Source organism: Dipodomys spectabilis, unplaced genomic scaffold, assembly GCF_019054845.1.
Source record: "Dipodomys spectabilis isolate Male_0828 unplaced genomic scaffold, ASM1905484v1 ptg000002l, whole genome shotgun sequence".
NCBI classification, from domain to species: Eukaryota; Metazoa; Chordata; class Mammalia; order Rodentia; family Heteromyidae; genus Dipodomys; species Dipodomys spectabilis.
Genome location: NW_024870679.1, coordinates 47,198,689 through 47,268,837, shown reverse-complemented (window position 1 = coordinate 47,268,837; position 70,149 = coordinate 47,198,689). Strand labels below are relative to the sequence as shown.

At 48.1% G+C, this 70,149-nt stretch overlaps 3 protein-coding genes across 4 annotated transcripts; 2 read left to right on the top strand and 1 right to left on the bottom strand.

The window, feature by feature from the left end:
• Positions 1-11,750: 11,750 nt before the first annotated feature.
• Positions 11,751-34,072, top strand: LOC122109159 (bone morphogenetic protein 8A-like). Its single transcript, XM_042681370.1, has 7 exons — positions 11,751-12,084; positions 23,475-23,664; positions 24,084-24,232; positions 29,959-30,153; positions 30,566-30,645; positions 31,158-31,268; positions 33,895-34,072. The coding sequence occupies exons 1-7, from the start codon at positions 11,751-11,753 to the stop codon at positions 34,042-34,044; spliced, it is 1,209 nt and encodes a 402-aa protein (XP_042537304.1). The 3' UTR covers positions 34,045-34,072.
• Positions 25,218-26,780, top strand: LOC122108060 (succinyl-CoA:3-ketoacid coenzyme A transferase 2, mitochondrial-like). The gene has a single exon (XM_042680040.1). It carries the CDS (start codon positions 25,218-25,220, stop codon positions 26,778-26,780), a length of 1,563 nt encoding a protein of 520 aa, XP_042535974.1.
• A 6,521-nt stretch (positions 34,073-40,593) lies between the features above and the next one.
• On the bottom strand, positions 40,594-53,701 carry Ppie (peptidylprolyl isomerase E). Of its 2 annotated transcripts, none has more exons than XM_042684854.1 (10): positions 53,649-53,701; positions 52,645-52,743; positions 51,115-51,158; positions 50,283-50,309; positions 47,622-47,703; positions 47,213-47,313; positions 44,925-45,048; positions 42,542-42,727; positions 41,057-41,199; positions 40,594-40,922 (listed from the first exon to the last, which is right to left on the bottom strand). In XM_042684854.1, the coding sequence occupies exons 1-10, from the start codon at positions 53,677-53,679 to the stop codon at positions 40,854-40,856; spliced, it is 906 nt and encodes a 301-aa protein (XP_042540788.1). In that variant the 5' UTR covers positions 53,680-53,701; the 3' UTR covers positions 40,594-40,853. The 2 variants fall into 2 exon arrangements, with proteins under 2 accessions (XP_042540788.1, XP_042540791.1); XM_042684857.1 differs by having other exon boundaries at positions 53,657-53,685.
• Positions 53,702-70,149: the final 16,448 nt, after the last annotated feature.

The following is a 70,149-nucleotide window of genomic DNA, read 5'->3' as shown; positions in this document are numbered from 1 at the left end:
AGCTACTCAGGAGGCAAGCCCAGGCAGGAAAGGCTAGGAAACTCATCTCCAATAAACTGCTCAGAAAAAGCCAGAAGTGGCACAGTGGCTCAAGGGGTAGAGCGCTAGCCTTGAGCAAAAGAAGCTCAGGGACAGTAGAAGGTGCTGAGTTCAAGCTCCACAATTGGGGGAAAAAAAGAGTTCTCAAAGGAAGCAGGAGGCTGTCCTGCTGGAGGGGTTTTGAGGTCTCTGAATCTCTTACCCTACCATGGCTGGCTGTGGGACTCAAGTCATGTCTTCCCTGGGGAAGTCAGGTGTCACAGACACCTGCCCCAGGTGGCTTCTGGGAAGCTCACCATTGATGATAAAAACAGCAGCAATAGCACACTACCACTGGGTGCTGGGAACTTCCTTTGTCACCAGTGCTGGGTGTCCAGCAGGACATTGCTTCCCAGCTCACAAGGATGTGGTCACAATGAGCCTGGCTCAGGAAATGGCAGCTGTGGCTTTTCTGTGTGCTGCACAGTGTGGGCTGTGTGGAGTTTGCCTGTCTGTGGGGTTCCCAGGTTGGGCTCTTGATCCATGCCCACCATACCTCTCCCACCTCCCCCAGGCTCCAGAACTGGCAGGTTGGAGATCTGGGTGCTGGCCTAGATCTACTCTTGATTGGCTCTGACACTGGGGGCAGCCACAATCCCTCCATGGGCCTGAGGGGAAGTGAGAATTAGAGGGGCAGGCCCCTTGATCATCAAGATCTCTCACCACAAAGAGCAGTTCAGGGAAGTGCCAGGAAAACACAGGAGCCTGTCTGAATCCCTGGCCTCTCTCTGCCCCCTGGTGGCCAACAGCAGCCTAGCACTCAGAGGAGCTGAACACAGCTGAACATAATCCTCTGTGACCTCTGCCAAGGCTCCCACTCCTCTGTCAGTAGAGCGAACAGTACTAACGTCATCAGGATGCTGCGAGGACTTTGTACTATAACATATGGGAAACTCTTCTGAATCACAGATGCAGAAAGTGCCAGTGACCACTACTTATTTACTTATCATCAATCACTCAGCACTGAGTCTTCTCACCCCTCTCCGTCCCTTTGCCCCGGGGAGGGCTTCCCTCTGTCTCCTCTAAGTCTCTCCAGCCCTCTATGTCTCCACCCAGTCACCCAGCCTACCTACTTCACAAAAACTACCCATCTCCACAGTGGTCCTTGCCCCTCAGCCTAGCCTCAGGTACATGACCACCTCTGCAGCCTCTGCTTTTCTGCCCCAAGACTCAGCCCACATCTGTCACCAGCCTGCTTGCCCTCAGGCCCCATGGTCCTGACTCTTGACTGCTCATTGAAAGGCAACTTCAGTGGTATCTCCTGGCTCTGCTGGAGTTCAGAACCTTCCCTAGGCCTCTGTTTCCCCCTCAGCCAAATTGGATGCTTGTGAGAATGAAGAGATAATACACTGAAGGCCCAGAGAAGTCACTCAACAAGTCAGGTGCCTACAACTGAGGAGGCAGGTTCAGTTCTTTCACTGGTGCACTGGAGAGTCACAATGTACTGTTTAGAATGGGGAGTAAAGAGAGGTTCATGGCCCACCACCCACCACCAACTCCACTCCACAGAGACATCCTTTGAGCAGTAAGCACAGACCTGGCAGGGCCCAGGTCATTTGCCCGCTTCAATGTGCTTTACTCTGCCCATCCACTGCAGAGTCAGATGGAGAACAGGCCTAGCCTGGGGCCTCAGGGAATAGGACAGGGACTCAGGTGGGATGGCCTGAAGCTGATTAAAGAGACAGGAGGCAGACTCCTTCCACCTCTGTGCATGGGCTGAGGCCAGAGCTGTGGACTAGAGTCCTAAGATTCTGTATACAAAGTAGAAGAGCCAGTTCCTTGCTAGTGAGTTGGTCACCACAAAAGAGATGGAAAAAGGAACTCAATCTCTTTAATTTTGATCTTTATCCTTATGTTTAATATGTGATAGTTTTCAATAGTTTTTTCTTTTTTTGGGTCCAGTCATGGGGCCTGAACTCTGGGCCTGGGCGCTGTCCCTCAGCTCTTCAGCTCAAGGCTAGCGCTCTACCACTTGAGCCACAGCGCCACTTCCGGCTTTTTTCTTTTTGCTTATGTGGTGCTGAGGAATTGAACCCAGGGCCTCAGGCATGCAAGGCAAGCGCTCTACCACTGAGCCACCTTCCCAGCCCCCTCAATAGTTTTTTCTTAACTAATTAACTCTGAATTGGGAGACTTAATCTATTTAAATTTAATAGACATATTGGTACTAGTTTGTATTTTGTTTTAGTATTGTTAGGGATATTAGGTTAATATTAATTGGTATACTCTTTCTAGCTAATACAAGGAAGTTCCTTTCTGATTTATCTTCTGATTTATATGTATTTTTATTGTATCATTGTAATTTATATGTATTTTACATGTTTATGTATCTATTCTTTTCTTTTCCAGCTGTAGGGCTTGAACTCAGGTCCTGGGCACTGTCCCTGAGCCTCTTTGTGCTCAAGTCAAGTGCTCAACTCCTTGAGCCACAGCACCACTTCCAGCTCTTTCTTTCTTTCTTTTTTCTTTTCTTTTCTTTCTTTTTTTGGGTCCGGTCGTGGGGCTTGAACTCTGGGCCTGGGCGCTGTCCCTCAGCAATTCAGCTCAAGGCTAGCGCTCTACCACTTGAGCCACAGAGCCACTTCCGGCTTTTTTCTTTTTTCTTATGTGGTGCTGAGAAATTGAACCCAGGGCCTCAGGCATGCAAGGCAAGTGCTCTACCACTGAGCCACCTTCCCAGCCCCATTTCCAGCTCTTTCTGAGTAGTTTATAGAAATAAGAGTCTCACAGACTTTCCTGCCTAGGCTGGCTTCGAACTGTGATCCTCAGATTTCAGCTTCCTGAGTTAGGATTACAGGTATGAGCTACCTGCACCAGGCTTATTTTTATTTTTTGATGGCATTGGAGTTTGAACTCAGGGTTTCATGTTGCTAGGCAGGTGCTCTAATGCATGAGCCTACCTTCAGACCTTTTTGCTCTGACTAGTTGTTTTTGTGTGTGTGTATGCCAGTGCTAGGACTTGAACTCAGGGCTTCACACTCTCCTTTGGCTGGGGTATTACTGCTTGAGGTATACCTCCACTTCTGGCTTTTTGGTGATTAACTAGAGATAAGAGTCTCTTGAACTTTCCTGCCTAAGCTGGCTTTGAAACCTGATCCTCAGATCTCAGCCTCCTAAGGAGTTAGGATTGCAGACTTAAACCACTGGCACCTCCCAGCATAACTTAATGTATGAAGAGTATTTTTCATCATTGTAGAATTATTTTTAAAAAGCTTATATTATTTATTTTCTTATTACACATTATATATGAAAGCCATAATCAAAGTATCTCTTTTTTGTTTGTTTTTTGGTCTGTTGTGGGGCTTGAACTCTGGGCCTGGGCACTGTCCCTCAGCTCTTCAGCTCAAGACAAGTCCTCTACTTCTTGAGCCACAGTGCCACTTGCAGTTTTCTGAGTAATTTGTTGGAGATAAGAGTCTCATGGACTTTTCTGACCCAGCTGCTTTGAACCACAATCCTCAGATCTCAGCCTCCTGAGTGGCTAGGATTACAGGGGTGAGCCACTAGCACCGGCTCAAAGTATCTTAAAAAACATTTTTCTGGGGCTGGGAAGGTGGCTCAGTGGTAGAGCGCTTGCCTTGCATGCCTGAGGCCCTGGGTTCGATTCCTCAGCACCACATAAGCAAAAAAAAGCTGGAAGTGGTGCTGTGGCTCAAGTGGTAGAGTGCTAGCCTTGAGCTGAAGAGCTGAGGGACAGTGCCCAGGCCAAAGTTCAGGCCCCAAGACCGGACTCCCCCCCCCAAAAAAAACATTTTTCTATGAGCTAGGCACCAACGACTCATGCCTATAGTCCTAACTACTCAGGAGGTTGAGATCTGAGGATTGTGGTTCAAAGCCAGCTGGGTCAGGAAAGTCCATGAGACTCTTTTCTCCAATTAACCACCAAAGAGCTGGAAGTAGCTTAAGTGGTAGAGTGTTAGCCTTGAGCAGCTCAGGGACCTGAGTTTAAGCCCCTGACTGGCACAAAACAAAACTAAACTTTTCTATGAAGTAGAACCCATGTCTGCTATTAGTCTCTCATTTGAAAATTACCATGTTTAATCAGTGTTTACATCACAAAAGCCATTGAAAAATTCAGAATTGCTCCTAAATTGAGTCAACTGTCTTGATCATATCAATGCTTCTTCCCATCTGTTTTAGAGCCTGCTGTTGACATTGACAGCAAATAACACAGCAGTGGAGCTCATGGATTGCAGAGCCCGGTCTAGCATCTTTGGTTAGTACATAAGCTACTTCACAAAAATATTCTTGCTTGAATTAATTTTAATGTACACTGCTAATAATAAACTTAGGAAATATATTAAAGATAACTCCAGTGCTAAATTTATACTTGTATTTTACAACTATCAAATGAACGGAAGACCTAATAAGAATCTTGGTTTTCTGTGTTCTGATATAACAAAATGTCTCTTGATCGTTTGTCAGTCCACTCTCAATTTCCCCTCTTAGAGGTAGATACATTAACATGCCTTTTCCTTTTTTTAAAAGATTTCACTGTTTTTTTTTATAAAGGTGGTGTATAGAGGGGTTACAGTTACATTTCAGGTAGAGAGTACATTTCTTTTTGGACAATGTCACCAAACATGTGTCTTATAATGCCTGTATTGTCACTGGTTGTCCTGAGCACAACATTCTAGACAGGCACCGATTTCTAGCACATTGTCTCCTGGCTTGTATTGTTTCTGTTAAGCAGTAGGATGTCAATTGAATCAGTTTTCCTTCAAAGGCAAATTGTGCTTTCCTCTAGTTGCTAGATTTTGATTTCGGTTTGCAGCTATTTTGCCCCAACGTGCAGAGGTGTACTTGTAAGATAGACCTTCATACATAATCTCTGTCTCTGTTTGGAAAGGCAGTCTGCTCTGGAGCTTGAATGTTCCTGCCTATTTTTGTGTTAAATTTCTAGGCTTCACAGCTCCTAATACCAAGCAGGTCCTGTAGCTAGTTACATAGACCACTAAATAGATGGGGTTCCTAGAATGGGTCTGCTCTGAAATGGCTCATCAGGAGTACTGCCTGGCTCATTGCATTATAAAAAGGTGTGCCTTTGCCCCTGATCTTGTCAACTATGGTGCAATCTTCTTCCTGTATAGCCTGTGTATGGGTCCACAGCATCACCAGTATGGGAGGAGCAGACTATGGAATATCTTTCAACTAGGGACAAGATTGCTTTATGGTCTTCTCATATTCCTCTGCTCTTCTTGACAAATCACACTGCCTGTTGGATCATGTTTCCCTTTTTGAGATCCTCTGTAAAGAGGGAAGTTCTACCTGGAGTATTCACTGAATCCTGGCTCCATACAACAGTAAAGTCCTGTTCTTGTCAATAGAGACTATGCTCTAGTGACAATGGTCAGACATCTCTCCTGTAGCTACTACAGCAATGAGCTGGCACAAGTCCTAGATCAGCAGCTCAGTCCAGTCACCTGCAAAGCTGAGATGGCCAAGAGGCTGGCTTAACACCACACCATGGAAGAAAGGGAAGAGCATGTTCCACTGCCAATACCTCCTGTTATACTTAGAGTAATGACTTAACAGTTCACCCATGCTGTAAGAAAAGTTCCTGAGAAGTGGTCTGAAACAATCCCTGTGAGTCTCCTCTAGGACAGAGTTAAGTTAGATGAGATAAGGATCCTGGGTACATGATAAGATAAATATTGAGGGTCAGCTGCACACTGGTGCTTGCGATTCTGCTCATAATCAAAGCCTCGTCAAGTATTGTATGAAAACATTTGAATGGCTGTCTTTCCAGCTCCAGCCAGTGTGTCTAAGTACAGTGTATGACAGGGTTACAAAATGCATATGAAAACTAGAATTTACTAAAAGATATGTAAGGCAAAGAGGTGACTGTTGAGAAAGGAGCCACCCAGGGTCACTGAGAGCCCCATATATCCTTGCTGAACTAAACCAAATGATCTGATTGACAGTAGTTCCTTGGGCTTGAACTCAGGTCCTGGGTACTGTCCTTGAGGGCTTTTGTTGTTTTTGTTTTTTTAAAATTTTTTATTTTTTATTGTGAAAATACTGTACAGAAGAGTTACAATTACATGGGCAAGATAATGAGTACATTTCTTAGCAAGCATTGCAGCCTCCTCCTTTGTTTCCCCTTCCCATCCCTTCCCATCTCCCCCCCCCCCCCCCGTCCCCCCCCCCAATCCTCCCTGTTTTTTTTTTTCTGTCAGTTGTGGGGCCTGAACTCTAGGCCTGGGTGCTGTCCCTGAGCTTCAGCTCAAGGCTAATGCTCTACCACTTGAGCCACAGTGCCACTTCCGGCCTTTTCTGTTTATATGGTGCTGAGGAATCGAACCCAGAGCCTCATGCATGTGAGGCAAGCACTCTACCACTGAGCCACCTTCCTAGCTCCTGTACTTGTGTGTGTGTGTGTGTATGTGTGTGTGCACGTGCGTGCTCAAAGCTAGTGCTCTACCACTCGATCCACAGCTCACTTTTAGCTTTTTTTCCTTTGGTGCTTAATTGGAGATAAGAGTGTTACAGACTTTCCTGCATAGGCTAGCTTCAAATCTTGTTCCTCAGGTCTCAGCTTCCTGTCTAGCTAGGATTATAGGCATGAACCACTGGCAGCTAGCCAAAGGTGTTTTTTTTTTTTTGGCGGGGGGGGGGGGGGGGGGTCCGGTTGTGGGGCCTGGACTCTGGGCCTGGGCACTGTCCCTCAGCTCTTCAGCTCAAGGCTAGCTCTCTACCACTTGAGCCACAATACCGCTTCCGGCTTTTTTCTTTTTGCTTATGTGGTGCTGAGGAATCGAACCCAGGGCTTCAGGCATGCAAGGCAAGCGCTCTACCACTGAGCCACCTTCCCAGCGCTGTTTTGTTTTTTAATTCCACAAATACAGGTACTGATGCACCTTATCAACAAATATTCAGATTTTGGCATGTAAAAGATTCTGGACTGTTATTCCTTATTTTTGTTTTTTTCTTTCGTTCTTTTGTTCTTTTTCCTTCCTTTTTCTTTCCTTCTCTCCCTCTCTCTTGCTCTCTCTCTCTCTCTTTCCTCCTCTTCCTCCTCCACCTTCTCCTCCTCTACTTGCAGAGAGAGCAGATTCATATGTAGGATAATTTTTAAAAATTAAGAAATATATTCAAAATTACTGATGCTTCATTTTGGTACTTGTTTTAATGTTTTTATACCTTTAAACTATCAAATGACTTAACCATATATAAAAAAATTCACCAAATAAGAGCTCAGCAGATACTACACTACAAGCAGTAGCAAGGAGATAAGTCAAGGATTATGATAAACTGTGGTTCTTAGGCTAGGGGTATTGCTCAGTGGTGGATCACTTGCATGGTATGTTTGGAACCTGATCTCCAGCATTGGAAAACAACAACAACAAAAACTATGAATCTCCTAAAATACAGAGGGCTCTGTAACTAACGCTCAGAAACTCACACAATCTCATTGCTCATCCTGGCAGAGTCTTAAATTTTCTAACAACGCTCAGATGCTTTCATGGCAGGGCACCATTGAAAAGTCCTTGAAATCCTCTAATCCTAGTTTGAACTAAAGAATTTAGAACAGAACTTCATCATGAACTAAATGTATCAATTTTCTGTTTCAATTGTGCCATCTAACAATCACTACGAAATGATGTCAGTTTTGTAATGGTGACTATAGCCATTCCTTTGATACTTCCACCCTATCATCAGTCCTGTGTGCTACTTGCATGAGCTTATTCATGTCAGTATTGTCTGTGATGATAGAAAAATCTGGAAAATCCACAGGCCTACTACAAAGGAAGGGAAAGTTTAAATAAACAAGGGAAGATCCCAGCAGGGAACATTTATCCTAGGGATCACGGTCCCATTTGCAGCTTAAGTAATTGGCAGAGGTTTCCAATCACAAATGCCTCTTCTAAGCCAGCAGTCATTACATTCTTCCACTGCAGACAGACTTACCATCCTAATCAAGGATTTGCCTTCTGTGATTAGGCTGTACTCAACCCTAAAGCACTTTGTAGTTCTATCTTTTTTGTCCACCCTCACAACAGTCTAAAGAAATATATGTGTGTGTGTGTGTGTGTGTGTGTGTGTGTGTGTGTGTGTATTTATATATTTATATATATATATAAAATATATATATATATAATATATATATATATAAAAAAAATTTGTCACTTAACAGATGGCCACTGAAACCCATGGGGGAGGAACCTTAGTTGTAATCACAGCATGTATACAAATCTCAGATTCAGTCTTCAGCTGCCATCGCTCACTTGGATGCTAGGCTGTTGTTGGCCACCAGGGGGCAGAAAGAAGCCAGGGATTCAGAAAGGCCCCTTGTATTCTTGAACTTCCCTGAGCCTCTACCATGAGAGATCCTGGATGATCAAGAGGTCTGACTCTCTAATTCTCGCTTTCCCATAGGGTAAACTGAGGCACATGGAGGATAGTGGCTGTCCCCAGTGGCAGAGCTAATCAACGGTAGACCTGGGCCAGAACCCAGGCCTCCAACCTGCCAACCCTGGAGCCTGGGGAGGTAGAAGGGGCATGGTAGGCATGGATCCTGAGATCCTGGGAACCCTACATACACACAAACCCCAGACAGCCCACACTGCCTGAACACAGAAATGGCTGCCATTCCTTGCTGGACACCCAGCCCGGGCCACAGAGGAAGTTCCCAGTACCCAGTGGTAGTGTGCTGCTGCTGCTTTTATCGTCAGTGGTGAGCTGTCCAGCAGCCACGTTGGGTGGGTGTCTATGACACCTGATTCCCAGAGAAGACATGGGACTTGAGTCCCACAGCCAGCCATGGCCCCTGTGTGTGTGTGTTGGTTTTGGGACTCTAATGCCCATCCAACAGTAGTGCCCCACCCACCCTCAGGAAAGCCTCCCTCTTCCTTTGACAAATTTTTGCCTCATTTATCAGATGGACATCCGTGCAGGATACACTCTGAGCCTGGTCCTGTAGTAGACACCAGGACTCTGCCTGCGTCCCAAGGTGCAGGGGGGAATAGCAGTAATACTGTTCCTATGGCTCACTGCAGGTGTAACTATAATTCCATCATACACATGAGGAGTCAGACTGAGAGAGGTAATGTGTTACACAGTCTAGAGCTTTGACACAAACTCCTGTCCGACTACAGAGCCGATGGCCTTAACAAGTACTTTCCCTAAATACTCCAGGTGGTGTCAGTGTGCACAGTATTGAACTATAAGATGTCGAAGGCCTTTCTCCCTGTCTCTGCATCTAGGGAATGACTTGAGTGCAAATGTCCAGTGTTGGTCATGTTTTATTGCATGAAAAACTACTGTTATACTATTACTATTATAGTCATTTTTAAGATACAGGTCAGTGGTATTAAGTGTTTTCCCATCGTGTAACTGTGACCAGCACCTATCTCTACAATTCTTCACCTATCTCTAGAACTCTTATGTCTCCCAAGTGAAACTACTCACTAAACAACAACTTCCCCTCCTGTCTCCTGGGTTGTCATAAGAACCACACAACCCCTTGCTAACCCTGTCACCAAGCCCTGTGGATTCAGCCTCCAGAACAGCTTTCTCTGGCCCTCCACCTCAGCACCATCAGAGGCTTAACTTCAGACCTGATGCCATTCCCATCAGCATCCTGGCTCTGGTGTCACCTTGAGCACTTCAATGGCTAAAATGCATCCCTAGGTTAAAGTTCTATGTCTAGCAGACTTGCACACAGTGTGGAAATTTACTCATTGAGTAAAAAGGCAGGCTAGGCATATGCTTTCTAAAGTGCCAGCAACAATGTTTACATGAAAACTTTGGTTGATATTTAAACTTTAAAGTGGTCACAGCAAAATGTGAGTTTAGTGGGCACAATACTCTAATATGAAAGTTTAATTTTGAATCCATCTGGGAGACACCATAATTGCTGTGAGCCCAGGGTCTTCATGTATTTCCCTGCAAGCCCTTTAAGGTCTATTTCTTTCCAGCATCCATGGTTTCCCCCCAGCACTTCAAGCTCCAATTAGTAGCTAGCCAGAACGTGCCCATGTGTCCTAGCTCAGCTCCACTGTTACATGTCCTGTCTGTGAAAAAAACCTTAACTTTTCAATATATTTAATATATTTAGCTGTTAAAAATAAGCATGTAAGCTGGGTGTTGGGGGCTTCGGCTTGTAATTCTATCTCCTCTGCAGACTGAGATCTCAGAATAGCAGTTCAAAGCCAGCCTGAAGCAGGAAAATCCTCAAGACCCTTATCTCTTGGATAATGGAGTTGCCAATATTGAGAGAAATAGCTAAGGGACAGTGCCCAGGCCTAGAAAGCCTGGTGCGGGGGAGGGAGAGGGAGAGGAAGAGAGAGAAGTGTTCTCAATAGCAATGAGTATGATTTCATAACTGATAGGGGCACAAGACAGGTACTGTTACTTGCCAGTATATCACTCTCTCTAAGATTCTTTTTTTTTTTGGGGGGGGGGGTCCGGTCATGGGGCCTGAACTCTGGGCCTGGGCGCTGACCCTCAGCTCTTCAGCTCAAGGCTAGCGCTCTACCACTTGAGCCACAGCACCACTTCCGGCTTTTTTCCTTTTGCTTATGTGATGCTGAAGAATCGAACCCAGGGCCTCATGCATGCAAGGCAAGAGCTCTACCACTGAGCCACTTTTCCAGCTTACATCACTCTCTCGATCCAGGCCTAGACACAGCCATCTCTTCGAGGTCGCATGGCAGCGCCCAGCAGACACCGGCGGGGTGGGGGACCAGCGCTGCCCTGGAGCGTGGAAGCCTAGGCTGGGCGCCGCGGGCGCAGCGGTGCGTATTTGTCCGAAAAGGAGACGTCGGCCGCGAGAAGCCGGAGAGGACCCCAGAGCAGACCCGGCTGCTGCCGGAGGGGGACGTGCCCGCCCGCGGGCCATGGCTGGCGGCGCCCGACACGACTGCAGGCGAGGGGCCCTGTAGACTCCGCGCGCCTGGCGAGGCTGCGGGTCACGGGCTGGCGGGACCAGGACTCAGATCCCCGCCGGGGCGCCCGAGGACTCGCCCCCTGGGAGCGCAGGCTGCCGCTTTCCTGGGACAGCAGAGGCCCTGGGGCCTCCGGACCGGGCCCTGAGCCGCCCCGCGGAGGATGGATGGGAGACCCAGGCCACCCTGCCGACGCTAACGTCGAGGCTGCGGACCCCTCCTCGGGCCGGGAGGAGGTCCATCCCGCCACCATCCAGACTCCGCTCGGGATTGCAACTACCTGTCAGGCCAGCCGAGGCCCCAGAACAGACCGGAGTGGGACCGCCCTCTGGCCACGCCCCCGGGATCCCATTGGTTCCTCGGGGAAGGGGCGGGGCCAAGGGCGACCGCGCCCTCCGCACAGACGGCCCCGAACGCGCACCGGCCACTCGCGGGTCGGAGCCGCGGGATCCCCTCAGAGCTCGGCCGCTGCCCCTGCCAGCTGCGCGGCTCCCGGCCTCCGTAGGACTGGCAGACCCGCGGCCACGGACAGATTAGCCGGTAGCCCCGAAAGCCTGAGGTGGCCCCCGCTCCTCGTGGCGTCGACCGCCCGTGGCGGAGCCCACACAGGTGCGTGGCGCGGGACGCTGTGGGGACCGCGCTGAGGAAGAAGCCCGGCGTCCCGTCCTGTCCCCCGCGCCGCAAAGCCCAGCGGCCAACTCGCCGTCGGGGCGTCCCTGGCCCTGGGTTCTGGGCGCCGCGGTGGAGCGGATGCGCGACCGCTGAGCCCTCGGCCGGCCCGCCATGGCCGCGCGCCCGGGGCCCCTGTGGCTCCTGGGCCTGGCTCTGTGCGCGCTGGGCGGCGGCCCCGGCCCGCGCCCCCCTCACAGCTGTCCCCAGCGTCCCCTGGGGGCGCGCGAGCGCCGCGACATGCAGCGCGAGATCCTGGCGGTGCTCGGGCTGCCCGGGCGGCCCCGGCCCCGCGCGCCCCCCGCCACCGCGCGGCTGCCCGCGTCCGCGCCGCTCTTCATGCTGGACCTCTACCACGCCATGGCCGGCGACGACGACGACGACGGCGGCGGGGCCCCCGAGCGGCGCCTGGGCCGTGCCGACCTGGTCATGAGCTTCGTCAACATGGGTGAGTGCGGCCCGGGGTGGCGCCCGGGCCCTGGCGTCTGGGCGCTGACCACGACCTCCCTGCGGTGAACTCGGGCAGCCGAGGGAGTCAGGATGCAGCGGGCAGCACCACGGGGCGTGAGAACCGCGGTGGAAGGGGAAGGGCCAGGCGCGGGGCTTCCTGAGCCTCGGGGTCCATACCAATCCAAGTCCTGGTTTCCAAGGGGCTGCATTCACCCCGACCCCAAACATAGCCCCGAGAAAGTCTGGTGAGTTTCGAGCCCACCTGGGCGGCACCAGGAAGGCAGTGGGTCCTGAGGAGAAGGATGAGTAAACACCGTGATAAGGGCAGGCCTGAGGAGAGGGACAAAGGTCAGCGTGGAAACCTGCGGTCACATCGTCAGAGTGACCAGAGCTGCCCCACATGCCCCGAGTCCACAGCAGGCTCTGCCTGTGCAGCAGGAAGCCCTGGGTGGGTGGGGTGCTGTCAGGGAGAGCTGGAGAAGGAAGGACAGACAGCTCCCTGGGGCAGGGAATGTGGGCTATTGTCTGCATGAATCATGGTACCTGGGCACTGCTGGCCTGCCCTACAGCGAGTGCCCAGGCCTATAAGTTACCAAAGGGAAGGACTGGACTTTCTTCCTCCAAGACAAAACTTGGTTCTTCTTTTCTGAGGAACCTTCTAGAAACTGAATAGCCAGTTACTCCTGAGGTCTCAGTGCTATTTTCTCAACACTGTCATCTACAGCCATGCATAGTTACTGTGGGGCAGGTCCCCATCCAGTTTGCCTCCTGTCTGTGTCTAGTGACAGTCAGGGGTCTGGTTGGGCTGGACAGCAGCCTGGGTCTGGGGACCAGGCAATGTGGCTGAGAGAAGGGAGAGGGAGGCCCCCTTATCATGACCACGGGCCATTCTCCCCAGAGCAGGTTCTTATCCTGCCAGCAGCCCTGGGAACAGCCATCTTTCTCTCCCCAGTTCCCAGGCGAGGATGACAGGTGAGGACAGGAAGCCCCAGACAGACAGTGTACCCCTGAAATAGCACAGGAAGGCCCAGGTTGCCTGTTTCTATTCCCAGTGTCAAGGAGGTGACATTTCTGTTGGCAGGCCAGGCTTTGGGGATGGAGTTTCCTAGGGGATGAAGGCAGAGGAACACAAGGGACCCAGCTGCAGCAGGACTTGTAGGTCCTTAGCCCTTTGTTTCCCAAGGGGCAGGAATAAGGGGACAGCCAAGCCTTTGCTGTCCCAACCCAGAGATGGTGGTGGTTTGAGGTTGGGGAGCTCACAACCAGCGAGATAGCTAACCAGCACTGAGAGCCCAGGGCCAGGGTCTGGCCTGTACCCAGTGAGAAAGAAAGGAAGAAAGAGAAAAAAAAAGAGAGAAAGAAAGAAAGAGCAAAAGAAAGAGAGAGGCTGGGTGGCTCAGCAGTAGAATGCTTGCCTCACATGCATGAGGCCCTGGGTTCAATTCCTCAGCACCAAATAAACAGTAAAAAGGCCGGAAGTGGCCCTGTGGCTCAAGTGGTAGCATACTAGCCTTGAGCTGTAGAGCTCAGGGACAGTACCCAGGCCTAGAGTTCAAGCCCCACAACTGACCAAAAAAAAAATTTTTTTTTTTAAATTTTAAAAAAAGAAAGGAAGGAAAGAAAAAAGGAAGGAAGAAAGGAGGGAAGGAAGGAAGGAAGGAGGGAGGGAGTAAGGGAAGGTAGGGAGGAAGGAAGGAAGGGATTGTAGAAACAAGTGGATGTTTGTACATCTACTTGTAAGAACAACTACCATTTGAACTTCCACGCCTTCCATTCTTCACCTAGTCCTGGCAACAGTATGTGAAACTGTTTTGCTGGCTTCATTTCAAGGGCTCAGAGTGGGACATGGCCAGCCCAGGCCACACAGTGCATCCAAGGTGACATCCAGGGCTGTGGATTCCAAATCCCATTTCTTCCCATACTAGCTCTGCATGCTCCATGAGTATGTGGGCCTCAGACGCTGTGGGATTAATAAGCAGGCCTTTGTTCTGTGGCAGCAGCTGTGGGCGGCACCTTCAGAAGGGCCCTCTTTATTCTGATGGACACCTTGCACTGGTACAACTCCCTTGGCCAGAGTAGTTTTAATTGGTAATTACCCAGGCTGTGTGTGAGGAGTTAGACATGTACCAACCCTGAAGGTCAGGGCTCCAGAACCAGCATGAGGTCTAAACAGCAGAGTGTCTGTGGTCATGACTATACTTGCTTCCCACACCTGTGACCTTCAGCTGCACATTTCCTATGGGCCCATCTGGCCCTGGGAAGCCAGGCCCCTGACTGCTGAAGAAGCCTGGAAGGCCCAGAGCCACAGGCCCACCCCAGACCTCCTGCCAGGATTTGTGCTCATGAGGAGCAGGTGCCTTAGGAAGACAGCATGGTCTGCAAGGCCTATGTTGGGAGTCAAGGCTATGGTGAGAACCACTGTCCCTGACTGGCCCATCTGTCCATCCATCCTAGACTAATGCTGTCAGGCCTGCTCAATCAGAGTGAAGTAATGGGGCTGTTACTGTGTGGAACAGATGGGTCTTGTCCTTCGTCTCCCTGTGCTCCTGAGCTGAGCTTGTGTCCTGAGCACAACACTTAAGTTCTGGTCCTCACTCCTGGGCCTGCCTTTGGATCCTGCTCATCCCTGTCCCTGGTCCTCTGCTTTCTTGTCCAGGCTACATGGATGGTGTCAGGAAAATGAGTCACCTCCTGGCCCTGACCCTTAGCTCCACATCAGCAGCCCCTGCTCACAGCACTGCCCCATCCTCTGGGCATCCAGACCTGCCCAGCCTTCCTGAGGATAGGAGGAGGCAGGAAGGACTAACTTCATGTGCTCCTGCATCCTTCTCCCGATCAGTGGAGAAGCAAGTGCCCTGGCTCCAGACTGAAATCAAGGCACCAAAAGTGCTAGCAGGCAGAAGTGAAGGCAGGATCTTCACCTTTGTCTTGACCCTCTGTTGAGCCTGGCTAACTTAGTCCTGGGGTCTCAGATTCCTGAGGACAGGGCTGGTGGTGAGCTGAGGCTTTGGGTTCTGGGAGGATGTGGGCTAAGTGGGGACTGGAATTCTAGCCTGGTTCTTGCTCTGACATTCCCAGCCCTGAGACCCTGACTGATGCTGTGTCAGAGTAGGTGTTTTTCCCAAGGCTACACAGCAGGTCATCTCCTGACCTGCACATCCTGAGCTTGTCCCCAGCACCAGCAGCTCCTCTCCCCACAGCCCCAGGTCTGGCCCATCATCAGATGCAGCAAGTGCTGCTGACTTGGGCTGAAAATGAATGAACACTGTGCACTGATGATCTTCTTTTGAAAATGCATTACTGTCTTGGGATTCACAGACATTACTTGTGCTTATTTCATAAAACTCAGACCACACAAAAACTGATGGGGGGCTAGGACCCCTAGTCCTGCTGGCCAGCCCACCACATGACTGCTTTCTATCACCATAGCTTGGTTTGGCCTGTGTTAAACTAATATAAATGAAATCATAAAGGGTGGAATCTTTTGTCTAGTCTTTTAACATAAATTTTGAAATTCATCCATGGTATTGTTGCTTCCCCATTTTTGTTTTATAATTGGGTGTGTTCCATATAGATGATGATTTGGACTTACTAATTTGTTGCTATTAGTAGGCATTCAAATAGTTTCTAGTTTTGGGTTTATGAATAAAGTTGATCTGAACATTTCTGTGTGTGAGTGTGTGTGTGTGTGTGTGTGTGTGTGTGTGTGTGTGTTGTGTGTTGTTGTTGTTGGGAATTAAAACCAGGTCTTGCCCCAAGCTGTGCCACTGAGCTACACCCTAGTGTAATAGGTAATAAACCTCCCAGTTTAATATATTCTTCAGTGGACATATTAAACCTGGATTTTAATCCTGAATGCACTGAAAGCTGTGAGGTGTTGGACAGGGTGCTTAAAATCTGTGAACCTCCATTTAAAGCAAAAAAGTAAAGCTGCTGCCCAGGGTTGTGTGGGACACAGCAGATGTGCTCAGGAGCCAGCTGAGTGTGGACACCAGGTAGGAACTGAAATACATGGAACGGATCTTTTATGCCATTTTATCAGGTAGTGGCCTCACTTTGCTGTTACTCCAAGTTTTCAGCATCTCAAAGAAAGAAGTGAGCAAGCAACCAGGTTCAATGAAGTGAAAGTATGAGCAAAGTGGGAATATATACTCCACCATTGGGATCTGGCCTGAACAAGAGAGCTCCAAGGCCCCAAGGAATGGTGTCTGGGACAGTTTAAAGCTGATAGGAGTTGAGAGGAAGGGCCTTTCCACAAGAGCTTTTCTTTTCTTTTCTTTCTTTCTTTCTTTTTGACAATTGTGGGCTTGAACTCAAGGTCTAAGCACTGTCCCTGGGCTCTTTTGCTCAAGGCTAATGCTCTACCACTTTAAGCCAAAGCTCCACTTCCAGTTTTCTGGCAGTTAATTGGAGATAAGAGTCTCTAGACTTTCTTGCCTGGGCTGGCTTTGAACCATTATCCTCATATCTCAGCCTCTTGAGTGGCTAGGATTACAGGTGTGAGCCACTAGCACAGGGCTGATGAGGTTTTGTTTGTGCAAGATAGTTTAGAGTGACCAGTGGGGTCTGGGCTTAGTGATAGAGTGCTTGCCTAGCATGTGTGAAGCCCTGGGTTCAGTTCCTCAGTACCACATAAAAGAAAAAGCTGGAAGTGTCACTGTGGCTCAAGTGGTGGTAGAGCACTAGCCTTGAACAAACACAGGGAGGCTCAGGGATGGAATCCAGGCCCTGAGTTCAAGCCCCAGGATGAGAAAAAAAATAGAGTGGTGGTGGTTATATAACAGTTTTTAGACTGTGTGTGATAGGATTTCTTTCCTGAAAGATTATCTAAGTATATAGCTCTTGCTTCCTGTGCATGGGCCTTCATGAGATATTCTGTTTCACTGGGCAAACTTCAAAGTTATCAGGATGTAGCACCCATTTGGCCAACCATAAAATGAGGTAGACACAATCTTATCAGAACTGTGTGTCGGGGCGGGGGTGGGGGTGGGGGGGAGGTATGTCTTTTATGATGGTCTTGGGGTCTTCCTTTAGGTATGGATAGATCTATAGGTTGGTCTTACCCTGTTTTATCTGCCTGTTTCAGTCTCAATGCTGGGCTTTTGCTTATTTTGACTGCCCAGATATCCTCATCTCCATTTCTGCTTATAGGAACTCCACCTCTGCCAGGTGCCAGTGGCTCAAGTTTGTAATCCTAGCTACTCAGGAGGCTGAGATCTGAGGATCATGGTTTGAAGACAGCCTGGGTAGGAAAGTCCGAGAGAGGGCTGGGAAGGTGGCTCAGTGGTAGAGCGCTTCCCTTGCATGCCTGAGGCCCTGGGTTCAATTCCTCAGCACCACATAAGCAAAAAGAAAAAAGCCGGAAGTGGTGCTGTGGCTCAAGTGGTAGAGTGCTAGCCTTGAGCTGAAGAGCTGAGGGACAGCGCCCAGGCCCAGAGTTCAGGCCCCACGACCGGACTCCCCCACCCAAAAAAAAAAAAAAAAAGAAAGTCCGAGAGACTCTTCTCTCCAATTAACCACACAAAGAAACTGGAAGTGCAACTGTGGCTTAAGTAATAGAGTGCTAACCTTGAGCACAAAAGCTCAGAGACAGCACCCAGGCCCCAGAACCAACACACACACACACACACACACACACACACACACTTCCACTCCTTTTAAAAGAGTATAAACATCTGTTTTCATAAATCTGACAGTTCCCTGCCTGAATATCCAGACAGGCTCATCCCTCTTAGGATCCCGGATTCACTCTGCCTGTCTGATTTAGTGGCATATCCAGTCCTTATTTCTCCTGGTCCTTGGAAAATTGGACAAACTAAAAACAGGAGCCAAATCTGACTCCTTGTGGCACCCCACTCCTCCATGTGCCCCAGCCTCTGCCTGTAAGATCTCAGGGCAGATGCAAAGGTGAAGGACAGGAAGCTAGGCATTGGTGGGCTCACGCCGGTAATACTAGCTATTCAGGTGACTGAGCTCTGAGAATGGTGGTTTGAAGCCAACTCCAGGCAGGAAAGTCCATGAGACTATCATCTCCATTAATCACCAAAAAAGCTAGATGTGGACCTGTGGCTCAACTGGTAGAATGCTCACCTTGAACAAAAAGCTCAGGGACAGTGCCCATTCCCTGAGTTCAAGCTCCATGAACAGCTCAAACAAACAAACAAGAGTCCAAGGTGGCCCAAAGGCTCCGGAGCCAGGTGACAGAGGCTGAGCTTTGTAAGGTAGAGAAGTGCTCCCCGATCTTTGTGGTGCCCACAGTGGGGTACAGCATCTCCCAAGCTCTCTACTGGACCAGAGTCACAGAGGATCCTGCATGAAAGAAGGCATCTTCTGCTGGCACACAAGGGGCCTCTGTTTTTGTTTTTGGTCAGTCATAGGGCTTGAACTCAGGGACTGTCCCTGAGCTCTTTTGCTCAAAGCTAGTGCTCTACCACTTTGAGCCACAGTGCCACTGCTGGTATTCTGGTGATGAATTGGAGATAAGAGTCTTACAGACTTTCATTCCCTGGGCTGGCTTTGAACCACAATGCTCTCAGATCTCAGCCTCCTGAGTAGCTAGGATTACTGGCATGAGCCACCAGCGCCCAGCTTAAGGGGCCCCTTATCACCCCAATATCATCCACTACTGAAATCTAGGGCCACTCATTTCACATTGGCCCCAAGTTTACATTACAGGACCCTAACCTCTCATGTGACTCCACAGTCACTTCCAAAGCAATTGGGCCTCAGTTTCCCCATCTCTGCAGTGTTGCCCTGAAGCCTTCTCAGTTTTGACCAAAGAATGTGTCCACACCCTACCTGCCGATGGGTTCCTCCACAGGTGAGCGTGGGGTGGGGAGACTCATCAAGTCCATCTCATCACAGGAGCCCCTCTCTATAGGCAAGAGATGTGTCACCATGACTGTCTCTCTGGAAAATTCCCACAGTTCAGTTCTTTCCCACTTTGCTACAGGAGGAATCATATCCTTCTTGCTCACATCCCCTGGGACTATTTTTGGTTGTGGCAGGTTTGATGTGGTGGCCTGGGTGGGTGTTCCCTTTTAATTTAGAGTCTGAAGCCATCTAAGGCCTGGACCAGCAATTATGTGTGCAGAGTCACTTAGGAAAAGGGATCTTGAGGAAAGTCAGTAATGAGCCTGGCCAGAAATGCCTCACAGTGCACCTGGGCCTCTTGTCTGCAGAGTGGGCTTCTGTGGGAGAAAGGCCTTCAGGATGCTCGCTGCCCAGTCGCCAGGCCCTTGGCTCTCCCTCCAGCTAGCAGGGACTCAGGAGATCAGAGTCTTGTTTTAGGTGGAACTGGGGCCCCTTGGCCTTTGTTACTGGCAAGAGTAACCAGACAGGCTCAGCCTGTCCCCTCCCAGGTCCTTGGAAAGCCTGTCCTCACCTGCATGGGTCAGGTGGGAGAGGCACTAAGTCCCACAGCAATATAAAAACATGTGTGGCCTCCAATGGCGATGCTGTGATGTGATGTGGGGGCCACTCCCAGACCAGCAGTGAGGCCCCAATGGAGCCTGTGTCTTGGGACAGACAGCCCCAGGGAAGGACAGGTGGTGCCCCAGCTCTCCCCTGGAACACAGGGGCTTGGTGAGCAGGCTGCTGAGAGCAGCCCATCCACACCACATGTTCTCTCTAAAGAGTGTATCAGAGACCAGCTAAGCCAGTGGCAAGGTCCTCTAGTCCAGGGAAGAGGGACAGACCAACTGCCTGGTCTGTGAGGGGTTGGAGGGAGATGAGGAGACTCTGAGGGGAAGTAGTCTGTAGAAGAGGCATAAGGAAGCAAGATACAAGTGGCTCACACACCTGTAATCGTAGCTACTCAGGAGGCTGAGATCAGAGGATTGCAGTTCAATGCCAGTGGTATAATGCCAGCTGGGCAGAAAAGTCCATGAGACTCTTACCTCCAATAAATTACTCAGAAAAAGCCAGAAGTGGTGCTGTGGCTCAAGTGCTAGCCCTGAGCCCAAAGAGGCTCAAGGATAGCACCTTGGTACTGAGTTCAAGCTCCACGACTGGCAGGAAAAAAAGAGGCAGAGGGAACGATATAGGACAGCACAGCCTCATAAAAGGACTCTAAGTGGAAGTGGCTACAGGCAGAGAGCACAAGAGGGAGCACAGACAGACAGACCCAAGGTTGGGCCAGCTCCATAGAGGCTTGGGATATGGGTGTGAGCTTAGGCTCATCTCAGGGACCTGGAGGGGCCTAGGAAGGATTTGAGGGGAGGCCAGACAGGTCAGACAGCTCAGAAGATCCAATTTAAGCCAAGAACCAGTGGCTGAAATCACAGTTCAAATCTAGCCTGGGGAGGAGAGTCTGTGAGACTTTTATCTTCAATTAACTGCCAAAAAGGTAGAGGGGGGGGGGGGCTGGGAAGGTGGCTCAGTGGTAGAGCGCTTGCCTTGCATGCATGAGGCCCTGGGTTCGATTCCTCAGTACCACATAAGCAGAAAAAAAAACTGGAAGTGGCACTGTGGCTCAAGTGGTAGAGTGCTAGCCTTGAGCTGAAGAGCTGAGGGACAGGACCCAGGCCCAGAGTTCAGGCCCATGACCGGACCCCCCCACCAAAAGAAAAGGTAGAAGTGGGGTTGTAGCTCAAGTGGTAGCACAAGCCAAGGATAACACCCAAGACCTGAGTTCAAGCCCTAGTACACACACACACACACACACACACACACACAAATCTGATTATCCTGTCAGCTACTCTGAGCAGGAGGAGAAAAAGAAGGGTAGCTTTTGAAGTCTCTCTTTTGGTCAGAAACAAGACAGATTTAGGTCATTTTAGTGAGTCTAATTTTGTCTAGGGAACAGATACAGCCAATGCTTTGTTGGTGTTGGGCTGATAGATGCAGAGTTTGACATCTGGAGGTCCAGCCTGTGAGCGGCCGGCCTGGGCCCCAGATGTGAAAAGACAGAATGAGGACAGTGCCATGGCCACCTCTGCCCACAGTGGAAGCATGGCCTCCAGAGTGGTTTTATCAGACACTGAAGAAATTTGCCCAGAGTGATTCATGATTGTATATTTTTCTGGGAGCCACATGAAAGCAGAAAGAAGGCTCCCCAGACAGAAGCTAGTTCACTGTCTGAACATTTTAGGCAGCTTTTATGATTTTGTGGAAAGTAAAAATTTAGAGGTGCCAATGGAACCAGGCATAGCTTTCCTGATACCTAATGGGTTGCATCTACATGTCTTTTCATAGTTTCGCTAAGATGTCTTAGGGGCTTTGGGGCAAAATGGTAAATCTCTACAAAATTCTCCTAGGCATTGCAATGTGCATCTTACCCAACATTGCTATTAACAATCTGATCTTACCTGTTCCTTTCTCAGACTTATACCAGAACACTATGGAGAGCTCCTAACCACTCTCCTTCATTCTAGAGTTCATGATCCTCTCTATATTTGCCTATGACCCACAAAAGAAATAGCATGTATTTTATTTGTTGTAGTTCTGTGGTGCTAGGGATCCAACCTAGGGCTTCACACATTTATTTGACTTTTGATTGTATTCTGTCTTCCCCCATTCTTTCTAAGCCATTTGCATTTTTTCTCCATCCTTTTTTTTTTTTTGGCAGTTCTGATGATGCTTGAACTCAGGGCCTGGGCACTGTCCCTGAGCCTCTTTGGGATCAAGGCTAGCACTCTACCACTTTAGCCATAGCACCACTTCTGGCTTTTTTCTGAGTAGTTTATTAGAGATAAGAGTCTCATGGTCTTTTCTGCCTGGACTGACATTGAACCACTGGCATTGAACTGAGATCCTCAGATCTCAGACTCCTAAGTATCTAGAATTACAGGCTTGAGCCGCTGGTGCCTGGCTTTATCTACATCTTTTGATTTTATTCTATAAGCTCTGAGTACAGAGAACTCACCTGTGTTTTTTACTACAATGTTCTCAGGAACACTATTATATAAGAAAAAATGAGTGAATAAATACATCTATTTTGAAACAATATTTCAAAGTCTTGATCTGATCTTAAAGTAAACCCTAAAACATAAACAAAAACAAAAACAACATCCCAAGCTGCTGTGGGACACTGCATATTCCATTTCTTCTCCCTCATCTGGGGATAGTGCTTCCCACCTGCTTCTGCCCAGCAGGCCTGTGCCCTATCCCTCCCAGCACAGCTGTGTGCATGTATCCATCTCTGGATCTAGTCCTCACCACTAGAACAGGAAGTGCTCCCCACATCCACCTGGCAGCACATCCTGGTGCTTTTTAAAACCTGACATATGGATGCTAAGGCCAGTAGTCAGAGATGGTTTCTAAAAGACACCCACACATATAATTAAAATCTGTGTTGGGTTTGGGCGGTTCCCACCCCTGCCATCTGGAAACACAGATTGTTGGTGTTTGAAAGTGACAGGAGGCTAAAGTAACACTGCCCTAAATATACCATCCTAGGCATTTCCGTGCAGCTGGGCAAACATGGGGTGTATTCTACAACCTTGGCCTTTGCCCAGACAGCTGGGCCTGTCCCAGCCTGGTCCCCAGCTTGACTTGAATCCACGGCCTGCCCTTCATCCTCATCCTCACCTCCATGTCTGCCTCTCAGACCACCCTGCTCCCCACTGGTCAGAGGCATAGCCTGTCTCCAGCCCTGCATTCCCAGTGCACTCACGGTGCATATCAGCTCTTTTCTTTCCAGAGCAACCCTGGGCCTCCTCCACCAGCAGGATGCCTTCCCAGCCCTCAGGGCCAGTTTAGATGTCACCTCCTCCACCCTGTGACTTCCCTGGCCCTTGATGGCCTCTCCAGGAGCTTGTCACCCCTACCTGGTGTTCCTGTTCTTTCTCACCTGGCTCCTTCCTCATTCCCCTTGACCTCTAAAAGGAACTTGGGTGCTCTGAGCTCTGTGACATGGCTCTCCCTCCCATCCTCAGCTCCTCCACTCATGGCCTTGCTCTGCTGAGTGGCCCTCTGATTGCCCTCTCCCTGAACACAGGAAAATTCACACTCAGCCTCCTTATGCAGCTCAGCTCTGGCAGCTCAGCTCTTCCCCATCTCCCATTCTAGGCACAAGGTCTGGCTCTGGGGTGTCCCCTGTCCCCCCTGAAACGCAGCTAATTATGGGCCTTCCACCAAGCATTCCCCCACTATGGCTGTGTCCTTTTCTCTGGTATCCTTCTCCCCTTCGGCTGTCTCATCTGTGGGTTTTGAGTCAATGGAGGACTCCAGGAGGCTCACAAGTGGGGTTTAGGGCTCAGGGCCTGTTGAGCCCTCATGGAGTTCTCACTACATGCCTTCATGGAGCACTGTCTATACTCGAATACAGCCTGGAACAAGCCAGCTTGCAGAGGAGGAAGCTGGCCCCCAACAGGCTGCCTGAGACCCTACTCAAGCCCAAGCCATGTGGGCAGCTAGTGACTGGCTGGGTCCCGCTTTGTCTTCCAGTGGAGAGAGACCGAGGCCTGGGTCCCCAGGAGCCTCACTGGAAGGAGTTTCTCTTTGACCTGACCCAGATTCCTGCCGGGGAAGCAGTCACAGCTGCTGAGTTCCGGATTTACAAGGTGCCCAGCACCCACCTGCTCAACACGACCCTCCACGTCAGCGTGTTCGAGGTGGTCCAGGCGCACTTCAACAGGTGCCTTCTCTCTGCCTGAGCAGCCATCCTGCCTCAGGGTCTCATGGTCAGGGTCTGGCAGTGTGTCCTGTATGGGCCCTGGTATTGGGGGTGGGGGGAAGGCGAGGATCCCAGGAAAGGGAGCCTCCTTGGAGAACAGCCTCAGAAATGGAAAAATGGGAAAGATACTTGGCCAGATGTCCTCACCCTCCCATTCTGGCTCAGGGACTTGGATGGGTCACTGAGCCACTGAGCCTCAGTTTCCTCATCTGGACAAGGGTACAGTAGCTAGTTTTAGTTTTTCCTTTATGGTACCCGAGGGCCTAGCCCAAACCAGGGCAGGGTGAGGTCCCAGGAACGGTCCCCCAGGAGAACCAGACACACATTGAGGCTTGGTGCCAACCCCTGATGCTCGGTTAATTGTTCTTTCATGTCCACAGGGAGTCTGACTTGTTCTTTTTGGATCTTCAGACGCTCCGAGCTGAGGACGAGGGCTGGCTGGTGCTGGACATCACGGCAGCCAGTGACCGCTGGTTGCTGAACCGTGACAAGGACCTGGGACTCCGCCTCTGTGTGGAAGCCGAGGATGGTGAGGCCCAGGGCTTGGCTGGGAGCTGCCCCAGGACTCCTGGGAGGTGGTTTCAGCAGAGGCTCTGGCACTGTGCAGAGCGGCCTCTTGGCTGTGAGCAAGCACTGAAAGGACTCCTTGGGTGGAGGTGAGGTCCTGATAGGAGGTCCTGATAGGGGCTGCTCCCCTCCTCCCCACTGCACACCACCTGCTCCAGTCCCTGTGGCCCTTCCCAGGGAATGGCGCCTCTGTGTCCCTGCGCAGCAGCCTGGGCACTGGGAGGTTCTGCACTGGAGGACCAGAGGGGGAGGAGCTGCACCCTGAGGCTCTGAATACCAGGGGCCTGAGTTAGAATCCTGGCTCTGCAGTGCCCTGACTCAGGGGCAGGCAGTTACTGCCCTTTCTATGCCTGTTTCCTTCTCTTCAGTCTGGCGCTCAGTCACACACAGGTGTTTCAGCGGCATTTTGTTTTAATACCAGGCCGCCAAGGTGGGCATAAAACTGGCCTGTCTGTGGTTCAGCAAGAGGGCCACACAGAGGAGCAGATCGGGGCTTAACACAAGTCACTCTTTGACTTAGGGTGCCTCTGACCTAGGCAGGGTGTTTGGAGCCATGGGGTGGGTGTGTGTGACAAGATCCGACTCCGATTTTAAAGAGAACCCTGTGAATCTGAATCAGAAGGATCGCGATTCAGGGCGAGCCCAGGCAAAACGTTAGAGCGGCTGTGCATTAGTAACAGGTGGGGCTATTGCAGGTGTCTAATGCAGGCCACTGTGGATGGTGTAGGTGGGAGGGCCGTGGTCCAAGCCTGGCCTCAGTCAGAGCCGAGGGTGGGTCGGCGTCCCGGGAAGCCCGGGTCTCGGTGGGCGGGGCCGCAGCTCCCCCTGGGCGTCGCTGGGACGCGGCCCCTCCCTGCTCTGTGACGCGGCCCGACCGGGCCGCTCTCGCGGGCGCAGCGGGCTCTCCCCGTCCAGTGCCCACCGCCCGCCCTGCGCACGGACGGACGATGGCGGCGCTGCGGCTCCTGGCGTCGGCGGCGCTCCGGCGGCCCGTCCCGGCGGCCCGCTGGGGCCCGGCGCTGTCCCGGGGCTCCTCGCGCTGCTTCTCTACCAGCCCCCGCTCCCTCATCCAAATCTACACCGACCCGGTGGAGGCGGTGAAGGACATCAAGGACGGGGCGACCGTCATGCTCGGGGGCTTCGGGCTGTGCGGGATCCCCGAGAACCTGATCGGGGGGCTGCTGAAGACGCGCGTGAAGAACCTCAAGGTGGTCAGCAGCAACGTGGGCGTGGACGACTTCGGCCTGGGGCTCCTGCTGGCCGCCAAGCAGGTCAAGCGCGTGATCTGTTCCTACCTGGGGGAAAACGCGCTCTGCGAGAAGATGTACCTGGCGGGCGAGTTGGAACTGGAGATGACCCCGCAGGGCACCCTGGCCGAGCGGATCCGCGCCGCTGGGGTGGGCGTGCCCGCCTTCTACACGCCCACCGGGTACGGGACATTGGTGCAGGAAGGAGGTGCGCCCATCCTCTACGGTGAAGATGGCCACCGCATCAAATTGAGCAAGCCCCGTGAGGTACGGGAGTTCAATGGCCGGCACTGCCTCCTGGAGCAAGCCATCAGGGCCGACTTTGCCTTGGTAAAGGCCTGGAAGGCTGACCGCTCTGGCAACTTGATCTTCAGAGGAAGCGCCCAGAACTTCAACTTGCCCATGTGCAAGGCTGCGAAAGTCACCGTGGCGGAGGTGGAAGAGATCGTGGACGTGGGCACTTTTCCCAAAGAAGACGTCCACGTTCCCAACATTTATGTAGATCGCGTGATAAAGGGGCCGAAGTTTGAGAAAAGAATCGAGCGTTTAATCACACGAAGTGAGAAAGATGATGCCAAAGCCAAAAAGGGAGATGACATCAGAACTCGGATCATCAAACGTGCAGCCCTGGAATTCGAGGATGGCATGTATGCCAACCTGGGCATCGGGATCCCCGTGCTGGCCAGCAACTTCATCAGCCCTGACATAACCGTTTTTCTGCACAGTGAGAATGGACTCCTGGGCTTGGGCCCGTTCCCATTAAAACATGAGGTGGACCCTGATATCATCAATGCAGGCAAGCAGACAGTCACTGTGCTCCCCGGGGGCAGTTTCTTTGGCAGCGATGAGTCCTTTGCCATGATTCGAGGGGGCCACCTGCAACTGACCATGCTGGGTGCCATGCAGGTTTCCAAATACGGGGACCTGGCCAACTGGATGATACCTGGGAAGAAGGTGAAAGGAATGGGTGGGGCCATGGATTTGGTGTCAAGTGGTGAGAAGACCAGAGTTGTGGTCACCATGGAGCACTGCTCGAAGGATAACAAGCCCAAAATCCTGGAGAAATGCACCATGCCTCTGACTGGGAAGAACTGTGTGGACCGCATCATCACTGAGAAGGCTGTGTTCGACGTGTGCAACAGCAAAGGGCTAGTCCTGACAGAGCTCTGGGAAGGCTGTACCATGGATGAGCTCAAGAAGTGCACAGCCTGCGACTTCGCCGTGTCCCCAAAACTCAAACCCATGCAGCAGGTGGCAATCTAAGGGTGGCAGCCCTGGGCCCAGTGTGGGTCTCGAATGAGGTCAACGGGGGAGGAAAGAAATTGGACATGCTGCTCAGATTTTTTTCACTTCAGCATGAAAATGCTAGCATACTGCTGGCTTCTCTGGCATCTGCCACTAGGCAGACTGTCAAGAGTCACATGTGTTTGATTAAAAGTAGTAGGAAAATATCTAAGCTCAGATCCTGTGTCCTGAGTACTGCGGAGCTCTTGCTATGCTTGCTGAGGGTGCTGCCCCCTGCTCCCCACACTCTGTGCAGTTTGTAGTAATTCCATGCACAGCAGAGGGTTCCCGGTCCGATTGCCCTCCAGTGCTTCCCTCATAACTGAACCATGCCATGTAGGGAAATGGTGAGGCAGAAATCACCCCAGGTACCATTTGCTGCTGCCATAAAAAAAACAACAGGGACCAAGCCGGGCAATGGTGGCTCATGTCTGCAATCCTAGTGTAGGAGGCTGAGATCAGAGGATCACAATTCAAAGCCAGCCTGGACAGCAAAGTCCATGAGACACTTATCTCCAATTAATCACCAGAAAACCGGAAGTGGTGGTGTGGCTTAAGTGGTAGAGCTCTAGCCTTGAGCTAAAGAGCTGAGGGACAGTGCCTAGGCCCAGAGTTCAAGCCCCATGACCAACGAGGAAAAAGAACCCAGGAAGCTAGGGCTAGGAATGTGGCATGTGGCTTAGTGGTGCTTGCCTAGCATGCATGAAGCCCTGGCTTCAATTCCTCAGTACCATATAAACAGAAAAAGCTGGAAGTGGCTCTGTGGCTCAAGTGGTAGAGTGCTAGCCTTGAGCAAAAGAAGCTCAGAGACAGTGCCCAGGCCATGAGTTCAAGCCCCAGGACTGGCAAAAACAAAAAACCAAAAACCAGGGACCTAAGTTTGTGTAAGTGAGGGAAGAAATGATGTCCTCTCAGAAGCTCTTCACTTCAGCCCTCCCAACTTCTCTTCCAGGTTCACATTTTTTCCCCCTAATTTAGTTTTCCTGTGTCCTGCCCTCCAGGGTGCTCCCCACTGGGAGTAATGAGGGTTGGTCTCCATAGGTCAGGACTTGGTAACCAGAGAGACCCAAGAGGACAGTGGTGCTGGAATTCCATCTAGAAGACCCCTCCACAAATAACCTGTCTCTACATCTGTCTCCAAAGGCTTCCGCTTGCCATAGAACGAGTCCTAGCAACAACCCATGGCTTAGATGATATGCCCCTCTCAGTCCACACCACATTCTGACATCCTCTCATCTATTCTGCAGCCCCAAATGCCTTGTGTGAAATATTCCCTCCTAACTGAACAGGGGCTCTGGGGAGTGTCGTCGTCCTGAATCTATAGTCTCACAACCAAAGTGAAAATTTGTAGCTCCATATGTGTGGTACAGATGCACTTGCTGTGTGCAGCTCCAGAGCCTCAGTGCCATGGGAGTGCCACTCAGATTCCAGCTACTCTCACCCCAAGGAATGACCAAGTTTTCTTGGAGAGAGAGACAGGAAGGGAACACATGGGTGCAGGGAAGTGACAGGGACCATATCAGATGGGGTGGATGGAAGGTCCCTAGTGCTCAGCCCAATGCTTTCTGGGCCTTCTGGGGCACCTGCTCAGTCCTGCAGGTCAGGAGAAGTCTTCAAAATTGGCAAGGAGAGGCAGCGATGGAAAGAAGGGGAGATCTACCAGGAGAGTATGAAGGAAAGACTTAGACATGGTCCACTGGAAGCAAATTATTCCACCTGAAGGCTGAGTCTGGGGAGGCAGGCAGGAACAGCTGGCCCCATCACTACGCCCATCTGTGCCCTGCAGCCAGCTGGAGGGAGGGGCCTGCCCTGGGATGGGCAGAGCTGTAGAGAAAGGGGACCTCTGGGCTCAGCTTCCCCAGGCCTGCCAGATGCAAAACACCCTAGCCAGGTCTCTGTCATTTGGGCAAGATATAAATATCCTGGCTTTGCAAGTGTTGCTTTGAACCCTTGAACAGTCCAGGCCTTATTTTATACTTTTGTGAGATGGGAACTTAAATTCTCCATGGCTCTCTGCCACATTCCTGAAATGGATTCTTAAGGGCCCAGTGCATTTGTTGGGGGCAGCTGATGGCATAGCTCATTCTCTAGATTGATGGGTTGTTCCATCAGTTGGCTAGTAAACACCTGGTCTGAGGCCCAACTTCCAAGGAGCTGACCTTTGAGTGGACTGTGGGTAGGGTAGGCAGTAGCCTTGATCTGTAGTGTGTAGCAAAGAACCTGGTCAGCTGCCTGTGGAATAAAACTAGACCTGAATGTGCAATGCACACGTGCATGTATGTGTGTTTATAGGAATATGTGGTGTATATGTGTGTGTTGGCACTTGTCACATGACGGTACAATGTAACATAGTACAGTCAACTGAATGAAGGTGCTAGTTTTTTCTTTTTTTTTTTTTTTGCCAGTCCTAGGGCTTGAAATCCCTGCCTGGGTGTTGTCCCTATGCCTCTTAGTGTTCAAGGTTAACACTACCACTTGAGCCACAGTGCCACTTCTGGCTTTTTCTGAGCAGTTTATTGGAAATAAGTCACCGACTTTTGTGCCTGGGCTGGCTTCAAACCATGATCCTTGGAACTCAGCCTCCTGAGTAGCTAGGATCACAGGTCTGAGTCACCATCATCCGATGATGCTGGTTTTTTTGTTTTTGTTTTGTGCCTGAAGAATGCTATGCTCGTCAAGCCCCGGCTATGTCCTAGAAGAGGCTGCCCTGAATTGTCAGCATCATAAATCACACAGTTACAGCCCCAGAAAGTAGGGATAGAGGGAGGAACCTTAGGTCCCCATGTGAGGAGCAGTCCTGCTTCTGAGCATCACTACAGAGGACTCTGCTCATCACTGGGGACTCCAGTGTGATTGCCCCAAGGACCAACCCAGGTAACAGAGGAACAAACTTTGAAGCCTGTCAAATGCTTCACAAGTGTCCATGTCCCTAACAGTGATGGCTGCGTTCCCTGAGGCCTCTGTTCTGCCACCTCCTCAGACTGCTGCCAGGGGGCTGCCAGCTGGACTTGGGAATCCTGGCTCCAAATAAGGAAATTGAGGCTTAGCAAGTCCCCTCAAGCTTCCAGCCCCCAGCTCCTGCTGAGGAGCAGAGGCCTCTGCTCGATCCCTGGCAGGTCCACCATCCACGAGTGACCCTCTCTCCTCTCTGTCTCAGGGCACAGTGTGGATCCTGGCCTGGCAGGTCTGCTGGGGCAACGGGCTCCACGCTCCAGACAACCGTTCATGGTCACCTTCTTCAGGGCCACTTCAAGCCCTGCCCGGGCCCCGAGGGCGGCAAGACCCCTGAAGAGGAGGCAACCCAAAAAGCCCAATGAGCTGCCACACCCCAACAAACTCCCAGGGATCTTTGGTGAGGGCAGGGGCTGGGGCTGGGCTGGAGCCTTCTTCCCAGGGAGGAGCCCTGCTGCTGGTCTAGACAGAGGGGCCTGGCAGGCGGGTGGCTGGAGACAGGAGCGGGTCCAGAGGAAAAGGAGAGAAGCCATGGGATGGCTGAGTGTGCTGCTGGGTGTATGTCTATTGGAGGGCTGGAGGCTCATCATCTGCAAGACAAGGGACAGGCACTGAACACAGGGCACCCGTAGCAACTGGGGTCATGGAGGCTGTTCAGCTGGGTCACAGCCCAGGCAGGGATCCAGGGATGAGAGTTGTGACGACCAATGGTGTAGTGTCCTCCTGCTCCTTTACTGAACAAATGTGCCCCACGCCATGGCATCTGCACAGAGCAGAGCTCCAGAGTGGACCTGTACCGTCTGTCCCCACAGATGACCGCCACGGCTCCCATGGCCGGCAGGTCTGCCGTCGGCACGAGCTGTACGTCAGCTTCCAGGACCTCGGCTGGCTGGTAATTTCTGCCTCCCCTTCTCCCTGGGACAGTCCCCACCTGCAGGCCCTGGGGAGCGAGTGGAAGTGTAGGCACCTTAAATTCTCTCCTGAAGTTTTTCCTTCTGGGTTTCCCAACTTTTCTACTGAGAATAGGCTGCTTTCACTGTGTGAAGTCATTAAAAAAATAGATTAAAATGCATGGAAATGGGGATTATCTCAGCCCCAACCAACTAAATTGCCAACACTGCCATGGGGAAACTGAGGCAGTGTAGGCAGAGCCTGGAGCATTTGCTCTGAGGGAGGGGGAGGGTTAGCAGGGACAAGGTGTGACAGGGACACAGCTCTGGCCCAGGCCTGTCTGCTGAGGGTGTCTGGGTAGACTCAGGTCCTGGGGTGGAGGCTGCCCAGGAGGGGCCAGAGTGGGGCTCTGGGGCTCAGGGAGCGTAGGGCAGCTCCAGGTGTCCTGTCAGGCCTAGGCTGAGGGGTGTGAAGGGGCCACGTGGACAGGACTCACCTTCTCCCATCTCTCAGGACTGGGTCATCGCCCCCCAGGGCTACTCGGCCTATTACTGTGAGGGAGAGTGCTCCTTCCCGCTGGACTCGTGTATGAACGCCACCAACCACGCCATCCTGCAATCCCTGGTCAGTACTGCAGCACAGCGGGCGGGACCCTGGGCCTGGGGCCTGAGGACAAGGCCTCTTTGCCACTGTGGCAGGGAGCGCAGCTGCCGGGAGGTGCTTTTTCTACAGGGACTTGCCATGTAGCCACCTGCCTACTTGCAGACGCTCCTGCCCACCCACACAGACACCTGCACACTTCCGCTGTGGGCCATGGTGACCATGTGTTGGGTGCAGACCCACTGCACAGCCCAGTTGTCACATGCTCAATAGACAGTGTTCTGCAGGGCACCTGTGCGGTCTTTATGTGCTTGCACTCCAGCACACATAAACACTGTTTGCAGGACATGCATGTGTGCCTCCCTCCTGGCATGGCCACATGGCAGTGTGCCCCCTGCAACTAGAGCCTTCTGTGCTTCCTTCCTGGCTGGCAGTTTCTCAGGCAGCAGGTCTGGTTAAGCCTGAGTCTGGGCCAATCACTGGTGGAGAAGTTTGTCATGGGAGCACAGCTGCATGCTGCACTGCCGAGGATTTTGTATTGAGACTGGAGAGGCTGTTGGAGCTCCAGAACTTTTTGCTTGAGTCCTGGTGCCCAGTATCCCCCTTATGATTTTATGGTAGGAAGATGGAGAGAGAAGGAGAGGCAGAGGTGGGAGGGTGGAGGGAAGGAGAGAAATGAACAAGCACGTCTTTGAGGGATGCTACATTTTCATAATGGCAGTGCCCTTCTCTGAGGTCTGGGAGAAGAACCCAGGGTGATCATAAGGCAGCTCCACCCTTATGCCAGGTGAGGGAGCCCCTGGGGATGGGTGTGCTGTCCCTTCCAGAGCTCCCCACTATCCCCCATACTGCCCTGCCCAGGCCCACATGGTGGCCAGGAAAGTGAGCACTCATGAGCTGACAGTCACTGACCTGTGGGGAGGCTGTGGTGAATGTCCGGCAAGCTAGCAATGAAGTTGTCCTAAGACCAAGAGGGAGGCGTGGGAGCAGGAGGGGTGAGTGAGGAGCAGTGCAAAGCCCCAAGATAGGGGATCCTGGAGGGTTCCAGGCCAGCAGAGGGCAGAGGGCAGGAATGGTGTGAGGAAGGGGAGTGTGGGAACATGAAGTTGGGTGGGCATGGTGGGGTACATAGGGCTGGGCTCCCCGTACGGGGGGTGGAATTTATTCTCAGTTTACTGAGAAGCTGGGGGGTTTAGCACAGCACTGTCATGGCTAAGCTCCTCCATAGAAACCTGTGTGGCAGGGTGGAGTCCTGCGGTAGAAGGTGGAGGAGGTAGGAAGGCCGAGGTGGGCTGCCGTGTTCAGGACAGGAGGTAAGGAGGGATTACTGGTGGGGATGTGAAGTGGTCTGAGGCCTAAGAGATGGGGTCGAGCATCCTTTCCTCCTTGCGCCTTGATTAATAGAGGGAGGGATGGAGGGGGGGAGGTCCAGGAGGCTTAGAATTTGAGGTAAGAGGTCTGGCATGGGGATACATGCTGTAGGAAATTAGAGGAAATGAGTAGCCCTGCTGAGGCGCTCTAGACCACATGTGTGGAGGCGAGTGAATCAATAGATCTGAATCTGTGTAACTGAGCAGAGAGATCCAAGATGGGACTTGGAATGTAAGAGCCATAGCGTGTGGCATGCGGAAGTCTAAGTCTCAGCTTAGATGAGAGATGAGACCTCTGGAAAAGAAGCAGTAGCCAAGGGGTGACTGAGGAAGAGCCAAAGGAGAGAGACTTCAGGGGACACTGGAGTTAGGGAGGAGACCCTTAGGGAACACAGCAACCCAGTAGGATCTCCCAAACATGGAACCCATCATGTTGTGCCCACTCTCCCCAGAGCTGCTCTCGGCTTAGGACAAAGGCCTCTCATCATCTACCCTGCTTACTCACCCAGTATCCCCCACCAGGCAGTCAGTAGTCACCCTGGCTCTCAAGTCACTGCAAGCCTGTCTTCTTACTGGGTGACACTGGTATGTTCGTTAAAATGCTTCTATCTCCCCACCTGCCTTCTTACCAGGCTGTCATGAGAACAAGGGCTCTAGCTGGTGTTAGGAGCAGTGAGACACATTGAGAGGAGGTCACAGAGCTCCAGAAAGCTGATCCATTGTTTTTGTGTGTGATTCCTGGCTCTTGGTCTGCAGGGGAGGGCTCATGATGGCTACTGCTAAGAGCCAATGGGGACCTAGTAGAGGCACAAAGAAGAGTGGAGAAGGGAGGCCCCAGGGACTCCCTTAGTGGATGAGGGCACTTTTTAGGGTTGAGGACAAGGCTGGAGACCCAGTAAGGACACTTCTAGAAGTATATGGAGAAGGGAGCCCCCAGAGGAGGCACTGCTGCTGGGGTGGCCTGGGCAGGGTGTATGTGGACTAGCAGCATTGTCCCTGTCTGGGCAGCAGGGGTGTGGGGGGCAGTGAGGAGAGGGCTGGAAGAATGAGAGACAGGTGTGTAGGGTAGACAGCCATAGCAGGCCTCCTGGCTGCACCTTGAGGGTGGCAGCAGGCAGGTCTGCCCTGGCTGCAGGTGGAGAGCGACCTGAGGTGCGGCAAGGGGCTGAGACCTGAGACAGGCTGGGGTGGACAGACGGAGGCAGAGCTGGGGCCACTCTGGAAGGATCCTTGGAGACCACGGGGCTCATGGCCCCTGCCTGTGTCCCTTCCCTGTCCAGGTGCACCTGATGAAGCCAGACACAGTCCCCAAGGCGTGCTGTGCGCCCACCAAGCTGAGTGCCACCTCTGTGCTCTACTATGACAGCAGCAACAACGTCATCCTGCGCAAGCATCGCAACATGGTGGTCAAGGCCTGCGGCTGCCACTGAGTCCCCCAGGTTCTGCTGACCCACCAGCCCTGAACTAGCCTCCCCTTTCCAGTGGACAGGCCCCTCTCAGGAGGCAGGAAACCTTCAAACCTAGTCAGCCCAAGGCCAGGGTGGTAGGAAGGGCCTTCAAACCTCATGTCCATGCCCCTTCTTCCTTTTTGCCAGGGCTTAGTCCTAAACCCTTCTGCCACTCCTCTTGTTTGAGGTTGGTAAGAGGCCTGCCTTCAGCCCACATGGTCTGCGTCCTCAGCTGCAGTCCCGCCTTCCCCCAGAGCCATGTACTCACTGGCTCTAGGATTGGCACAGTGTATAGACCTATCCCTGCCTCTCCCTGGCCCAGGCTATGGGCAGGTATGGGATGACCCGAAAGGCACCTAGAGCTGTAGATTAGCCACCTCAAATTCTTCACTCTCCATTCTCCTGTGTAACAGAGTGTAGTCTCACCCCCTGACCCCTCCCAATTCAGCCTCTTTCCCAGGTGCAAACTAGGGAGTTTTTGGAGTTAAAAACTATGGACTTGCCCTCAGTGTGCACATTTATGGATCTGGATTACCAAATGTCTGGCCCATCACAGGACCTTTAGGCAACCACTAGCAAGGGATCACTCAATGGATCACTGGTGACATGTAAACTGAGAACTGACTGTTGTCTTTTGCCATATTAAGGAGCAACGTATTCCCCCCCACCATAACATGTCTAACATGTCTTAACACTGGTCAGGCCTGTCAGGCCTGGGGTCAAGTCAGTATCTGTTTGTGTCCAAGTTGTAAAAAAAGGTTGGTCAGCAAAGTTGGCATCACCCTAGGGACCCAGCAGCCCTGTCCTGTTTGAGTCAAAGAAAAGGCCCCAGTCTCAGGGGCGTGACAGCTGGTAATTAGGCAGAGTTGGGAGGGGAGATTGTCTCAGCATCCACTGTTACCGGAAGTGGCAGTTCTCCATAGGAGCAGCCACTGGGAGTTGCAGTGTTTATTTGATTTTGGACTCACTAAGCCTGTAATTTACCTGTGGGAACAAACAAGAGTCCAGCTGTGTGAACTGTGTCATTAAGAGCTGGTACTGGGCCCACCCGTCCTCAGGCACACCCAGTTGAGGTGGACCCACCCAGAGGCCCAATGATGAGCTTCTCTGGAGTTCACACTATATTCTTGAGTGGGGCTCAGGGAGGCAGGTCTGGTCTGCAAGGCATGGGTTTCACTGCAGGGCAGCAGTATCTGGGCCTGGGAGCACTTCTGGAGTAGGGAAAGGAACTCTCCCATGGGCACAAGAGGTGGACCCAGACTGAAAGACTATCCATCTGCATGAGGGCTACCACGTCTGGTAGCTACCTCTGAAACTGGAGAAAATTGGGCTTTTTGACCTTCAAAAAACCTTCAGCCAGGGAATCTGTCTACCAAGGCTTTATTGCACTGAGTACACATGCAGCCTCACAATCCAGAGTGTGGAGTCCAAATGGCTGTCACAAGGCAGTTGGCATATAATATGGATGACATTCCAGAACTTCTCTAACAATTCTTAGTTTTCAACATCAAGGATTGTTTTTTAGACAATTGTAAATAATAAAATTTATAATTATATACTTCTGGTATCTTTTTTGTGTCCAGCCAATGACCTGGCATAATTTAGGGCTCAATCAGGCACAGTACCTAGGAAGGAACAAGAGTGGTTATCTTTTTTTTTTTTTTTTTTGGTTACTTGTGGGACTTGAATTCAGAGCCTAGCAATTCCTGAGCTTTTTGGCTCAAGTAGTGCTCTACCACTCAAGCCACAGCACCACTTCTAATTTTCTAGTGACTAATGGATTTTCCTGCCTGGGCTGGCTTTGAACCACGATGCTCAGATCTCAGCTTCCTGTGTAGCTAGGATTACAGGATTACAGCCACTGGCACCTTTTTTTCATCCCTTTTTTATACAGAAAGGAAAAACAAGGAATTACCTACCTAGCTGGCCATCAGATTTCCAATTGTGTGTGTGTACTGGGGTTTGAACTCAGGGTCTGGGCACTGTCTTTGAATTTTCTTTGCTCAAGGCTAGTGCTCTACCACTTAAGACATAGCTCCACTTCCAGCTTTTTGGGGTTTAACTGGGGATAAGTCTTCGACTTTCCTGCCTGCGTTGGCTTTGGACATTGATCCTCAGATCTCAGGCTCCTGAGTAGCTAAGATTACAGATTTGAGTCACCAGCACTTGGCTAGACTTCCCATTTTTGATGGTCATCAAATGAAAAATGGAAAAGTCCTTGAACAGTGAAATAGCTGTGAGTGAACACAACTATTTTTCAAGGAGTTTCCTATTTGCTGGGCTATGCACAGCAAATGGGTGTCTTGGCTGACAACACTGTGACAGTGCCATTTCCCCTTTCATTTGGGAGAGGGCCTGCTTATATAACTGGTTGTCCCAGAGGAGGAAGTAAAATAAAGGTGTTCAGTTCAGACCTACTGATAGCAGTGAGAAATCAGTGACAGTTGTCAGAAAAGGAAGACACAAAATATAGCAGTGTAAATGTTGTCAATACTTGTGTGCGCGCGCATGTGTGTGTGCACATATGCACGCACGTGCTTGCCAATACTAGGGCCTGAACTCCAGACCTCAAGCTCTCCTTTAATTTTTTTTTTTTTGTTCACAGTTGGTTCTCTACCACTTGAGCCATACCTTCACTTCCACCTTTTTGCTGGTTAATTGGGAGCTAAGAGTCTCTTGGATTTGTCTACCCAAAGTTGGCTGTGAACCTTGATCCTCAGGTCTGAGTCCTGAGTAGCTAGGATTATAGGCATGAGCCACCAGCATCCAGCTAAGTTGACTCAGTCTACTAAGGAAAAAAAACAATGTTTCTGAAAAATTCCTATGAAATAGGAAAACAGTGTAGTAGCAAATGGATATGAGTCCAGCCTTGGCTTCTTCCTCTGCAGAACTATAAAAATTAGATACCTACAAACATTTGGGATGCCTGGCATATAAATAATTAACAAGTGGTACCTGTTATCACTACAAGTAGATCTTCTCATTTTGAGCCACTTCTGTACAAAAATGTGATGTGCAAGTGATGTTCTTTTTCAGAAAACTCTGCACACTGCATTCCTTGAGAGCAGTACTTGCCTTCTAACCACCTTTAAAGACCTGGCAGGTATCTAGTCAGAAGGTGGTAGCTGGGCTGTGAGCCTTCAATACTGTGTTCCCAGACATTGAGACCCACATCTGCTGAAGGACAAATGCGAGATCCCACGAGATCCCACCATAGCAATCTGAATGGGGCAACTGCTCATTCAGGGTTCTACCAGTAATAAAAATAGACCTTACATGAACACTTGACCCACTTTTATTAGTATTTTCATTGTTAATCTTCCAATGGTTGTAAAAGGGGGCTACAATTTAACATGTCCATTTATGTGTCTGGTGCTTTTTGATCAACACCCTGCCATCTATCTCCCATCCCTTCCTTTTTCACATATGTACATTGAGTATTGTCACATATTTGTTCCCCATTCCCTCTCATTTCCACCCCCTTCCTATCAGCCCTGCTTTTTACATTTTTTTTGAAAAAAAAATTGAAGTCTGAGAGCATGGCTCAAGTGGTAAGAGTACCTACTAGCAATTACAAGGCCCTAAGGTAAAGCCAAGTACTGACTGGAAAAAAAAATGGTTTTCGAAGTAGATAATACAAAAAAAATGTAATTAAAATCACCATTAATATGTTGATCAACTTATTTCAAGGCTGATTTCTCTAAAGTATACTGACAAATTAGGGATCATTTTCATAAACCTGGGATACCATACTATATGAGTTGTTTCTGATGGGGCTTTTCTGCTTATTATAGGGTGAAAATTGCCCTGTTAATAAATACTTTTTTGAAAACATGCCTGTCTAATTTCCCACCACCTAGACTCTGTACTGCTGAAACTTTTGTCCATGGTCCCATTTCTCCCTCACAGGGTTGCTAAGGCTGCATTGACTGAGCTGGATACAGCAGAGTTGGAGACAGTCATCATTTGAGAGGAAACACTAGCAGTCTCTGGTCTCTGCCTTGGTCCAGCCATCACAGGCTGGGCAAGGTCCAACTATATGATTGCACAAAGCAGAGCCAGGGCCCTCAGTAGTGGCATTGGAGCAGTGGGAGTGCTGTTGGGAAGAACCTGGGACAGGAAACAAGCAGGCCCAGGGGAAGCAGCTTTGCCCTTCAGACCTACCTGGTGCTCCTGGATCCACTCCCCAAATGGGTGAATCCCTTCAGAAACAATAAGGGCTGGTGTGTCAGCAGCAGAGGCAGCCAGGCTGCTGGGCCATGATGTTCTCCAGGTTCTAGGGCCCCTCTTCCCTCCTTCCTGTCAGAGTAGGACATATTCCTGTCTACCCACTAAGGGTCCAGGGAACTATGGAGACCATTACCATGTCTCCCCACCAAGGCCTTGGGTCACAGCTATCCTGTAGCAGATTGTGATCCACAAACCCCCAACATATTGAGTCTGAGCCCACTAAGTCTCCCAGGACTCACTGCCACTGACAAGGGGGCAGGCTAAGCTTTTACATGGGCTCTGCGCTCACCATTCTGTATGATCTTTGGTAATTATGTAATGTGAACTTCAGTTTACCTGTGAAAGGTTTCAGTATGATTCAATCTATGGACACTCAAGCAGTGAAAGAGGAAGAACCATCAATGGCTCTAATTTGGCAGATTGTTAGAACTACCCACAGGTCTCTCACCTCCCAAAGCTACAACATGAACAGTGATTGATCAGCATCACAGGACACCATCGCTCATTGAGGGGGGCTGGCTGTGCTAACCTCTTTATACACATCCTCGCAGGTTTTTGCTTTGTTTTACTTTCTGGTGCCAGTACTGGCACTTGAACTTAAGGCCTGGGCTCTGTTCCTTATCTTTTCTGCTTAAAGCTGGAACTCTACCACTTGAGCAAAAGCAACACGTCTAGCTTTTTAGTGGTTAATTGGAGATAAAATGTCTCACAGACTTTCTTGCCAGGGCTGGCTATAAACCATGATCCTCAGATCTTAGCCTCCTGAGTAGCTAAGATTACAAGTATGAGCCATTAGCACTTTGCTCTTAAACTCTTATAAAAGCCCTGATCAGTGCTATGGTCTCAAGCTCCATATGCTTATCTTACAGCTGGTGAGTGTCCTCTGAGGCTGACCTCTGTGCACAAAAGGCTAATATTAGCAAGGTCAACTTTACCACACCATGGTACCCAGTATAGTCAAACACCACCTGGATGATGCTGTGAAGGTAGTTTTTAGATGGATTAATATTTGTATTCTATAAGGTGAGTGTAAAGTCCTATGAGGAAGATGACTACAATCACCAGAGGAACTCTGCTCTAGACTATGGATGGCAATGGCATCACCTCCTCCCACCCCCTGGCCTGCTGACTGCTCTCAGATTTCAGACTTGCTGCAGGAGCCAGCCAGTTACTTAAATCTTTGTCTCTGTCTACCCCCACCCCCCACTACTTACTGTACATGACAGATACAGGGTCTATACAGTGGCAGTCATCAACTACTCAACTCTGCTTTGTAATGAGAAAGGTAGCAGTCATCAACTACTCAACTCTGCAAGAAAGCAACCATGATATGTGCAAACAACTGAATGTAGCTGAGGCCTAACTAGACTTTATTAACAAAAAACAGGCTCTGGTAGTTTGCTGGCCTCCTGGTTCCTGCTAAAAAGGCAGAGAAGGCACTTTTGAGTCATAAAATATCTAAAAGCCTATATATTTGATAGATGCTAGTGGGTGCAACCCCAGCTTTTTTTTTTTTTGCCAGTCCTGAGGCTTGAATTCGACCTAGGTACTGTCCCTGAGCTTCTTTTGCTCAAGGCTAGCACTCTACCACTTGAGCTACTCTACCACAGTGCTACTTATGGCTTTTTCTGTTTATGTGGTACAGAGGAATCAAAACCAGTGCTTCATGCATGCTAGCAAGCACTCTACCACTAAGCCACATTCCCAGTCCAATCCCAGCTATTTAGGAGGCTAAGATCAGGAGGATTGTGATTCCAGGCCAGCCTGGGCAGAAAATTCATCTCTTATAAATGGAAGAAGCTGGGTGCCATGGTGGCATAAACTAGTCATCTAACCATGGTAAGAAGTCTCAAATATAAAAATTAGGTCTAGGTTCCACTCCTGAACAGGAAATGAGACCATTTCTCAAAAATAACCAGTGCAAAAAAGGGCTGGAGATATAACTCAGCAATAGAGCACATGCCTAGCAAGTGTGAGGCCCTGAGTTCAAACTCTAATACTGCCTAAAACAAAAAGCCTGTAGATTGATAGTGACAGGAAGCAGAGGCCAATCAATACACTGGCCATAAGACTCTTAGCATGCCTTTAGGAGCAGAGACAACTTTTATACTGAATTCCCAAGTCCTGACCTGGTCTAATCACCCAGCATCAAGGAAACTGCTGGCCCCAGGGAGGAAACTAAAGCTGTAGGGGAAGGCACCATGCCACACCCCCTCAATAGCCTGTCTCTAGGAAACAGCTTAGCCATGGATGTGATGTGTTCTCTGTTGACAAGTTTCAGGAACTCCCTGAAGGCCACAGTATAAAAAACTAGGATTTATTTTTTATTTTTTTTATCAAAGAAACCACCCAGGAGCCTCAGGTGGCCCAGGACAGGCCCTGGCATCTAGGACAGACAGCAGATGAAGGAGGTCCAGGCCATGCTGCAGAGGAGCTGCTCCTGAGAAAGCCCACACTATAGGGCTCGGGCTGTAACACAGCTTGCTGCACAGAGCACCCCGAGTGCTGGTTCCTTCCAGGACGCGCAGGGGCAATCGCAGAGGGAGGCGGAGCGCACCACCTCACATGTACTCCCCACAGTCAGCAATGATCACCTTCTGCTTTGGCTTCCCGTCCTTGCTGCCCTGGGCCTTTGCAAGCAAAGTGGAAGAAAAGTCAGGGACCAAGGAGTGGGTTAGCTCTTTCCTAGCTAGAGCCCTCTCCAGTGTCCTACAGGGGTATGTACCAAGGGACAATTGAAGAGAGGCCAGTTTTGGCCACCTACCTCAATCTGCCGTAAGACATCCAGGCCTTCAGTGACCTCCCCAAATACCACATGCTTCCCATCCAGCCAATCTGTCTTGTCACAGGTCAGGAAGAACTGGGAGCCATTGGTGTTTGGGCCAGAATTGGCCATGGAGAGGAGGCCTGGGGAGAGAAGGACCTTGTCAATTCCCTCCACCCTGCTCCAGCCCTCAAAGCCTGTGCAGACTGTAGACAGACAGCCCTCTGCAGGCAGGCTCTTGCTCTAGAATGCACAGACTGGGCAGATGTGCCATTTCATCTTTCATCTAATAGGATGAGCAGGGCTGTTTAATCATTTCATACTCACTCATTCATTCATTCAGCAAATTACTACTTCGGACTCAGGTCCTAATACTCTTGCTCAGTTTTTTTGCTGATTCTACCACTTGGACATATACCTGCACTTTCAGCTTTTTGCTGGTTAACCACAGATAAGACTCTCTCAGGTTTGTCTGCTTGTGTTGACTTTGAACCCTGATTGGGATTATAGGTATGAGCCACCAGCACCTGGCTATTTTTTTTTTTTTTTTAAACACTGATAGCGCCAGGTGCTGGTGGCTCACGCTTGTAATCCTAGCTATTCAGGAGGCTGAGATCTGAGGATTGTGGTTCAAAGGCAGCCTAGGCAGGAAAGTCTGTGAGACTCTTATCTCCAATTAACTGCCAGAAAACTGGAAGTGGTAGCTGTGGCTCAAGTCTGGCTTTGAGCTGAAGAGCTGAGGGACAGTACCCAGGCCCAGAGTTCAAGCCCCATGACTGACAAAAAAAAAAAGGATTGATAGCACATCCTTGTATGCTGATGGGCAATCCAGCAGAGCAAGGTAAATGTATTATACAAAGCAGAGGAGGACACGGAAGCACCCAGGTTCCAAGCAGGGGAGAGGAATGGCTTCCACAGATGGAGGGGAAGAGCAGAAGCCAGAAACAGGAGTGTGCATGTGTGGAGAAGCAGGAGAGACAGCTAGAGGAAGAGGCAGGGGGGTGATCAGAGACCTCAGGAGTGAAAATGGGGAGGATCATCATCTCCGATTGGAACTGAGCATCAACAAGGGCATTCTGATCAGATCTGTAGCAACAAGTGGGGGGACACAGTACAATTTTGTCTCAAGTTGTGGGGAGAAGGCGAGCCCTGAGATTTTACTAGATAAAGAAGATGGGATGCCAGAGAGGGTGAGAGTATAAGACAAAACTTTCGATGGCAGACCACAGAATCTAAGCTAAGCTACCAGTGAGTACTGACTGACACGGTGGGGTAGGAGAATGGGGAGTGTATGATTACATGGTCATTACAAGTGAATGCACCCCAGCTAGAGTGAATGTTTCTCTTCTGTTCAGCAGTTTGCTCTCCCCAACCCCTGTCCTTCTGCCAGAACCACTCTCCGTCCTTCCAGCCTACGCTGCCACTCTGCCCAGCCCCAGGCCCAGGCTCAGCGTCATTCATTGCCACAGCCCAATTAGCAGCTACCTGGTCCAGTGTGTTTGAGGATAAAGTTTTCATCATCAAACTTCTTCCCATAGATGGACTTGCCCCCAGTGCCGTTGTGGTTTGTGAAATCACCGCCCTGGCACATGAACTGGGGGATGATGCGGTGGAAGCTGCTCCCCTTGAAGCCAAAGCCCTTCTCGTGGGTGCACAGGCAGCGGAAGTTCTCTGAGGGTGGGAGAGGAAAGGGTGCGAAGGTTAAAAGATAAAACAAATGAAGAAACAAAACCTCTGAAAAGTAGTGTTTTGTTTAGTGTTTGTACAGTTGTCCTTGTTATCCATACAGGTATCCATATTGGTTTGCAAAAGTCCCTTTTAACCTATGTACATTATAAATATCTTCATATATATGTGTATATATATAGATATGTATATTTAGACATATGTGTATATCTATCTATCTATCTATCTATATATATATACATATAAATAAACAGCTCTACTTCTGATTTTTTGGTGCTTAACTGGAGATAAAAGGCTTACAGACTAAGGAAAGCAAGCCCCAGCTCATTTTGAATCGTGATCCTCAGATGTCAGCCTTCTGAGTAGCTAGGACTAGAGGCATGAGCCACTTGTGCCTGGCATTATCTTCCTATATTTTATATAATCTCTAGATGACTTACAATACCTTACAGTGTGTAAATGTGATGTAAGGAGTAGTTGTTACACTACACCGTCTAGGGAATAACAAGGAAAAAAGTTCAAACATGTTCAGCACAGATATAATTTTTTTTGTCTTTTCTTTTTTGGTACTGAGGAACAAACCCAGGGCACTCCATTTGCTAGACAAGTACTTTGCCACTGATCCACATGCCAGCCCTAGCTGCAATTTTTCCTCCAAATATTTTTGACCTGTGGCTGATTGAATCCACAGAGTGGATCCCAAGGATGGGGAGGGTTAGATGTATTTTCACTCTAAACAAGAGATGCTCATATAAATATAAGTGATGCTGATCTCCTAAAGGACAACAGGGCATACTGATTAAAGAAGGAAGACTAAATATGTGCACTCTAGCTCTGCTGCCTCTCCAAAAAACACGAAAATGGTAGCAAAGTATTATGTTTCTTTGGTTTTGTGCTGGTCCTAGAGCTTGAACTCAGGGCCTGGATGTTATCTCTGTGCTTTTATGCTGAAGGCCAGTGCTCTACCGCTTGAGCCACAGTTTCACTTCTGGCTTTTTAGTGGTTGACTGGAGATAAGAGTCTCATGGACTTCTTGGCTGCAGCTGATTTCTAACCATGATCCTCAGATCTCAGCTTCCTGAGTAGCTAGGATTACAGGTGTGAGCCACGGGCGCCTAGCCTGATGTTTTCTTAAAATAAGTTTTGTGATACTCTCTTTAATCATATACGTGTAAGTAGTAAAATTTACATAAAAAACAATAAATTCAAGCCAGCACTTAAAAACTAGAAAGAAGCCGGCACCAATGGCTCATGCCTATAATCCTAGCTATCAGGAGGCTGAGATTTGAGGATTGTGGTTCAAAGCCAGTCCAGGCAGCAAAGCCTGTGAGACCCTTATCTCCAATAAACTACCCAGAAAAAGCCAGAAGTAGAACTGTGGCTCTAGTGATAGCACAAAGAAGCTCAGGGACAGCACCCAGGCCTCTAGTTCAAGCCCAGGACCAGGAAAAACCAACCAACCAACAAAAAAACACCGAGAAAGGATACTCAAGAAATATTATGTTACTTTTTTTTTGGTTTTTGGTTTTTTTGATCAGTAGTGGGGCTTGAACTCTATGCCTGGGCGCTGTCCCTGAGCTCTTTAGCTGAAGGCTAGCACTCTACTACTTGAGCCACAGTGCCACTTCTGGCCTTTTCTGTTTATGTGGTGCTGAGGAATCAAACCCAGGGCCTCGTGCATGGGAGGTAAGCACTCTACCGCTGAGCCACCTTCCCAGCCCCTATTTTTTTGTTTGTTTTTGCCAGTCCTGAGCCTTGAACTTAGGGCCTCGACACTATCCTTGAACTTCTTTTGCTCAAGGCTAGCATTCTACCACTTGAGCCACAGCACCATTTCCAGCTTTTGTTTATGTGGTGCTGAGGTATTAAACACGCTAGGCGAGCACTCTACCACATTCCCAGCCCCACATGTTACTTTTGGAGTGCAAAAACATATTTTTCAATGAGTGCAGTGCCATATTGTTGGAATACATATGTGTAGTATGACTTTAACCACGATCACTTTATTTACTTGAATTGTTATTAAATTATGATTATTATGAAGCTTATAAAGCTTCAAAAATGCCTGCTTTGACTCATCTATTACTAGTTATCAGGATCTGAGATGTATCAGAAGCATTAGGTCAGAAACATTACTCAAGCCACCAGCTTCCCACCAACCAGACTGCAGCCCCCTCCTTACCTGCTGTCATGGGTACCACATCGGAACGCAGGAGCATCTGGATGCGGCCAGCTGGCTTGTTCCCAATCTTGATGTCCATGTACACCTGAGGATTTGACCGGGCCTTTTTTGCAGCGGGCTCTCCCTAGGTGCAGAGGAAACTGCTAGTTAGAGGAAACTCCTAACTCCTCAAGTAGAAGCATGTGTTCTGCACACTCTCAGAACACTACTGAACAGGCCAGACGAAGGTCCTGATAGGGAAGGCTGTGGCCCTGACAGCCCAGCTGCACACTACACAGGTGACAGACCTTAACACTATCTAACAGGAGGCCCACCTACAGGTGTGTTCTCCCTCGTCCCCCCGCTCACTCTCAGAGATGCATTAGCTTACTTCTCTCTGTCTTACAGCTGGCCCAGAATATTTAACCTCCCCATCTTCATCCCCAGGTCTAGGCCACACTCTATTCCAATAAGCAGATACACCCGCACCACCCCCTCCATGGCCAGCAGTACTGTCACATGGTATGGAAACAAGGGGGAGCCTTTGTGCTGTGGCCCAACTGCTCGGAGTACAATAGAGGCCCCGGCTTCCCTTTATGCTCTAAGTAGGTAAGACTAAGCAGAGAATCAAGAGAGCTCTAATATAATCAAAACATCTGTTTGAAGAGCAAAGCTAGATGTTATCTTGTTTTTGGTTCAGCTGACCAAGTACATGTGGAGGCTTCACTGGCATAGATACTACTACTGCTGTCTGCCCTCAAACATAGCAGCAGCCACACTCACAGCACTTATTGTATAACAAGGGTGGTAACTAGAACCTTCCTCCTCAAGTCCATGCTGTTCATCATATACTCCACCTCACATCTGTATTAAGAAGTGAACATAAGGCCCCTAACTTCACAGAATTTACTTCCCAGAAAAGGAAGGGCAACTGGAATCCATATAGTTCGTGCAAAAGCCAAGATTGAACAAAGAAATACAAAGGATTATTTTACTAAGCATTGCAGAAGGGGACTGTGCTGAGGGAGATGGGACGGGAGACACAGGATCAAGAACTGGAGAGTCCTTTCCGGTCTAGGTCCCATGAGAGAAATGATGGGAGAGGTGAAAACTTCTGACGAGACTGTTAATGGTGTTAGTGGTGTCTCAGAAAGCTCATTCTAGCTCTCTTTAGGAAAGACTGCATCCAGAGGCAAGCTAGAAAGCGGCTGCAATTTATCCAAATGACAGGCTAAGCTGGGACCCCTGCTCCAAGGCAGAGGGTTTCTAAGATTTCAGAGAAACGTTGCAGAATACAGTGCTGTGCCGACTCTAACTTAGCAGCGTCTAGAGGAACCCAAGAGCTTCTACTGACTTTGAGGGCCACACAAGGCCTCTCAATTTCTGGCTTAGGTCAAAACATGCATGGATGGTGGCAAAGTAACCAAAGTTGAGAATACAGGAAGTCACAATCAGAGAAGGTGGGGATCCATTCCAAGCAACTTGAAGTCACCATCAACTTATAGGCAGAAATATGTCAAATTCAGTGTTAGGAACAGAGAGCATGAAAGTCACCAGTGCAGCACAGTCCAACATGGACTGAGACTTTTAACTGAAGGAGAAAAATGTTGAAAGCTAAAGATCAGGCAGAAAAGAAGACTGCTCACAAGGTATGCAGAAGGGAAGCCTACACTGTGCTAGTCAGGGAGGTATGCTAAGAATGAGGAAAAAGTCCAGGGCTATGCTCTCCTAGGAGGAGAGAAGCCTGAATCCATGCACAAGTTGAAGGGACGCTACCAACACTGTCCTGTACCCTCTGCACAAGGCAAGAACAGAGGACAGAGAGCCTGGTACCAAAATCCTCAGTGCAGTGGTGTGAGGAATAATCAGGTTCCTATCAGCCAAGTCACAAGTCCAGGCCTGAGCAGAACACAAGAACACCCAAAGCTTCTTTCTCCCTTTCATTCACTCAACACAGCCTTTGTCAAAGGACTATATTCAATATCTATCCTTTCTGTTTTCTTGCAAAGATAAACAAATTCCATAAAAACCTAGGCACTACCCCTCCTCCAGAAGCAGTAGCTTTTTTTTTTTTTTAAAGCAGGGCCTGGGCGCTGTTCCTCAGCTCTTCAGCTCAAGGCTAGTATTCTACCACTTGACAAACAGTGCCATTTCCGGTTTTCTGGTGGTTTATTGGAGCTAAGAGCCTCACAAACTTTCCTGCCCAGGCTGGCTTTGAACCGCGATCCTCCGATCGCAGCTTCCTGTGTAGCTAGTATTACAGGCGTGAGCCACTGGCACCCTGCCTAAACAGGAGCTTTTGTTCTTACCTCCTGGGTTTCAGCTTTGGGAGGTTCGGACCCTTCTTCCTCTTTATTCTCTTCAAGAGTCTTCCCAGAGAATTTCTTCAACCAGTCATCATCTGACCAAACTAAACGGGAAGAGTTGAACAAAAGTTAGGAAATTCAACGTATTAGCCAAATGCTAAGGAGGTACTCTGCTCAGTCACCTCCACCTAGAAGATGTCACTAGAGCTCTAGGCCACAGGCATCCCCTTTGAGAAGACCCCAGATGAACAGCCCTTTCACAGGAACAGAGCACTTAAGAAAATAGGAAAGATAAGAGGATTAGGAAGGATTTTTCTCATAATAGACATTATTTGCATTTAGATATATAGAGGTAACAATGCATGGAAGCCAAACTGGAGAACATGACAGAAATCCAAGGAGCTCTTCTTACCCGGTCTGGAAGAGCCCTCCTTAATTCTCATTGGTTTAGCCAAATTGACACGAATTGTCCGTCCAAAGAGCTCAGATTCATTCTGAAAGATCAAAAATGCCGCTGCTTAAACTGTCAAATTAAAAACCAGAAAGCTCTTTATTTTTGAGCCATGTTCTTGGTTTCTCCTCCCTTAGTCCAAGTCCCCAGCAAAAGCTCTGTCCTCACCACAAGGCAGCTCTTGAGAGGAATCTGCAGGTCATTTCTTCCCTTAAATGGTCATATACTTCCTATCTGTCAACACCAGCAAAGGTCTGCCTACCAACTTAGACTCAAAATTACAAGACTTAAAATTACAAGAATAAATGTAGTTTCCTAGAACCTGAGTTCACCTTCAAAAGCCAAGATCAGCTTTGAATTAATGAAACATGATTTCTCTCTGACAGCAAAGGAACATGTTTGATGAACAGGTAATAGAGAACAAGGAATAAAGAACTTCCTTATCCAAAGATAACTGGCATTGGGATAGATAACTTAATATGAATACCCTTAAAGAAATTATAAAAACTTCATGGTAAAAAGTGGAAAAAATACTTATACTAGCTACCTGAGAAGCTGAGATCAGGAAGATCATAGTTTGAGATCAGCTGGTACAAAAGTTCAGGAGACTCCTTTCTCAACCAATAGCACATCTGACATCCCAGATATGGTGAGAAGTGTTAAATAGGAGATCACAATCCTGGGCCACCTGGGTCAAAAGCAAAACTCTATCTCAAAATAACCAGTGAGCCAGGCGCCAGTGGCTCCCACCTATAATCCTAGCTACTTAGGAGGCTGAGATCTGAAGATTGCAGTTCAAAGCCAGTCCAGGCAGGAAAAGCTGTGAAACTCTAATCTCCAATAAAACCACCAGAAAACCAGAAGTGGAACTGTGGCTCAAGTGCTAGCCTTGAGCTGAAGAGGTGAGGGACAGCACTCAGGCTCCATCACTGACAAAAAACAAAACAAAACAAAAACAAAAAAAACAAAACAACCCATCAGTGAAAGCTGTGTACCAGTGGCTCACACCTATAATCCTAGCTACTTGGAAGGTGAAGAACTGGAGGGTTGTGGTTCTGGGATAATCTATGTAGAAAAGTCCACCAAACTTCATCTCAACAAAAGGACAAGCAGATCACAGTTGCACCTACCTATCATCCTAGCAGGGACAAAAAGACTAAAATAGCTATATCACAGTCTAGGATCCATGCCCAAGCAGAAAGTGAAACTATCTATCTTAAAAGTAACCAGCCAGGCAAAGCTGGCTCATGTCTGTAATCCTAGCTACTCAGAAGGCTGAAATCTAAGGATCTCACTTCAAAGCCAGCCTGGGCTTTGTTAAGTCTGTGAGTCTCTTATTGTCAATTAATCACCCAAAAAGCCAGAAGTGGATTTGTGGCTCAAGTGGCAGAATGCGAGCCTTGAGCTAAAGAAGCTCAGGGAGAGTGCGTGGGCCCTGAATTTAAGTCTCAGGACACACACACACACACACACACACAAGCACGCACACACACACAAAATAACCATGAAAAGCAGTGCTGGAGTGTGGCTCTGAAGCAGAATGCCTACCTAGTACACATGAGACCTTGAGTTAAAAACCCTAGTACTGTCAAACAAACCAAACAAAAAGTGCAAAAAAGAGCTGAAAGAATGGCACAGTGAATATTTTTAAGATGATAAACAACCAAAAAAAGTCAGATATGGGAACTAACAGACTGTTGCTGTTTTCTGGAATAATGTGTTGTTTTTTTTCCTTTTTAAAAAAATGGGAGGGGCTAGGACTGTGGCTTAGCAGTAGAGTGCTTATCTAGCATGCATGAAGCCCTGGGTTCAATTCTTTAGCACCACATAAACAGAAAAAGCCAGAAGTAGCACTATGGTTCAAGTGGTAGCGTGCTAGCCTTCAGCTAAAAGAAACTTAGGGTTAGTGGTCAGGCCCTGAGTTCAAGCTCCAGGACTAGGGGGAAGAAATGGAGTGTGCTGAGTATTTTTACTACAAGTTTGTTCAGATAGCACCTGGAAAAGCTACTGCTGCTCCTTTTTTTTTTTTTTCTGGATCTGGGGCTGGAACTCTGGGTCTGGGCACCATCCCTGGGCTTTTGTGCTCATGATTAGTGCTATACCACTTGAACCACAGCCCCACTTCTGGCTTTTTGGTGGTTAATTGGAGATAAGAGTCTCACAGACATTCCTGTCAGGCTTGATCTGAAATGCAATCCTCAGATCACAGCCTCCTGAGTGGCTAGGTTTACAGGCATGAGCCACCAGCACCTGGCTGCTACTGCTGCTTTTGATGTATAACATACTGTTATTACTGTCGATTTTTTTTTATACAAATGTATATTTTGAATATTTGGAAATTTTAGCTAGCTGTGTTTTCATTTTGGGGAAAGAAGTATACTTGTTTATGGTGTTGAGTTGGCACTGTACAGAAATTAAGATAATATTAGTCTAGAAACGTTTGATTTTGTTTTTATCCATTTGTACAGGGGTAACACACTACATGAAAAGTCTTATCTATTTAGGTTTGATTCCAGAAACTAACAGTCTACAGATAATGAAACAGAGAGGGAGAGAAAGTGAGGACCATGTATACCACCAAAAACAACTTCAGTTGAATAAGGCTTCCCAGCCATACCATACCATGTTGTCAATAGCTGCTGCAGCATCCTGCCAAAAAAGACAAAAAGCTGTTAAGTTTAGGTTTGTAGCTGACTGCTAAACATACATACACTCATTAGCAAAACCTCTGCTTGCCTAGATTCTGTTTGTGTGATTAACAGAAGAGTGCTTGCCTGACTGATATTTGAGCTAGTGATCCTGTAATTTGCTCTCTAGTTGAAGGCACAATAAATAATCACCAGCACTACCAGCCAAAATTTTTCAATAAACAGCACTGTAAGGAGCTCTACAGAGGTAAGATGGGCAGGGTCTGTTAGGTCTAAGGCATTATTCAGTCTTGTAAGATAAAGTGAGGGATGCTTTCCTTTAAACAGTTCTTCTAGCCATCTGAAAGCCTCAGCCTAACACCCAGAAACTAAACCAAACAGAGAAGAGTTTCCTTTGTAATCAATAACAATACAAACCATAGATTAAACAAAGGTAGTACAGATAAGCACAGTACTAATGGCTCATGCCTGTAATCCTAGTGACTCAAAAGGCAGAGATTTAAGGATCCTAATTTGAAGCCAGTCAAGTAAAGAAAGTCCATGACACTCTTATCTCCAATTAACCACCAAAAGAAACACACACACACACACACACACACACACACACACACACACACACACACACACACACACACCAACAACTCGAAACCCCAGAAGTGGAGTTGTGGCTTAAATGATAGAGCTCTAGCCTTGAGAAAAAAAAAAGCTCAGGGAAAACACCAAGGCACTGAGTTCAAGCCATAGGAACACACACACACACACACACACACACACACACACACAAATATAGCACAGAATTTTCTCACTTCTGCCAACTCAAATTCAACAAAAGCAAATCCTCGGTGCTTTTCTGCAAAAAGAAAAACAAAACAAGTGATTACTATAGAGGCAATGAGAAGAAGCAGAAGATCACAAAATAAAGTCAGTTACATGTCAGATTCAGATACCAGAAATTCTACCCAATAACGGTTTAGGAATCTCATTCTTTGAGTGCTTCCACCCCCCCGTTGGTCGTGGGCCTGAACTCTGGGCCTGGGTGCTGTCCCTCAGCTCTTCAGCTCAAGGCTAGCACTCTACCACTTGAGCCACAGCGCCACTTCTGGCTTTTTCTGCTTATGTGGTGCTGAGGAATTGAACCCAGGGCCTCATTATGCAAGGCAAGCGCTCTACCACTGAGCTACCTTCCCAGCCACTCTGAGTCCTCTTAACATTTTAAGCAATAATAAACATTTTCATAGGCAGAGCTAAATATCAACTGTATTTTTCATTTTAAAAAATGAGCATTCAATTCTCCTACTAAAGCCAAATTTAAAACTTCAACATTCACATGTCAGACAACTAGAAAAATAAAGTCTTAATTTAACTAACCAATTACTCATTTACATATACAATGTGAAGCTGGACATAGTGGTGTGCACCTATAATACCAGCTGGCAGAAGGACTGCCAGTTTGAGGCCAGCTTAGGCACTATAACAAGACTGTCTCAAAAGAAAAAAAAGAGCATATCGACCAGATGCATTATACTCATAAACTGACATACGCATTGAACCCATGAAGTGTTGAATAAAACCCCTTTGTACAACTACTTACAGATAATAAGAAACAAGAAAGGAAGCAAGACAGAGAGAGAAAAACAGAGAGACAGAGACAGAAAACAAGCAAGCTAGCTGGGTGCTGATCTTAGCTATTCAGGAGACTTGAGATTTGAGGACGATAGTTCAGAGCACAAACCTGAGAAACTCATTTCTCCAATTAATCAGCAAAAAGCCAGGAGTGGAAGCATGGCTCAAGTGGTAGAGTACCAGCAGTGATTGAAAAAGTGAGACCCAGGAGTACAAGTCCCAGTATAAACAACAAAAAGACACCAAGCAAATAAATAATTTGAATATCAAGTGTGCATAAAACATGAATCATAAAACCCAAGATGTTCAGTTTTACCCTCAGGTAAATGCTGTTCTGACTACAGAGGTCAGTCACAATATTAATTTTAGAACTCAGACACAAAAGGGCCCTTAGAAAGTCAATATAGGGCTGGGAATGTGGCTTAGTGGTAGAGTGCTTGCCTAGCCTACATAAAACCCTGGGTTCGATTCCTCCGTACCACATATACAAAAAAAGCCAGAAGTGTCACTGTGTCTCAAGTGGTAGAGTGCTAACATTGAACAAAAGAAGTTCAGGGACAATGCCCAGGTCCTGAGTTCAAGCCCCAGGACTGCCCCCCCAAAAGTCAATATAAATATATAGATATACATATTTGTTTACATATTATATATATATAATTTTTAAAACAGGCTTTCCTGCTGCCTCACTCATGTGATACATTCAAAGAGCTCACCTGTTTCATAATCAAGAGGAATCTGAATATCTGTGATGTCTCCAAAAGGAATAAATGCAGCATGAAGAACTTTGTCGTCCACTTCTTCTGCCAGACCACCTACACATATGCAGAGAGGATTGCCTTCTCAATTACTGCCCTGGATACTAAAGTACCCATTGCCAGGTCCCATGCTGGCCAAAGGAAGGGATCTTTGCATCCAGTCCTTTGGCCACAAAAACAGCTCCCTCTTATCTACTCCTTGCCCATACTTACGACTTACACTCCTCTCCATCCTTCCTTCAGACCTTTAAGTAGCCCTATAGGATTCCTGCAATAGGTTCATCATTGAATTCCCTGACTCAACTCACAAAGCCAATCAGAAGAATCTTGGTGAAAAGCACACATTTGAATCTATCACGTCTCTGAACCTATGGGTCTCTCTCAAAGACTTCGCAGAAAAAAGTGCAAACTTTCTCCTTAGCAAGGTGCACAAGATCTGCCAGCATCTTATGCTCTGCTTGCTTGATTTCCCCGGGTAGCCTGAAAATATAACCCACCTGCCACTTACAAGTGTCAGGGCTTTCGGCTCTCCGCAGTACACAGCTTTGCCTCTGACTCCGCCAACGCCAGGCGCGGCGGCACCCTCACCCCTCCAGACGGACTGGTCATTCTCCTCCAGCCCCTGTGCATCACTGGCCGTCCCCACCACAGCGCTCATCAAAGACCCACTTTCTCCTAACTAGTCAGGGAACTCCTTCCTGCAGTGAACATTTCTAAAACGAATGGGCGCCCGGGTTTGGGAGACGCTGACATTGCCCCGCACTCCGCCGGGTTCCCGCCGACCTTAGCGGACTAGGAAGGAAGCCCGAATCAAGGCTCGATCGCTGCGTCTCGGGCAAAGCACTGCTTCGCAGACCCGGCCCTGACAACTGCCGCCCCATGCCCACGACCCTGACCCCCATGGCCCCGACCCACTAGCAGCGGGGTCGCTCGGACAGCACTTAGCGGCCGCGCCTGCTCACCCACGTACAACACACGCTTAGTAGTGGCCATCTTCCTCCCGCACTTTTCCGGCGGAAGCTGGTGCTCGTCCCGCCCCCTCCGCGGTTGCCACGCCCCTCACCACAACCACGCCCACTCTAGTCCTGTTCCGCAGCTACTTCCCGGCGCTTGCGCACTCTCCCGTGGATCCGGTAACCGCTGGCTTCCTGCCATCACTTATCTACACTACAGGAGATGAATGGGCAGCCATGAGTCGGGCCCTTCCAGAGCTAGCAGTGTCCTAGGAAGCAAACCTTGGCCTAATCAGCTAGGGTTTTATAGGTAAAAGATCAGCCACAAACTAACTGTGGTCTGGGGACCATCCTGTGCTGTTTGCTTTTGGACAATCCTGGAGGCGAAGAATGTTTCCTACACAGGGGGTGGTGGCTCACAGCTGTCATTTCACCTACTTGGGAGTCAGAAATAGGAGGATTGCTGTCTGTGGGTGTTAGAGGACAGCAGAAGTCCCTATCTGAAAAAATAAAGAGCACACACACACACACACACACACACACACACACGCATGCAGGCATGCACGCACAGGCGCTGGGGGTGTGGCTCAGGAAGTAGCCCATACACTAAGAGTCCATACACTAAGAGTCCATACACTAAGAGTCCATACACTAAGGATGACCAAAAAAAAAAAAAAAAGCACTTTTAATGCTTTAAGTAGTTATTTTATATTTATTTCCCCTCAATTTTTCTACACTTTTGAGTCATAGTCTTGTAGTCACGTTACATCAATATAAGAAATCAATTTAACTGGGAACTGATGTTATACGATCCTAGCTACTCAGGAGATTGAGATCTGGGGATCATAGTTTGAAGCAAGCCCAGTAATAACCCGTGGGGTCCTGATAAGCAGCGGGATCCAATAGTCAGTGTGGCCCTGTGGTCCGGCCTGCTGGAGGGGGCGGGGCATCACGAGCCTCACCGCTCCACAGACCAAGCCACCCGAGGGGCGTGCCATGCCGCAGAAAGGGGTGGGGCATGCCACCGAAATGGGTGGGGCGTGCTACGGGAGGTGGTGGGGCTTCGAGCCCACGTGGTCAGCTGCCTATGGGGATTATAGAGGGGGCAGCTTGGGGGAGGAGCATGAATGGCAGTTTGAAACCATTAGCGGGGGAGGGGCGCAGCCTATCCAGGGCATGTAGGGCGGGGAGTAGGAGAAAAGCCGAGGCCTGGGGGGAAAACAGTCAGGAGGGAGGGGAGAGGAGTCTGGAGAGGAGAGGGGCGTCGGGAGGAGCCCGCGAGTGCTGAGGAGAGGTCAGAGGGAGGTTAGTGCGGAGTTAGTGCAGCCAGGAGAGGAGTAGGAGTGGAAAGCCTGCCGGAGCCCAGCCGAGCAGGCCTGCGCGGGACAGGGCAGGCCTCGAGAGGCCATCTGGGGCTTCTCGAGGAAGCTATTCGGGGGCTCCTCGAGGGGACATTCGGGGCTCCTCGGGAGGCCCTTTGGGACCTTCCTCTAGAGAGGCCTGTGGAGAGGCGCCTCCCGGAGCAGAGCAGGGCAGGGCAGGGCAGGCCTGTGGAGATGGAGAGGCCCGCAGTGGAGCAGGAAGGGAAGAAAGGGGAAAGCCTTCCCCTTTGGAGCGTTGGAGGTCAGAGGTTCGGAGGTTTGCAGACCAACTAATGAAGGTCGGGGGGTCAGGACTGCCTAGTGGAGGCTTGGAGGTTTGGGGGTTGAGGCTGCTCTTGGTTCTGGGCATCTAGCCCAGGACAAGATAGTTTCAAGACCCCTTTCAGGTGTAAATAGTGTAAATAAACTAATTTTGTTCCCTCTCACTGTGCCTCGATGGATTGTCTCCTCCTCTGGAGATCATAAGTGCCCTAGCAGATAAATCTGAGAGACTCTTATCTCCAATTAACCAACAAAAAGCTGGAATTGGAGGTGTGGTTCAAGTGGTAGAGTACCAGAGTACATGAGGCCTTGAATTCAAGCCCTACTACTGCCATAAAAACAAAACAAACAAAAATACATTTTGAAATAGCTGGGGGAAATAGTTGGTCTGCAAACCTCCAAACCTCTTACCTCCAAAGCTCCAAAGGGGAAGGCTTTCCCCTTTCTTCCCTTCCTCCTCCACTGCCCATGCACATAGACTCTAGCAGGAGCATCCAGGAACTAGGAGAGGCAGCAAGTGAGCACCAAGGAAGGGACACTTGAAGGTAGAACAGTCCACCAATAGGACACCTCAATGTTGTTTGTGTTCATGGCAAGGGGAGAAGAAGCAACAGCATCTGGCTGAATTCAGTCTGTGGTAATATAAACACCATAGAGGCTAGAGCCTTACATTTATTCACAGGTCTATACCCATGTAGCACATTTAGAAAGGGAAGGTGAAATGAACCTATACAGTATATTCATGTTGTGCCAGGTCTTGTGCTGGAAAGAGTTCCAGAGGGAGAGGGAGTTCTGCTATGTTGCCTACACTGGCCTTGAATTCCTGCGATTCTTTTGCCTCCGCCTTGCTGAGCAGCTGGGACTACATGCTTGCAACACCTTACCCAGTGCCATACAAGCTTTTGGAGATAAAGGGTATCATCTCATTTTAAATAGGACATTCAGTGAGTGAGCAAGCAATTTGCTTGCATAAACAAAATAGTAATTCAGTTTGTTTATGGAGTCTGCAAAGCTATAGTGACTGTGTCTGTATGCCTGTGTGTGCCCATCCTGGGGCTTGAACTCAGGACCTGGGCACTGTCCCTGAGCTTTTGTGCTCAAAGCTAGCACTCTACCACTTGAGCCACAGTTTCACTTATTGTTGTTGTAAAGGTGATATATAGAGGGGTTACAGTTATATAAGTCAGATAATGAGCACATTTCTTTTTGGACACTGTCACCCCTTCCCTCGCTCTCTCCTAGTTTTTCCCTCCCATCCCTATCCACAAGTTGTATAGCTCATGTTCAACATAATGACTAGTGAGTACACTTCCAGCTTTTTTGATGTTTAATTGGAGATAAGAGTCTCATGGATTTTCCTCTCCAGGCTGAACCATGTTCTTCAGATATCAGTCTCTTGAATAGCTAGGATTATAGGTGTAAGTCACTAGTACCCAGCTTACAGTGACTGTTTTTAGCAAGAGAGCTTTTTACTATTAGTTTAGTTTTGTCAGTCATGGGGCTTGAACTCGGCCTGGACGCTGTTCCTGAGCTAGTGCTCTACCACTTCCAGTCACAGTGCCACTTCCAGTTTCCTGGCGGTTAATTGGAGATAAGAGACTCATGGACTTTTCTGCACAGACTGACTTCAAACTGCTATCCTCAGATCTCAGCCTCCTGAGTATGATTATAGGCTTGAACCACTGGCACCCAGGAGAGCTTTTTTTTTTTTTTTTTTTTAGGTCCGGTCATGGGCCTGAACTCTGGGCCTGGGTGCTGTCCCTCAGCTCTTCAGCTCAAGGCTAGCACTCTACCACTTGAGCCAGAGCGCCACTTCCAGCTTTTTTCTTTTTGCTTATGTGGTGCTGAGGAATCGAACCCAGGGCCTCAGGCATGCAAGGCAAGCACTCTATCACTGAGCCACCTTCCCAGCCCACCTTGTAGAAATTTCTATCTTTAGAGAACTCAAGTAGGGGAAGTCATTGAGAGAGTGAGAGGCATCATTTTCTTCCCTATGTATCTGATGAGTGCTATTGAACATCACAATCACACTTAGCACACTGTATTTTATTGCTTCTGTGTGTGTGTGTGTGTGTGGTGTGTGTGTGTGTGTGTGTGTGTGTGTGTGTGTGTGCCAGTCCTGGGGCTTGAACTCAGGGACTTGGATGCTGTCTCTGAGCTTTGTGTTCTAGACTAGTGCTCTACTACTTAAGCCACAACTTCACTTCTGTTATTTTTGGTGGTTAATTAGCCATAAGACTGTCATGGACTTTTCTACCTGGGCTGGCTTCAAACCTCAATCCTCAGATATCAGACTCTGCAAAGGTCTAGCACACCTTTTATTCCTAAATGCCTTGTGTTTTAATTGACGGTATAAATGGTATCTTTTCCCTATTATACCTTCTAGCTTTTTATTCATATATAGTAATACATTGATTTTTGTGTATTGATCTTGTTTCTAACAGCCCTCTTGAACTCTCTTATTAGTTCAAATAGTTTTTCTCCAGATTTTCTTAGCTTTTCTAAATTGACAGTAACAATTATGGTTGTTATTTCTATTTTTTAAAGTTTTTTAAATTTTATTTTCTTATAAATTTGTTTTTAAAATTTTATTTTCTTGTAAATCTTTCTAATTCTTCTCTTATTTATTTCTGTTATTATGCTGGCTAGGAATTCCAAAATGTTCCCTTGAAGTATGGGAGGCTGGCTGTGGTGGCATATACCTATAATACCAGCTAATCTGGAGGCAGAGGTAGGAGAATCATGGTTCAAGACTAGTCTAGACATAGTTAGCACAAGAATGTATCTGCAAAACCAACTAAAAGCAAAAGGACTAAGAGTGTGGCTCAAGTGGTTGAACACACACAAGGATCTGCATTCAATCCTTGGTCCATTAAAAAATGTGGGGAATTTGTTTGTGAAGCTATTTGAGCTCTGTGTGTGTGTGTGTGTGTGTGTGTGTGTGTGTGTGAGAGAGAGAGAGAGAGAGAGAGAGAGAGAGAGAAGTGGAAAACTTACTTTTTTTCATGGGAATTTAATCTCTAGTGCATTTCTGCTCTGTAGAGCCCACCTTGGTCTTCCTGGTCCCCATGAGGAAGCCCAATTTTGCTACTCAAAAAGAATGGCCAGTTGTTGCCAGGTGCTGGTGGCTCACACCTGTAATCCTAGCTATTCTGGGGTCTGAGATCTGATGATCGTGTTTCAAAAACCAACCTGGGCACGTCTGTGACATTCTTATCTCCAGTAAACTACTCAGAAAAAGTTGGACATGGCATTGTAGCTCAAATGGTAGAGTGCTAGCTTGGAGCAAAGGAAGCTCAGGGACAGTGCCCCAGTCCTGAGTTCAAGCCCCAGGACCGGCCTGCATGCACACATGCATGCGTGCACACAAGCATGCGCTCACATACACACAGACAGAATAAATACTTGTTAACAAAATCATTTGACTTGCAGCACTACCAGCATTTTGTTTGAGCAGTTTAGAAAGAATTGTAGAATCAATATTTTTATGTTACCTCTAGGGGGCAGTCATGGATCATAGATTGGTACTATATATGTGTGTGTATATATGTATATTATATATATATATATATAAAATGTTAAATGAATTAATTAAACCTAGTGCCCTTTTAAGTATGTATTATTGTTTACATTTTAAAGGTGTGGAAATGGAGCCTTACAAAAGCCAAGTAACTTGATTAGTCTCTGTAAGTTGTAAGTAGCAAAAAATAGATCAGCGATATTAACCTACCTTTATTAACATATCTTCTACATATTAACGTATCATCTACCCCTAAATTTAACGTCTTCCAATCAAAACTCAGCAGGATTTATTACACAACAAATTGAATAGATTGTAGTTCATATGAAAAAATAAAGACTTGCTCAAGCATATCCAAGCTAATTCTAAAACAAGATACCAGATATAATGTGGCATTCTTTTTCTTTTTTTTCCTTTCTTTGTTTTTTTTTTTCCTTTTTTTTTTTTCAGTGCCCATCTTGGGGCTTGAACTGGCCTGACTCAGGTGCAGTTCCCAAGCTGTTTTTGCTCAGCTAACGCCTTGAATCCTAATGTGGCATTTTTGCTTGGGGCTACTCTCATCTCTCTGCTTCCCTTCCAACAGACGGCACACCTGTGCAGGGCTCTTTGTGAAAATAATAAATCTAGATAACGCTATATTATTCTCCATTATTGTGACAAGATATATGAGAAAAACAACTCAACTAAGCATTGATGGTTCATACCTATAATCCTAGCTATTCAGGAGGTGAGAGCTGAGGATTTAGGTTCAAAGCCAGCCCAGGCAGGAAAGGCTGTAAGACTTTGACCTCCAATTAACCAGCAAGAATCCAGAAGTAGAGGTGCAACTCAAGTAGTAGAGCAACACCTTTAAGTGAAAAGCTAAGGGAGCATGTAGGACCCTGAGTTCAAGCCTCAGTACCAGCACGCACGTGCGCGTGCGTACTCACTCACACACATACACACACACACACACACACACAATCAATTCAAATGAAAGACTTTGGTCTCCGTTTCCCAGGTGTTGTTTTGTGGTTCCTTGGATCCATTGCTTTGGACCTGTGGTGAGGTGGTGCATCATGAAGGGCGCTCATGGTAGAACAAAGCTGCTCACCTTATGGTGGCCAGGAAAAAAAAAGAGCCTATTTTTGTAACAATGCCCTTCCCTGAACCCATTAAGCTATGGGTCCATAAATGGGTTAATCACAATGGTCATTCATGATCCAATTACTTCCCCAAATCCCCAAACACTGCTATACTGGGGGACCAAACCTTCAGCACAGGAGCTTTTGTGGGACACTGAAGATCCAAACCACATTCTGGTTTCTTAAATTCTTTGCCTTTTTTATTTTTTCAAATCCAAAACCATAACATTCTTTTTCCTGAATTGATTTGGAAATTCTTCCTATACTTCTGCCTAAGAAGCTATAACTATTTTTCACACAAACACATCTAATCCTCTTTCTAAATGAGGAGAAAACATAGTTTTAATAATTGTGATATTTATCTCTGAGAGACATATCCACTTAGAAGGTCTATTATTTGCCAAATTTGGACATAATCCCAATTGAATATTCAAAGGAGCCATAATTTTCCTTCTCTAAGCAATCTAGCACATTCTAAGGAATCCACCCCCACATACACTAGAGTCCTTGCAGTTTTCATCATTTCCATAAGTGGGGCCCCACTTTGTCCCTTGAGGACCTTTTAACAGCACAATTTATGTATGTGCAGAGAGGAGAAGGGAAAAGGGAGTGGGTATAGGAAGATGGTATAGTAAAGTCCAGCAGTGTGGGCTTCCAGATGTCCTTGCTGCGGCCCAACTTCAGGTGGTGCTGGACCCATTTATTTCCTAGTATGGGGATATCCGTCTCTTGACTTGTATTCCTTGCTTTCCTTCCCTGTCATTGAACATTCCTTCACTGTCATTATCATTGAGATAAGGAGAGATGGAAGCATGATGACTTTGCTTGGGGCAGAATTGGAAGGGGAGATAGGCAATCCAAGAAAGAAAGAAATGGTTTTCAAATTGCTGTCATGGACAGCATCCTAGCTAGTCATTGAGCCAAAACTACGGTTATGAGCACATTTAAGTGGCTGTTCCTCTTACACATGGACATTAGACTCTGGCTTCTTCAGCCTTTCAGTATGGTCTCATGCTAGCCACTCTCCATGGAGCTGCCTGCCCTTTTGCCTTGGACTGAGACTGCATTAGCTTCTTGGGCAACTAAGGGATTCTCTTTCTCTTCAGCATGCCCATAATCATTGTGGGACTACCAGCTTCTGGTCCTGTGAGTCAATCTAACACATCCACCTTTTATAATTATGTGTATTGTATTAATTCTGTTCCTTTAGGAAGACTAGAAGCATTAATCACTCTACAGCATGTGCAACAAGCCATAACGTATAACCCCAAACATCAGTTCTATTGAGCTCTATTACTGGGCCTCTATCCACTCACCTTGGTGAAATAGTCACCAGGGCCAGGTAACTGAACAACTAAAGACAGATAGCCTCTTGTGCCCCTGTGCCTGCTGAAATGATTCAAACTGCCCAGCCTCCCCTGGTCCTTCCCTAGAAGGCGTTGTCCACATTTTCTCCTTGCTCTCTCTGCTGCTTCTTGTGTCCCCTCCCTACTGCCACCAAGTAGTTTCCCTCCAGAGTCCAGGAAACTGCAAGCACTTCCTTTATGACTGTCTTACCATACCTGATGGAATCATTCCTAGGTGGCCTGAAATCACCCCCACCCCCACCCCCCCGCCCAAACCACCTATTGACAGGACCTAACATGGAGCCTGTTAACAGAGCAAAATGCATTTTTTCATAGCCCAAGCCCCAGCCACCCAAAGAAGATTATAGAAGGGAGGGCTGGGAGTAGAGGGATCACAGCTTAATCACTGCACAGTGTGCAAGTTAGATAAGGCCTACACTATTAAGGAGCTTATAGTTCAGGACAAAATTGTGTAGGACTAGAAAGCAACCAAGTAGAAAACGTCTCTTTTCTGAGGCATGCCACACTTACCACTGCCGTGTGCAGAAGGCCAGCGGAGGGGTACAGGTAGTGCTGGGCTGGGGAAAGCTTGCAATGGAGTGGTCAGAGAAGGTGGGTTGACAGAGACATCCAGAAAATGCCAAAGGAAATGAGCCAGCTGCGCACATATCCTGGAGCCGTGTGGCTATCTGGGAAGAGGCCCTAGAGCAGAAAGGAGATGAAGCCAACCAGCCCTTACATAGAATTAATGCCAGCCTTCAAGGATGGCAAAGAGGCTATGGGATTTAAATTTCCTAGGACTCAACATGGCCAGGCTGAGCTATCCAGCTGTTTGGTTAGACACTAGACTAGCTATTACTGTGAAGACGTTCTTTTTTATCTGATCAGCATTCAAGTCAATAGATTTTCAGTAAAGCAGACCACCCCCAACCTCCTCCCCCCATAATATGGACAAGCGCTAAGAACAAAGACCACTCAAGGGGTAGAGTGCTAGCCTTGAGCAAAAGAAGGTCAGGAACAAAGAGCCTGCCTCCTTGACTGTAGCATAGAGTTTCTAGTTGTGTTTCCAACCTTCCCATTTGAGACTGCAAAAGCAACTCAGGCCTGAATCTCCAGAATGCTGGCCTGCCATACAGATTTCAAACTTGCCAGTTTCCCAATCACGTGAGCCAATTTGTTAGAAATAGACTGCATTTCTGTGTATCTTTTATATACCCTATAAGTTCTGTTGCCCCTCAGGATTTCCATTAACACAGAAGTGGGTAGCAGAGGACAGTGAACAAAGAACAGGATCTATGAAACAGGCTCAGAGGTGAGGCATGAGCTTTCGAAAGGCCACTCTCTTTTATATGTATGAGCTGACACTAGAGCTTAAACTCAGGACCTGAGTACTATTCCTTAGCATTTTTGTTCAAGGCTGGCACTCTACTACCACTGATCCACATATGACTTTTGCTGGTTAATTGGCAATAGGAGTCTCTCAGACTTTCCTGCCCAGATTGTCTTTGAACTGTGATCATCAGATCTGAGCCTCCTATGTAGCTAGGATTACAGGCATGAGCCACAGCACTGGGCCACTCTGGTTTTTGTATAAATACATGGAGTGTATAGAAGCAAGTATGGAGAAATGAAACCAGTTCCAAGGCTTTCCCAGTTATCCATGCAAGAAGTGTTTAGTCTTTAGACGTGGAGATGCCAAAGCTGTAGCCTGTTTGCCTTGGGTGTTCAAGTTTAGGTTCTGGATCCTTTAAAAATACCAAAACCTGTGGCTGGGAAGGTGGCTCAGTGGTAGAGTGCTTACCTTGCATGCATGAGGCTCTGGGTTTGATTCCTCAGCACCACAGAAAAAGCTGGAAGTAGTGCTGTGGCTCAAGTGGTAGAGTGCTAGCCTTGAGCTGAAGAGCTGAGGGAAATTGCCTAGACATAGAATTCAGGCCCCACAACTGACCAAAAAAAAAAAAACCACCAAAACCTGGGTTTGGAATGTGGCTTAGTGGTAGAGTGCTTGTCTGGTATGCATGAAGCCCTGCATTTGATTCCTCAGCATCACATAAACAGAAAAAGCAGGAAGTTGTACTATGGCTTGAGCAAAAGAAGCTCAGGGACAGTGTCCAGGTCCTGAGTTCAAGTCCCAGGACTGGCAAATAAAATAAAATACCAAACCCTGCACACTTACTACAAGTATTATAATGGGCAATCAAGCGAGCCAAAGTGAAGGCAGACTCTATAGAAGAACTGACGAGTGAGTAATTTAGGATAAAGATAAACGTGATGATTCCTCTAAAGCACTGAGTTTCTCATAAAGAATGAGCAATGCAGCTCGGCGTGCTGTCTGCCGGGAGGTCGTGGGCGAGGGAACGGCAGCGTTGCTAATGTTTCTCATAGCTTGCTATTTTGGGAGACTCGTTTATCAATGGTCACGATGGTATCCTAATGAGTTTATATCACATCTTATAAAGAACTAGTTGTGTTTTTCTAGCTATGCGTTGCAACTACTATTCACCATTCCCCACCAGCATGTTAATATGGCAATGTCCTGTCAGCTCTCCTACTTGCTTCGTTCCATGCCTGCCCCTGCAGCAGATCAGGGGGAAGAAGGAGGGCAGAGCTGGGTTTCTTAGTGACAGATCTCCCCCCACCTTTCAGAATTTAAATCTGCGTGTTCTTTTTCAGCAGAAAAATCATTTCCGTTATGCAGTCAAAGCCTGTGTCATCATCACCCCCTCTTCTTTTTTTTTCCATTTATTGACTCCAGAGCTTTTCTTTTCCACCCACTGCTCCTCACACATACCCTCCCTTACAGCCTCACCCTGCGCTCCTCATGTACTTTCCTGGGCTTCTCCATTGCCTTCCATTTCCTTTCCAACTAAACCACAGCTCTCAACAAGGAATGCAATCCCAAAGTCTCTATAATCTAACACTCATAGTTCGTGCACCAAAATATGCCAAAATAATTGGGGTGTGGGACATAGTCAGAGAATGATTACCACTACCCTACTCCCAGTCATCTCCCCTGAGAATTTTGTTTGTTTATTTGTTTTTTGGGTCCAGTCATGGGGCCTGAACTCTGGGCCTGGGCGCTGTCCCTCAGCTCTTCAGCTCAAGGCTAGTGCTCTATCACTTGAGCCACAGCGCCACTTCCGGCTTTTTTCTTTTTGCTTATGTGGTGCTGAGGAATCGAACCCAGGGCCTCTGGCATGCAAGGCATGCACTCTACCACTGAGCCACCTTCCCAGCCCCTCCCCTGAGAATTTTGATCTCACTATTTCTACCTAGATCCTTCCAAAATAATTTCAACCCATTTAGGAATAAATTCTGGATGCTGTCCTTGAGCTTTTGTAGTCAAGTTAGTGTGTCACCACTTTGGCCTGGTGAAGAATAATATTTTTTTTTTTGGTCAGTCGTGGGACTTGAATTCTAGGCTTGGATGCTGTCCCTGAGCTTTTTAGCTCAAGGCTAGTACTCTACCACTTGAGCCACAGTGCCACGTCCGGCCTTTTCTGCTTCTGTGGTGCTGAAGAATCCATCCCAGGGCCTCATGCATGCAAGACAAGCACTCTACTGCTGAGACACCTTCCCAGCCCCAGGAATAGATTAAAAAAAAAAATAGAAATAGAAAATATGTCAGGTTCCATTAGCTCATGCCTAAAATCCTAGCCACTCAGGAGGCTGAGATCTGAGAATCTCAGTTCAAAGCCAGCTTGGGCAAGGAAGTCCATGAAACTCTTATCTCCAATTAATCACCAAAAGCCAAAAGTAGAGCTGTGGCTCAAGTGGAAGAAAAGCTAAAGGACAGAATCCTGGCCCTGAGTTCAAAGAAAAAAATAAGGGTGACTAGCTAGCTCATAATATAATAATATACATTGAAATAAGTTCCAGTTTGAGCAAAGTCTAATGATACAAAACAAAACTGTAAAGAGGCCAGAAAGAAATGTAGAACAAGATGTCAGACTTTGCTATGTGAAATGAGAAAATAATGTGTGTTAAAAATATCCTAAACAAAGTCAGGCACTGGTGGCTCATGCCTGTAATACTAGCTACTCAGGAAGCTGAGACCTGAGGAACACAGTTTGAAGGTAGCCTGGGCAGAAAAGTCCGTGAGACTTACCTCCAATTAACCACTCAAAAGCCACAAGAGGAGCTATGGCTCTGGTAAAGTGCTAGCCTTGAGCAAAAAAGTTTAGGGACAGTGCCCAGGCCCTGAGTTCAAGCCCCACAACCAACAACAACAACACACAAAAAAAATCCTAAACAAAGCTAAAAGATACAAACTGAGAAAAAGCTTTGATACCTATAGGACAGACAAAAGATTTTAGCTTACAGAAGAAATGCACTATATGTACAGGTCTACTAAAACAAGCTTGCTAGTGGTGAAAAGTAGAAGATAAGTATTTTGGTTTGTTTTATGCTACTGTAAGCGAATACTCAAGGCTGAGTAACTTGTATATTATAAAAGGTTTTTTTGGCACACTGTGTTGGTCCAAGGCCAAGGGCCCACACCTGACAATGGCCTTACTGGCAGTGTCCTAAGGCTGTGCCCGGCATCACATGACAAGAGACAGGGATGGTGGGTAGGAATGTGTGTATCTCTTTTGGTTTCTAGGCTGTGGGATTCAATTATGGGGATTTGCCCCTGATCACCTTATATAATCCTAATCATCTCTCAAAGCCTCACTTCTAAACGCCATAGTCAGATTCAGTTTCCATCCTTCTAACAACTCACAATAGGGATTAAATCTCAGCATGACTCCTTTGGGACATACTCAAACTATATTCAAACCACAGTAATACCCATTTATGGCGGAACTGATTAAATGAATTAGAAACAAGCTTGAGTTTGTGTGTGTGTGTGTGTGTGTGTGTGTGTGTGTGTGTGTGTGTGTGTCTGTGTTTGTGTTAGTGAAAAGAATGTTCTAGAAGGAGAGAAAGATTCCAAGTTTAATTAAGGATCCCTTTGAAGAAGCAGCAAGAATGAAGTGTAGTGGTAGGAGAGGACTTTTACTTTTCATTTTAATTAGTTAATTTATTGTCAGTCCTAGAGCTTGAACTCAGGGCTTGGGCTCTGTCCCTGAGCATTTTTTGTCAAGGCTAGCACTCTACCACTTGAAGCCACACTGCTACTTCAGGTTTTCAGGTGTTTAATTGGAAATAAGGGTCCCACGGCCTTTCCTGCACAGGCTGGCTTTGAACCGCAATCCTCAAGTTTCAGCCTCTTGAGGAGCTAGAATTATCGGCATGAGTTACCAGTGCTCAACTTTATATTCTCTCTTATTGTATAAATGTATTTCACTGAGCTTCAGTTGCTGTATAACTTAAAAAGTGAAAAAGTGACATTACATTTTAAAAAGTCAATCAAAATTTATGGGGCTGGGAAGGTGGCTCAGTGGTAGAGTGCATGCCTTGCATGCATGAGGCCCTCATGCAGTACCACATAAGCAGAAAAACCTGGAAGTGATGCTGTGGCTCAAGTGGTAAAACGCTAGCCTTGAGCTGAAAAGCTGAGGGACAGCGCCCAGGCCCAGAGTTCAGGCCCCATGACTGACAACAACAACAACAAAAGAAGTTAATCAAAATTTAAAAATTAAGAAAAAAGAATACTAAAGCATAGCAAAGTTGCAAGACAATCAGTCTCTTATAACATAGTCTTCCTGAAGAGCAACTTGGTATTTTGTGTCGATAACTTCATATATGTCCCTAACAACTGGTAATATTAGTTACTCTTACAGAGGGGAATGGCTGGCTGGAGGGTTTGTGTAGCAGAAAAAAACTTCACGTCCTAATTGCACCTCTGAGTTTTATGGCCTCAGGACACAGTTTATGATTAAAAACCTGATGAAAAATTTGTATGCAATGGTAGCTTATGCCTATAATCCTAACTATTCAAGAGGCTGAGATCTTAAGATTTCAGTTAAATGCCGCAGACAAATTCTAACTTTTATCCTGAGCACCAGCCTTGAGTGAAAAGCCAGGCAAGAGCACAAAGTGCTGAGTCTAAGTTCCAGTACTCCCCACCCCCCACCTCCACACACAAAAATTCACTAAGAATTTCAAGCGTAGGTAATCCTAGCTACTCAAGAGGGTAAGAGATGAGGATCACAGTTTGAAGCCAGCAAGGGCAAGAGAGTCCATAAGAATCTTATCTCTGATTAAGTACCAAAAAAGTAAGAAGTGGAATGTGGCTCGAGTGGTATGGCTTTTAGCACAAAAGCTTAGGGACAACACCCAGGCTCTTAAGTTCAAGGCCCCCCCCCATGCTCGTGCGCACGCATGTGTGTGTGTGTGTGTGTGTGTGTATGTGTGTGTGTGTGTGCATGCAAAGAACTTCAAGCTAGTGACTCCTTTGAATCAAAGGTGGGCCCCGTGTAGCACACAGGTTGCGTGTCCATGCAACCTGTCACATCTAGCCGTCTGTCTGGGAGCAGCCGTGGAAGTGGGAAAGCCAGGAAAGCTCAGCTCTGCTTCAATGGGGAAGAAAGGGCTGGAGCCCAAAATGTGAGTGCCAGCAAGGAGCACCTGCAGTCTAGTTCTCCACCTTGCAGTTGTACAGGCCTGAAGATGAGGACAAGCATGGGGGCTAAAAGGTTTAACTGCTCCATGTGGGCAAATTCTTCAAAACCCTTATGTTACACTCCGAGGGGAAGGTCTGTAATTGGACTAGTTTCAATAACAAATAATGGACGCTCAAAGAGGTTAGATTCCTTAGTGAGGTCACACAGCTGGTGAGTAATGAGTCTTGCTCTGTCTGATCACTCGAGATCCTTGATTTTAATCATTATTCTTTCTTTTTCTTTTTTCATTGTTAAATTTTTTGCTAATTTGGCCTACAACTCGAAATCTTGCTTTTAGCTCCTGAGTGCTGGAATTACAGGTGTGCACCACCATGGCTAACTTTGACTATTCTAATAGTCAGGTCCCTGGTGCACATTGACCCCTACTGTACACAAGGCTGTAACATTCAAGGAACCTGGTACAATTTTAGAATAACCTCAGCATCTCCTAGGCCTCAGCATATGCTCCTCAAGACTCCCCTCTATCCTCCAACACCTGTAAGTCAATTAGTCCATCACCAGGTCCTCACAGCAAACTAGCAGTCTCTGGAGACCACAAATCCTCTGTGGTAGGTGCCCTTCCAAGATGCTTTGTACCTCCCTGTTGTGGCATGGGACACAGGAATGAATTCAGCTTCCTGGAATATCCTTATGTTCTAGTTTCTGGATCTTTCCATATACAAGACTACCACAAACTCTCCCAATAAGGTACTTAGCTTTAGAACTGCACATCTCAGGATGTCTGAAGGAACCCCAAGATCTAAAGTGTGAATGAATATGTACTATCCTAGGGCTCCAGATGTAGCGCTTTGGTTCTGTGCTCAGAGACATGAGAGAAATAATATCAGTAAAAATGCATTAACAGCTGATGCTATGTAAAACAAAAGAAATGTACATAACACCCAATGTGGAAGAAATAACTGTATTGCAAAGCTCAAAGAACTCATAAATGTTATAGACCATGATAGTCAATTTGAGTCAATAGTCTCACCTCCATGAAAGTGAGAATGTGTTTGTGACTTTAACTAAGCATCACTATCCCACAATACTGTGAAATTTGGGAAATTATGTAACCACTTAATCACAATAAAGAATTTGAAAAAAAAAAAACCGCATTAACAGCTGTATGTGACAATGTTCTAAGCACTTAAGATGCATTATTGCATCCAGTTTTCACAACTGTCTTGTAAGAGAGGTTCTAGTTTTGTCCCAGTTTTATAAATGAATGAAATTGGAGGTGAGGCAGCTTGCCCATAGTCACACAGTGAAGGAAGTAGACAATGAGCTTGTGATTGGACCAAAGGCCCTAGCTTTCTATCTCAGTATCTCCTTAGTGTCTTCCCTGCAGTTGCTAGAATAAAATGCTGGTAGGAAAAATTCTCTCTCCACTGCTCCATACAGCACTCATCTTGCCTTCCAAGGCCATGGAGGCCACTCAAACGCTTTTTCAATGTGAGCCCACAGTCCCCTCTACTGGCAACTGCCCCTCACTGCACCTTCTGTTTCTGACCTCAAATGGCCTTTATTAAAGATGCCTTTGGCCTTAGGCCATAAGCAAACCAGCTCTGGCTAACTTAAAGGGAAAAAGGAATGGAGGCTGGGTGTCAAAGGCACGGGTTGGAAGGGGAAGAGAGCTGGGGATGATATGTTAGAAGGTTTATGGGATATCTCAGAGACTCTAGGAAGGTCTGAACAGGCAGGAAATGGTGACAGAAGAGAACAGGCCTGAGCCCCACAGCAAGAGATCTTGGGACTTCTTCCTGGAGCATCACAGTCCGTGTGATTTTGCATAAATGATAAGACTCTGCCTCCCATTCAAGCTCCAGACTCCTACCAGGTAACTTGAGGGGACTGGTGGGGTTGGGAGAGATAGGGAGAAAGACGGAAGGGATGATATAAATCAACATGCATTTTGATTTGAAACATGACATTTTGAGTTGAAACTCCTTTTTACACCTACTTTTTTTTTTGGGGGGGGGGCAGTCCCCAAGCTTCTTTTGCTCAAGGCTAGCACTCTACCACTTGAGCCACAGCACCACTTCTGCCTTTTTCTGTGTATGTGGTACCAAGGAATTGAACTCAGGGCTTCATGCATGCTAGGCAAGCACTCTACCACTAAGCCACATTCCCAGCCCCAACTTCTTTTTTTCTTTGCGTGGGTTCTGATGCTTGAACTCGGGGCTTGGGTGTTAACTGTTAGCTCTTTTGCTCAAGACTAGTGGTCTACCACTTGGGCAGCTCTACTTCTGTCCTTTTCCTGGTTAACTGGAGATAAGTCTCACAAACTTTTCTGCCCATGCTGGCTTTGAACCTTGATCCTCAGATCTCA

Coding starts and splice junctions, on each gene's coding strand:
- LOC122109159 (XM_042681370.1), top strand. CDS start 11,751: ATGGCCGCGCGCCCGGGGCCCCTGTGGCTCCTGGGCCTGGCTCTGTGC. Junction 30,154..30,565: donor CAAACTCCCAGGGATCTTTG/GTGAGGGCAGGG, acceptor CTGTCCCCACAG/ATGACCGCCACGGCTCCCAT. Junction 31,269..33,894: donor ACGCCATCCTGCAATCCCTG/GTCAGTACTGCA, acceptor TTCCCTGTCCAG/GTGCACCTGATGAAGCCAGA.
- Ppie (XM_042684854.1), bottom strand. CDS start 53,679: ATGGCCACTACTAAGCGTGTGTTGTACGTGG. Junction 52,744..53,648: donor TAAGCGTGTGTTGTACGTGG/GTGAGCAGGCGC, acceptor GCATATGTGTAG/GTGGTCTGGCAGAAGAAGTG. Junction 41,200..42,541: donor CCTCAAACACACTGGACCAG/GTAGCTGCTAAT, acceptor TTCTCTCCCCAG/GCCTCCTCTCCATGGCCAAT.
- LOC122108060 (XM_042680040.1), top strand. CDS start 25,218: ATGGCGGCGCTGCGGCTCCTGGCGTCGGCGGCGCTCCGGCGGCCCGTC.